Source organism: Balaenoptera borealis (genome assembly GCF_965194805.1).
Source record: "Balaenoptera borealis genome assembly, contig: HAP1_SCAFFOLD_947, whole genome shotgun sequence".
In the NCBI taxonomy this organism is placed as follows: Eukaryota; Metazoa; Chordata; class Mammalia; order Artiodactyla; family Balaenopteridae; genus Balaenoptera; species Balaenoptera borealis.
Window position 1 is genome coordinate 95602 of NW_028123259.1, and position 72089 is coordinate 167690.

General features: G+C 44.7%; 1 long non-coding RNA gene and 1 pseudogene across 2 annotated transcripts; one reads left to right on the forward strand and one right to left on the reverse strand.

Moving 5' to 3' along the window:
* Window positions 1-18730: 18730 nt before the first annotated feature.
* Window positions 18731-55427, reverse strand: LOC309621752 (annotated as a pseudogene). Its single transcript has 3 exons — window positions 54298-55427; window positions 18769-19864; window positions 18731-18737 (listed from the first exon to the last, which is right to left on the reverse strand). The product of its transcript is annotated as an uncharacterized misc_RNA (transcript).
* A 4228-nt stretch (window positions 55428-59655) lies between these two features.
* LOC309621754 lies at window positions 59656-67250 on the forward strand. The gene is made up of 2 exons (XR_014240251.1): window positions 59656-59784; window positions 65574-67250. It is a non-coding gene; the product is annotated as an uncharacterized lncRNA (long non-coding RNA).
* Window positions 67251-72089: the final 4839 nt, after the last annotated feature.

Consider the following 72089-nt stretch of genomic DNA (forward strand, 5'->3'; position numbering starts at 1 on the left):
CACAGCAATGAGAGACCCAGTGCAGCCAAAAACATAAATACGTAGAATAAATAAGTTCAAACAGTAAATAAATACATAAACATAAATTACAAAAAAAAAGAACACCTAATGCAGGTGGGAAGGTGGGAGGGCCACCGTAGAGGTCATCTATGCTACATGTACAAGAACCCCGAGAGCACACCAATCGGTACCACACTTTTCACTGCTGTAGCCGATCGTTCCCCCTGTACTGCCACACTGTAGCACTCCCTTCCCTCATCTACTGCTATAGTCTCTTCGGAAGGTGTTTCCGAACTCTTGTTATCAGAGTGCCAGTTGAACTGTCCTCACTTCCTTCATTTATACCAGGATTGAAGACCTTGTGGTCCGAGATCCTGTCCAGAGAGCAAGCAGGCTAAGGCTCTGTCTTTGTTGATGTATTTCATCAGAAAGGGCTCTACCCCCTCTCCTAGTTCATGGTGTGAAGTGTTCTTGGCCTCTCGGGAAAGTGGGGAGAATGGAAAGGACCCTATATGAGAATGCTAGGCTCTGTAAAACATTTCAGATTTTTAAAAATAAGACTCATTTTGTATTGGACTGACAACAGTCCTATGAAATACAAAGAAAGCCGAGAATCAGTGACAGGAAAGGATCACCAGTAAGAACTACAGCAGTCACCGCTTACCTCGTAGCATAGGGCACTGTCCGTGATCCTTAAGAAGAGTTAGTAGAAATGCCTTGCCCATCTTGCCCCTGAACCCCTTGAAAGGTACACGACTGCTGTGTTGGTGTTTAGGGGGAGCATCTCACTTACCAGGGACTGACTTCTCCCTTGATTCCTCTGTAGTGATGGAGACTTCCCCGCTGATGAAAAATTCCCTGGGATTGCAACCTCCAAGCCAGACAGCTTTCCTATGGAATGACAGAGAACTTGTCAAGGTGAAACACCAGTCTGCGGGAGAAAGGGAGGAAGAGAATGATGGAAATCGTTTCTGGGAAACTATTTTTACATTATGTGTTGTTTGTTCCCGGTAAATAAACTGAAATCTTCTTAACAGTACAACAAAATCTAAACCACTAAAGCCAACAATACAGGAGTATAACGTTCGACAAAAATTTCTTTGGCTGCGCAGCATGTGGGATCTTAGCTCCCCAACCAGGGATTGAACCCACGCCTGCTGCATTGGAAGCGCAGAGTCTTCACCACGGGACCACCGGGGAAGTCCCAGGACTATCACTTTTAAAGGAGAAGGTACAAACCCCTCGGTTCTATGAACTGGAGATTTTTAGTAAGAAGTCAATATATTTGTTGTTAGGCACATTTTATGTTAGGCTGTCTCCCTGCACAGGATGCAGGCGCCTTGAGAATGGAAGTCATATCCCTCTATAGTACGTCCCTCTTCTTTCTGCTTTGCAGTTTGCTGCTCCACTTGTTCAACCCCACCTAGTAATAACCTATACTTCCCTTGTTCCTGTTTTCCCATCTGGAAAACAGACAAAAGGCAACCAAACAACGCAAAGGTCTCAACAAATAAGGGATATCCAAAACCAGAGATGGCCAGAACTTCTGTACCCCTGATGAAATAGTCCTCATACAAAACCTGATAATCAAATTCCTTAATGCTAGGAATCACAGTGAAAAATAGTATCTGAACTGACTTCTGTCAGATGAGTGAGAACTAAGGTTAATTCAGTGTATCTGAAGCATAGAAAGTGAGGGCAAAAGTGGCACAAGATGGGGCTAGAGAAGCAGAGAGGATTCTAGACCACGCAGAGTCTTAAAGGCCAACAGTGTGTTTTCTATTCTCAAAACAATGCTTGTGAGCGATGTTTATGAGCAACGTTCCAACTTGCTTTGAAGGTTTCTTGTGTGAAGAGTGGATTGGAAGGAAACAAGATATATGGACACCAGTTAGGACCTAATCGCAACAGACAGGCAAGTTCAGTATTAGGAAGTTGAGGAAGAGCTGGCTGACAGATTCCAAAGAAATTCAGGAGATGAACTGAAGCGGGCTTAATGGGGTAGGAGATGGAGGAAAGGAAGGTCTTAGGGAATTCAAGGGTTTACTGCACACATGAGCAAAGTCTCAAAATTAATCATTTGAACGTACAGAGGCGGATCTCCCAAATGACACCGGTTAGGAAGCAACGGTACGCCCTTTAGAATTCCTAGAGACAACACAAATCAACTGTTTCGATGGAAAATTCGGCGGGACTCTTGATTTCCATGGGAATACAGAGAAAAGAGACACTGATCTGGCTTGCAGGTATATTTAGGAAGTTGTTAGCCGGACATCACCTACTAGTATCATGTAAGTAGGCCGTCCGAAGTAGGAAGCTTAGGGGAAAAACCTGGAGGAAAACTTAAAAGCTTAAGCCACACCTCTACACTACACCACCTTTCACAATTTCTTCTCAGATAAGCATCATCCCCATCAGTGAAGAAACTCGTTCGTACCTCATAATAGGAAAAACAGGCCTAAAGATTCAATGTGTGTCTTGGGAGGTCCCATCTATGCGATATCTTCCTGGGACCAGAAAAGGCCCCAGGAAGATCCATCTCTGCACCCCTGAAAGCTTACCACCAAGGAAAATGACTAGGTCCATAGATTTCCTCCCTCAAACCAGCTTACCTCACACATAGATCATTAGCAACTCCGCCCTTACTCACATTATCACAGTCACAAGAGTGGTTAGGGAGAAAAGCACTAACCAGGGGAACTAAAACAGAGGCAATCCAGGCCAAGCTGGGCTGGTGGCAGATATCTTGCTCCTTACGCTCGGGTGCATAATGCGACTCACCACAGTGCCTTTTTCACAGACCCTTTTGAACGTTTCTCCACAGAATCCAACAGCTCAAGTTAGTTCATGACGCTTCAAGGTCAACAATCGTCAAGAGAAAAACATGCAATATGTCTTACAATGTTGGATTCCTTACAAACAGGACAAGGAGATAACCATGTAGACAAAACCAGAGCATTTGAAAACATCTGTATTCTACAAACACACCAGTGAATGCTATAAATAAGGTACTATGACATAAAACAAAATGAAAACTAGATGTGAGACTGTTCTCTTCAGTGTACAGACTTCATGGCAGTTGCTGCACACTATCTAGCTACTTAGATCTTTAACTCTCTGTTCTGTTAATACCAAATGAGGCCCAAGTGTGTCAACCTGTTTCCCACAGAAACCAAAAAGTCTACATGCATCTCTTTTCTCCTGTGCCCTTTCACCTTACCTGCTCCCAATTCTCCACCAACGTCCTCCTCTTTCTCTAATTATTCTCCTCTTCATTTTGCTTGGCCTTGCCCCCAAGCATGCAAGACAGAGAGTCCTAGAGGTCCAAGATTCTAGAGTGGCTGTTTGCAAGGCGGAGGAGATTACAGTAACTGCCACACTGTATATACTTCTGTGCAAAGAAAAAGGGACAGTGTTCAGAATGTCTCTCACATATAACAAGAGCTGGAGATGGCAGGATACCTGTGTGGCCCAAGGAACTAGAGCTAGCAAATTATGGGCCAAACAATTGCAACCAAAGGCTGGAAGAGGAAAGGTCTGCAACCAGCTCTGTCTCCTAGCTCTCTGGTATTTGCTGCCAACGGGCAGAGTCTATTTCGTGAAGCATCAAGCACTGAAAAGAAGACTCCTGCTGCTGGAAGTTGACAGGAAGTAACGTCCAATGCAAGATCAAGGCTTGTCCTCGAAGCAATGCCCATAATGGAAGAAAAAAAAAAAAGAGAAAGCGGAAGAGAAATGTTAAGTCGCAAGTCCAACCTGGCCCCCAGCCTAGCCCAGCCCAAGGAAGGTAGGAGTCAAGGAGAAGAAACTAAAAGAGAAGAGCCTTGGACCACAACATTCTCCACAAGGTACACTCAACAAACTTCACCCTACTCTTGAACCAAGTTACAAAGAGAGCTTCTTAATCCCTACTTTGGCTCCTTAAAAGCTGCTATCAGTTCACTCATTAGACACATATGATTTCAGAACAACTGTAATAGTTCAAACTAGATGGCTCTTTCCTTCCTAAGGATTATTAATTAAAGAAGATCTATATAGCTCTAAGTATATGATACATAAAATAGAATACTCTGTAGAATATAAGTAACTCTTAGTTCAGTGTATTAATGAACGTCTGTAAGAAATGTGGCAATGATTTCCCTAATGGAAGAGCCTGGGGGAGGTAAATCTGTCTTCTAGGATTTCCTCCCCAGAGCTCAGAAACTCAGGTGTTGTTTTAGCTCTCCTACACTCTCTTCACCCAAGCCCGCCTTCCTGTTGGGGATCGGACCTCCCTATTGGCTCTCTCATACCTTTCAACTGCCTGCTTTGTGACATCACTCTCCTACCAAACCTACTACCACTTGGTAGAGCCTTGGGGTTTCCGTGGAGCTGTTTGGACCAGTAACCAGTGACCTCTGTACTGGACACGTGCGCCGTTCAGCTGCAGCCACTCAGACATCCTCTAGTGTTGTCTCCTCATCCCTTGTACCTGCAGTGGATGCTTCCTCTTCTCTGACCATGTCAGGTAAGAAAAGAAACGTTGGAAAGTTTTGCGTTCGATTTCTTTTGCCCCTAAATTGAGTAGGAGATTCAAAATAGCATGGAATAATGAGGGAAAGTATTGAACTACACGTCTGGAGACCTAATTTCACTTTTGACTTTGACGTTTACTATCTGTGTGACTTTGGACAAATCACTGGCTGTCTCACAAAGCCTGTTGCTTTCCTTAACTGTTACGTTAGGATACCACGTTGGGTTGATCACTCTGATCCCCTTCTTTTCCAGTATTGAGCCTTAAAGGGTACCCATGTAGAAAACGAAATCAGACACTTCTCAAGAGTGTTTCAACAGAAACACAGAAAAGCCAGGGGACATAGAAAACTAGCAATATATACCAAGATGTTTCATCTCTAATGGTCTCCCTCCACTAGGATTTCGACTAGTTGAAAAGAGAGAATAGGGAGAGAGGATGGAGAGTACTGGGCTCTACAGGGAGGCACAGAGTCGAGCGTAAGGAAGTTTAGGATGGTTTTCATTAGCACAGGCCAACAGGCACCAAGAGATGGGAGAAAATGTAAGAATGAAGAGGGAAAGCATAGAGGAGCTCTCAAGAAAAACGGAGTTTGCAATGGAATGCTGATGGGAACCAAAGATTTTCAATTAAAGCAGAAACAGCACAGAGGGAAACCTGCTCAGAGCAGGGCAAAACCAAGTTGATGGTAGCAAACCCTTACATTAATAGACTAAGAAGGAAAGTAAGGCCAGAACAGGGGATCACCAGGAAAGGCAGCTTATCAGAAAAGTCATACTCCGTTTTCTTTCTTTTATTGCTTCTCTGAATACAGTTGGCCACTTGACAGTTTTGAATATAAACATTTTAGAAATACGTTTTAGAAATGATGCCTCCTATAAACAAGCAACCACAGTGGTTATCTAGGGGGCTGCTTTTCAGTGTTTTATTCTTTCTAATTTTTAAACTAGGTAGACATTTCACCAATTCAACATTTTAAGTGATATCTTCTAAATTGAATCAGAAGGACTATTTTCCTTGGTGTGATATGTAGGTTCTAAGGCAAGGCTGCTTTTCATTTTTACAGTTATTTCCTTCCTAACACAGAGAGCACATTGATCAACAGCCATCGTTCGCTTGTAGAGCTTAGCTACCGAAGAAGAAGAAGAAGAAGAAAAAGTCAAGCCCCACATCTCTAATTCCCCCCACTTAGGGAATTCCCTGGCGGTCCAGTGCTTAGGACTCGGTGCTTTCACGGCCAGGGCCACGCGGCGCGGCCAAAGAAACAAAACAAACAAACATCCACGTTTATCGAAAACCATATTGTGGAGTCCTGTGGATTTTCTTACATTTGAAAATCTTTTTTAATTGGATTCTAGGCATGATGGTTTTTTGAGGTTTTGGGATGCCATCTTCTTGGATGCTGAAGATGATTCTAATCTAAGTTCTAGGATAAATCCAAAAACCTTCCTGATACATTTTAAGCTTCCTTTCTGCTTATTATATAAGCTATATTCATTGAAATATATATTTCTCCTAGGCTTAATACCTCTTACTTGCTGGGTAAAAATATGAAGGAGCACAATAATGAAACTCTTTTACACTTATTATTTTGCTGTCTGCTTCGTACCGGTTTTCATTGAAATACTTGTCTATATGTGTTGTGGCTACCTATACATGCACATTTATTGCATTCTGTTGCTTGTTATGCATTTTTTACTGACATACCTTCTCTGTCTGTATGCATTGGCTAGGAATTCATTCACCTCTATCACCTCCATCGTGTCTTCTGGTTAATAGTATTCACTAAACTAGAGTGGGCAAAATTCACTTTCATAATATTGCATGGATGGTACAGAATGCCATTTGTTAGTAAATTCATTAGGCTTCGATACTTGCCACATACCCCAGTTTTCATTAATATCTATGGATTTCTTTTTCGTTAACGTAATATGCTTGTCATGATTTTTCTTTGTCTTTCTAGAACTTATTGTATCTTCCTCCATATAAATCATACGCAACAGATCAGCTTATTCATCTATTAATTATTACTGCTATTATTATTGGTGGTGGTGTTATAACCACTTTACAGGTGAGGAATCTGAAGTAATCAGATAACTCTTCCCTTTCCAAAAGCACTTAAGAAATCCACTTTCGGGTAATCATTTTGAGGTAGGATGAGAAACCGGGCTTGAAGAGGGCAAAAATGACTCTTTCAATTCACCAGTTGGACTGAGCTGTACGTCACCTCTAGGTAATAGCGTGGGAACTGCACAAGCAAAGGGAGACACTGAAGACGACCATGGTAATAGCCGTACTGTTTTCTAATGGACAAAAAAAATGCCTATATTATAAGTTCTATTTCTCCTGCTTTCTGGCAGTATCATGCTCAGAGTGGAGTCCTGGCAAGGAAGTCAGGATACTTAGGTTCTGAAACCTGGTAATGATACTAACATAATGAGAGAACTTGAACAAGTCAACCCGACCTCTCTGAGCCTCAGTTTCCTTACTCACGAAATGAGACTGAGAACATCGAAGTTCTCTAAGGGCCTCCTAGTTCTAAAATGCTTCCAGTCTAGGAAATAGCATAGAAGTCAATACGAGTGCAGGCTGAAGGGAAAGACAGGGCAGGGAGAAGGTTGCTTCCAGCCTAGAGAACAATCTCTGAACCATACCACTTGGCTCTTCTGCCCGTCTGTGCCCAAGATGGGAGCACAGGCAGTTAATAGAGAAGAGTGGAAAACTGCTCAGTCCTTACAGCCATCATTAACTGTCTGATTTTGGGTTTCTCAGGAAGTAGTGATAGTAGAGGTGTCCTGATAGCAAGAACCTTCAGATGATGCCGTTCCTCAAACGTAGTGAGAATTTCTCAACCTCCCTGAGTTTTTCATGACCCTCTTGTTCTTACAGAAAATTTCCAACATCCATCTCTACTTGGAACTCTAGATTCTCTGCAGCATTCTCCTCCTGTGGTGAGCAATGCAACTTCCCTAACACGAAGTGTCTGCAACTTCTCCAGAGTCTCTGCCCCTGCCGTCAGTTCGGCATCGGCTACTGGTACCCCTTTCCAGACACTCATGGGTAGTGCCTACCTTTACCAACATTCTAGCACGACTATGTTATCTGGAGTTACTGACCACAGCCAGATCTCCACTTCAGCTGCTTCCTATCCAGGTGTTCTTGAGTGGGACATCACAGCAAGCACTGAAAAGAATTCTTCTTCACTCGGAGACTTTACTCTGGCACTCACTGACCGCCACACAGCTGCCTCCTCCATGTCTCTGGCAGCCCAGTATGATAAAACTTCAGACGCCAAGAACATGGTCCCTCTACATCCATCGCTTTCTGCCAGCCTTGCTCAGGGAACACCATCTCAGATTCCAAATCAGGGGCAGAGCCGCCTGCCACTTCCCTGCCAGGAAGGGAGCCAGGTATATTACTATAACCAAGGCACACTGGGGTCTTTACTGTATGGAGAACTTGGCTCCTGCCCGCAATCCTACGGCTCGGCGTCATACACAGGAAGTCGGGCCTCTGGACAACCAGAAATGGGAATGGGACTGAAGGAGATTCAGCCCACAAATATCCGACCACCAGCTTCCACCTCTGCAGTCTGCCACCCTGTGTCTGCTCAACGCATCACAGAAACAAGTTTTCAAGGTGAGTATAACAAACGCCAGAGAAAGTTGAAGAATGAGGTCGGCATTCAAAAATGGGGTCAAATCGACAGCTGGGAAGGGGTGTAGAGGCCGGTAGAATTTAGATCCTGAGCCTTTAATAACCACTACCTTCTCTCAGTGCTCTCTGTTTTTAGACTCTATATGAGAACACCTAGGGCTTCCCTGGTGGCGCCTGCCAATGCAGGGGACACGGGTTCGAGCCCTGGTCTGCGAAGATCCCACATGCCGTGCAGCAACTAAGCGCATGTGCCACAACGACGGAGCCTGCATTCTAGAGCCCGTGAGCCTCAACTACCGAAGCCCACGTGCCTACAGCCCATGCTCCGCAACAAGAGAAGCCACCGCGATGAGATGCCCGCACACCGCAACCGAGAGTAGCCCCCGCTAGCCGCCAACTAGAGAAAGCCCGTGCACAGCAATGAGAGACCCAGTGCAGCCAAAAACATAAATACGTAGAATAAATAAGTTCAAACAGTAAATAAATACATAAACATAAATTACAAAAAAAAAGAACACCTAATGCAGGTGGGAAGGTGGGAGGGCCACTGCAGAGGTCATCTATGCTACATGTACAAGAACCCCGAGAGCACACCAATCGGTACCACACTTTTCACTGCTGTAGCCGATCATTCCCCCTGTACTGCCACACTGTAGCACTCCCTTCCCTCATCTACTGCTATAGTCTCTTTGGAAGGTGTTTCAGAACTCTTGTTATCAGAGTGCCAGTTGAACTGTCCTCACTTCCTTCATTTATACCAGGATTGAAGACCTTGTGGTCCGAGATCCTGTCCAGAGAGCAAGCAGGCTAAGACTCTGTCTTTGTTGATGTATTTCATCAGAAAGGGCTCTACCCCCTCTCCTAGTTCATGGTGTGAAGTGTTCTTGGCCTCTCGGGAAAGTGGGGAGAATGGAAAGGACCCTATATGAGAATGCTAGGCTCTGTAAAACATTTCAGGTTTTTAAAAATAAGACTCATTTTGTATTGGACTGACAACAGTCCTATGAAATACAAAGAAAGCCGAGAATCAGTGACAGGAAAGGATCACCAGTAAGAACTACAGCAGTCACCGCTTACCTCGTAGCATAGGGCACTGTCCGTGATCCTTAAGAAGAGTTAGTAGAAATGCCTTGCCCATCTTGCCCCTGAACCCCTTGAAAGGTACACGACTGCTGTGTTGGTGTTTAGGGGGAGCATCTCACTTACCAGGGACTGACTTCTCCCTTGATTCCTCTGTAGTGATGGAGACTTCCCCGCTGATGAAAAATTCCCTGGGATTGCAACCTCCAAGCCAGACAGCTTTCCTATGGAATGACAGAGAACTTGTCAAGGTGAAACACCAGTCTGCGGGAGAAAGGGAGGAAGAGAATGATGGAAATCGTTTCTGGGAAACTATTTTTACATTATGTGTTGTTTGTTCCCGGTAAATAAACTGAAATCTTCTTAACAGTACAACAAAATCTAAACCACTAAAGCCAATAATACAGGAGTATAACGTTTGAAAAAAATTTCTTTGGCTGCGCAGCATGTGGGATCTTAGCTCCCCAACCAGGGATTGAACCCACGCCTGCTGCATTGGAAGCGCAGAGTCTTCACCACGGGACCACCGGGGAAGTCCCAGGACTATCACTTTTAAAGGAGAAGGTACAAACCCCTCGGTTCTATGAACTGGAGATTTTTAGTAAGAAGTCAATATATTTGTTGTTAGGCACATTTTATGTTAGGCTGTCGCCCTGCACAGGATGCAGGCGCCTTGAAAATGGAAGTCATATCCCTCTATAGTACGTCCCTCTTCTTTCTGCTTTGCAGTTTGCTGCTCCACTTGTTCAACCCCACCTAGTAATAACCTATACTTCCCTTGTTCCTGTTTTCCCATCTGGAAAACAGACAAAAGGCAACCAAACAACGCAAAGGTCTCAACAAATAAGGGATATCCAAAACCAGAGATGGCCAGAACTTCTGTACCCCTGATGAAATAGTCCTCATACAAAACCTGATAATCAAATTCCTTAATGCTAGGAATCACAGTGAAAAATAGTATCTGAACTGACTTCTGTCAGATGAGTGAGAACTAAGGTTAATTCAGTGTATCTGAAGCATAGAAAGTGAGGGCAAAAGTGGCACAAGATGGGGCTAAAGCAGAGAGGATTCTAGACCACGCAGAGTCTTAAAGGCCAACACTGTGTTTTCTATTCTCAAAACAATGCTTGTGAGCGATGTTTATGAGCAATGTTCCAACTTGCTTTGAAGGTTTTTTGTGTGAAGAATGGATTGGAAGGAAACAAGATATATGGACACCAGTTAGGACCTAATCACAACACACAGGCAAGTTCAGTATTAGGGTGTTGAGGGAGAGCTGACAGATTCCAAAGAAATTCAGGAGATGAACTGAAGCGGGCTTAATGGGGTAGGAGATGGAGGAAAGGAAGGTCTTAGGGAATTAAAGGGTTTACTGCACACATGAGCAAAGTCTCAAAATTAATCATTTGAACGTACAGAGGTAGATCTCTCAAATGACTCCGGTTAGGAAGCAACGGTACGCCCTTTAGAATTCCTAGAGACAACACAAATCAACTGTTTCGATGGAAAATTCGGCGGGACCGGTGCGTTTTTTCACTCCAACTTAGCTCCAGTTCCTATTACTCACATCTTCTGTGCCAAAACAACACAGCTGGAGGAACTGAAGGGGATTCCGTTTTGGTAATTAAGGAGTGTCCCCAACACTGACAGTCCCATCTTAAAAAGCACTCCCTCTGCATTTTACCCGAGGAGCAATGGCCAGAGCCTCCCTTTGAAAACGATGGGCAGAAATGAGAACATCACACACTGTCCCTTTCAGCTACTGTGAACTGAGCCGCGAGACGACCAATACCCCCTGGCACAGCGCGGACGGGCCAGCGCGCGGGGGCAACAGGGACAGGAGACAGCACAAGAGACGAAGCCCAGGCCCAGGGGCCAAGGCCTATTACCTTTCCGGCATGTGCAAAACATAAAACAGAAGCAATATTGTAACAAATTCATTAAAGACTTAAGAAAAAAACAAAAATCAGATGCTAAAGTGCCTACTCTAACCACTATACTATATTGCTTCTATAAAACAAGCACTAAACCTCAGATACAGAAAAAAACCCTTTTCGTGTCCTCACACCTAGGTCAAAATTACAAAGCGTTAATTCAGGAGACAGAAAGGGAAGGAATAAATCTGAATGAATCTGAGTCAGAACACAGTGCTATATAACCTTAGGCAAATTCCACAATACCCATGCCTCAACATGGCAAATTCCACAATACCCATGCCTCAACCTCCCTATCTATAAAGGAGTTAACCACACCAGCGCTAACCATTACTTGCCTCCTGGTAGCTTGTGAGTGTTAATTAATATTTGTAATAAATACACAGATCATCAGTTGAAAGAAACAAGGAAAACTACAGCGTTATTATTATTGCCTTGTTGCTAGAGCTAAACACCACAAATCAACATAAATAACTTATGTACACCAAGAATGTAGGGTTTGAATATGTACTTTGAAAGGCCATCATATAATTAGTTGTTTCACCTCTAATTGCTTTTCCTTTTTTTTTTTTTTAATTTAAAAAAGCAATACAGGGACTTCCCTGGTGGTTCAGTGGTAAAGAATCCGTCCTGCAATGCAGGGGACGCGGGTTCGATTCCCGGTCGGGGAACTAAGATCCCACATGCCGCGGGGCAACTAAGCCCTCGCACCAAACTACTGAGCTCGCACACCTCAATGAGGTAGCCCACGTGCAGCAAACTACAGAGCCCACGCGCTCTGGAGCCTGCACGCCACAACTACAGAGCCCACGTGCCACAACTAGAGAGAGAAAACCCGCACGCCACAACTAGAGAGAAGCTCTCATGCTGCAACGAAGAGCCCGTGCGCCGCAACGACAATAAAGATCCCACATGCCTTAACGAAGGTCCCGCGTGCCGCAACTAAGACCCAATACAGCCAATCAACCAATCAATCAATCAAGTGGGGCGGGGGGAGCAATACAGGAATTTCCCTGGCAGTCCAGTGGTTAAGACTCCAAGCTCCCAATGCAGGGGGCACGGGCTCGATCCCTGATTGGGGAACCAAGATCCCACATGTGGCACAGCGTAGCCGAAAAAAAAACAAAAAAAGCAACACATACCCTACGGCATTTATCCCAGAGAACGCATGTTCGCACAAAAAAAGGTACACAAATGTCCACAGCATCTCTATCAGTAATAGTCAGGAAATGGGAAAAAAAACTCAGATGTTCTTCAATGGGCAAGTGATTAAACAAACTGAAGTACAGCCAAACCATGGAATACTACTCAGCAATTAAAAAGAAAGCGGCACTGGGACCTCTCTGGTGTTCCAGCGGTTAAGACTCTGCACTCTCAATGCAGGGGGCCCAGGTTCCATCCCTGGTCAGGGAACTAGATCCCGCATGCTGCAACTAAAGACCCGCACAGCCAAATAAATAAATAAATAAATATTTTTTTTAAAAAAGAGGAGCACTGTTGATTCATGCAATTTGGATGACTCTCCAGGGAATTACACTGATTGAAAAAGGCCAATCCAAAAGGTTGCATACTGGGAATTCCCTGGCGGTCCAGTGTTTAGCACTCAGCACTTTCACTACCTGGGCTGGGTTCAATCCTTGGTCGGGGAACTAAGATCGCACAACCGGCAGCGCAGCCAAAAAAAAATTTTTTTTACTTAAAAAAAAAAAAAGGTTACACACTATATGATTTTATTCACATAACATTCTTTTTTTTTAATTAATTAGTTAATTTATTTTATTTTTGGCTGCGTTGGGTCTTCGTTGCTGCGTGTGGGCTTTCTCTAGTTGCGGCGAGCGGGGGCTACTCTTTGTTGCAGTGTGCGGGCTTCTCGCTGCGGTGGCTTCTCTTGTTGCAGAGCACGGGCTCTAGGCACGCGGGCTTCAGTAGTTGTGGCACGTGGGCTCAGTAGTTGTGGCTCCCGGGCTCTAAAGCGCAGGCTCAGTCGTTGTGGCGCATGGGCTTAGCTGCTCCGCGGCATGTGGGATCTTCCCGGACAAGGGATCAAACCCATGTCCCCTGCAATGGCAGGCAGATTCTTAACCGCTGCGCCACCAGGGAAGTCCCACATAACATTCTTGAAATGACAGGTTGCCAGGGACAGATAGGGCCGGGGGAGTGGGAGACGGGCCATCTTCCCCAGGGGGTATTTTCCCTTGATCATCTGCACAAAAACTTTATTGCAACTTTATCCACTGCACTATCAGATCACTATGATTTGGTGGGGAGTGGGGGAGCAGCAGTGGCTATAAAATGGCATCAGGAGAGATCCTGTGGGATGGAAATGTTCTCTATCTTGACTGTGTCAATGGCAATACCCAGGTTGTGACAGTATACTATGATTCTGTAAGATGTTACCATTGGGGAAAACTGGGTAAAGGACACACAGGAGCTATCGCACTATTATTTCTTACAACTGCATGTAAACCTACAATAATCTGGACACAAAAAGTTTAATCAGAAATGAAGGCAACACATGCCTCTTGTAACAAGTAAAACAATAGTCTGTGGTCAGTCTCTTTCTCTACCCGTCCCATTCCCTCCCTCTTGAGATAACCATGCAAACTCACTGCTCATACAAACAGGCATGCATTTAATACTTTCTGTTTACTGTATCAAAATGGGATCATACATACTACATATTACCCTGCAGCCTACCTTCTTCACCCATCATCCCTATATCATAGAGAGCTTAAAAAAAAAAAATTTTTTTTTAAGTGCCAAGCAGGATGGCAGGTATAGAAAATTTTCTGACTAGGGCAAATCTGACAAATGTTTACCGTGCTAATGTGCCATAGCTCAGCCAGGTGCATTCAGTGAGAGCACAATATGCAAGTAGCATTCTAAAGAGATCTGCAAAAAATGCAAGGTCTTCAGCAGCTCTTCGAGGATCCCATCCCCCTCTCTGCCTCCTCCATGGAACCATCCCATGGAGGTTGAACAGTTTAACTCCATTTGCCCCTCCTGCTGTTTGTGCTTTCGTTGTATACTTCTGTTCTACATCTCCACAAGACATTATTATTGTCACTTATTTACAAAATAACATATAAATATAAAGGTGTATGTACCTGGGTATATGTACATGTATATATTAGACACACACACACTTTAAGTGCTCTTTGTTCTTTCCTGCAGTTGTGTTCTTTTTTTTGGGGGGGGGGGGGCAAGTTTTTATATTGGTAAAGTTCTGTACTACTAGAAATATAAGATTTGAAAAGAAAAGTGAGACTTGAGGATCATCTGTGGAGCTTATCCTCATTCTCCTGCTGACGCATTATATGTTTATAATTTGAGAACTGCAGATAAATACAAACTGGTCTTCTCCATACTTGCTCACTAAGGAATTCCTCATTTCTAGGAAACGTCTATTTCAAGGAAAGGAAACAAACAAAAACACCTAGTGCACTAGATGATTAAAAGGTACACATTTTATAGCCTGAGTTCGAGAAAAAAATTACCCAAGAAACGGCCTTTTTCCCTAGGAGCCAGCTTCTACTAGGGGAGTCTAGGGTTCTCTAGGCAAAGAAAAAAAACTTGCCAGTTTAAACAGAATAACAGAAACGTTCAGCCAATCAAATATACAGAACTCATCACTTGCAGTGAGGAATGAAAGGCCTGTATCAACAGAAAAAATAAATGGCACCGGCAACGTCTGCAACAGAAAACAAACAGGAAATCCTTTAAAAAGCCAAAATTGCAAAGACAGATGAACAGGGTATGAAATTACACGCCGGGCAATGCACCTGTTAAAGGAAAAGAGGCGCACACCAAGTCTGAAGTCTTAAGAATTCGGTGTTTAACACTACTTCTGCATGCTGCCCAGCAGAAAACTCGGGTCCTGGCTTAATCCACAACGCACACTTCATTTAAGGAGGTGAACTGCTTGGTCTGACTCAGTTTCTTATTCTGTAAAATGAATGCAACACAGCTGTCGTGAGTCCCCAAAGAATTCTGCACAAACGCTTTGTAACTCCAAAGTGCTGTGCAAATCAGAGCAGCCCTTCTCTCCTTCACATTCGTTGGACTTAGAATTTCAGAAGTTTAGCTGAAAATACAGACGACTCGGAAGCAAGGGACTAAGAGTGGCCCACACAGGTGGAAAGAAATGCAGAAACTGGAGCACCTCATACAAACCGCAAGAGACCACGTTCACGTGCACACGTTATCAGTGACAGAAAACGCCACCGGTAGCAACTGTAAACCACTGAGAGGACCAGCAACGACATGTGTCCAAATCCAGCCGGCAGCACAGCCTCGTCGGCGGCAATGCCTTAAACACAGCTCCCCGCACTCCGCGGCCTAACAAGATCCACTTTTTCCAAAAAGTTTAGCAACTTGCCAAGTACACTGGCGTAGTTCACCTTTTTTAATTGCTAAGCAAACATGCAGGGGAGTTGAGACAATCAAGGGAATGTTCAGCCTTCCTCAAAAATAAGATCCAGGAAATTCACGTTTTGCTTGAACAGTTTCATGTCTAAAACTGATCACAAACCTCTGTTTGATGTTGTTTTCTCGCTGCTGGCCAATGAGCCCGGGAAAGAGAACCAATTCTTTCAAACAGGGAGGGCTCTCTGCACTCTTCAGCTAAACCAGCGAGGCTTTACCACCGTCACGTTTAAAATAATGAGGAGGATGCCTCCATAGAGTTTACCGGGCTGCGCTAATCACGAGGGGCCTCGGGCGCCCAGGGCGGATCCCAGCGCCGGTGGCCGCGGGACCGGACCCCCTCCCCGGGACGCGGCCGCGGGACAGGACGCCCCCCAGAACCCCTGCCCGGGACGCAGCTGCGGGACAGGACGCCCCCCAGACCCCTGCCCGGGACGCAGCTGCGGGACAGGACGCCCCCCAGAACCCCTGCCCGGGACGCGGCCGCGGGACACGAAGCTCCCCCCTCCCCAGGAACCCCTCCCCAGAGCGCGGGCCTCGCCGCCGTCTCGCAGCACCCGCCGCGCTCACCGCGGGCCGGGAGCCCCCTCAGGCCGACTGGCCCCCGCCCGCCGCCCGGCCTCCCTCCGGCCCGCGCCGCCCGCCGCGCTCACCGCGTTTTTCTTCTGCACCATCTTGTCCATCTTCTTGGCAATGCGGACCACCTCGTCCTCCATGGCCCTGGCAGGCCTGCCCCGCGCCGGGCCGCGGGGGACGGGAAACGAGCGGAGCTGGCCGGGCGGCAGGTAAGCCCAGGCGTCGGCGAGGGCCCTCACCAGGCGTCACCGAGGCGCTTCTTCACTCACGACGACTGCGACGGCGGGGGCGGCGGCGGCGGCGGCGCTCCTCCCACGCAGGCAGCGCCAATCGAGCTCCCAGCTCGCGGCGGCGACGGCGGCGGCGCTCCTCCCACGCAGGCAGCGCCAATCGAGCTCCCAGCTCGCGGCGGCGACGGCGGCGGCGCTCCTCCCACGCAGGCAGCGCCAATCGAGCTCCCAGCTCGCGGCGGCGACGGCGGCGGCGCTCCTCCCCCGCAGGCAGCGCCAATCGAGCTCCCAGCTCGCGGCCGCGGCGGCGGCGGCGCTCCTCCCCCGCAAGCAGCGCCAATCCAGCTCGCGGCGGCGGCGGCGGCGGCGGCGCTCCTCCCCCGCAGGCAGTGCCAAGCGAGCTCCCAGCTCGCGGCGGCGGCGCTCCTCCCCCGCAGGCAGCGACAATCGAGCTCCCGGCTCGCGGCGGCGACGGCGGCGCTCCTCCCCCGCAGGGAGCGCCAGTCGAGCTCCCAGCTCGCGGCGGCGGCGGCGGCGCTCCTCCCCCGCAGGCAGCGCCAACCGAGCTCCCAGCTCGCGGCGGCGACGGCGGCGGCGCTCCTCCCACGCAGGCAGCGCCAATCGAGCTCCCAGCTCGCGGCGGCGGCGCTCCTCCCCCGCAGGCAGCGCCAATCGAGCTCCCAGCTCGTGGCGGCGGCGGCGGCGGCGGCGGCGGCGGCGGCGGCGGCGGCGCTCCTCCCCCGCAGGGCAGCGCCAATCGAGCTCCCAGTTCGCGGCGGCGGCGGCGGCGCTCCTCCCCCGCAGGCAGCGCCAAACGAGCTCCCAGCTCGCGGCGGCGGCGGCGGCGGCGCTCCTCCCCCGCAGGCAGCGCCAATCCAGCTCGCGGCGGCGGCGGCGGCGGCGGCGCTCCTCCCCCGCAGGCAGTGCCAAGCGAGCTCCCAGCTCGCGGCGGCGGCGCTCCTCCCCCGCAGGCAGCGCCAAGCGAGCTCCCAGCTCGCGGCGGCGACGGCGGCGGCGCTCCTCCCCCACAGGCAGCGCCAATCGAGCTCCCAGCTCGCGGCGGCGGCGGCGGCGGCGCTCCTCCCCCGCAGGGAGCGCCAGTCGAGCTCGCGGCGGCGGCGGCGGCGGCGGCGGCGGCGGCGGCGGCGGCGGCGGCGCTCCTCCTCCCCCGCAGGCAGCGCCAATGGAGCTCCCAGCTCGCGGCGGCGGCGGCGGCGGCGCTCCTCCCCCGCAGGCAGCGCCAAACGAGCTCCCAGCTCGCGGCGGCGGCCGCGGCGGCGCTCCTCCCCCGCAGGCAGCGCCAATCCAGCTCGCGGCGGCGGCGGCGGCGGCGGCGCTCCTCCCCCGCAGGCAGTGCCAAGCGAGCTCCCAGCTCGCGGCGGCGGCGCTCCTCCCCCGCAGGCAGCGACAATCGAGCTCCCGGCTCGCGGCGGCGACGGCGGCGCTCCTCCCCCGCAGGGAGCGCCAGTCGAGCTCCCAGCTCGCGGCGGCGGCGGCGGCGGCGCTCCTCCCCCGCAGGGAGCGCCAATCGAGCTCCCAGCTCGCGGCGGCGGCGGCGCTCCTCCCCCGCAGGCAGCGCCAATCGCGCTCCCAGCTCTGTTCTTTTTTTTTTTTTTGAATTCTGAGATTTTTCATTTGAAGTAAATCTTAAAGCTATTAAATTCACAAATATGCTAATTTAAATACCCAATTCTATTATCTAAAACACACATTGCAAACATACAAATATCTATTCTCTCCACATGTCAGAGCCCATTCATTTCATGGTTTGGAAATGGGGAGAATAGATCCCCTTAAACTGCAAGTCAGCAGGTGTTTCTTTACAGTTAACTTTAGCAAAATTCATACAAAATATTAATGAACAATGATCTTCTTTACTTGTTAACTCACAAGGAAACACCTTCAAAACTGCATTTTGTTAAAGTTTCTGTACTAAAATGTAGAAAAACTGAACTACACAAATATTGAAAAGTTTAAAATTCCTTAATTTTTTATTCCTGGTACCACTACCACAATTTACAGGGCAATATACCTGATGTAATGAAAAGAAAAAGACAAAGCTACAACAGATAAAAGACCTCAGGAATGTACATCTAATTGACCCTCCGTTGCATGAATCAATAGCTGCACTTTTTGCAAACTGTGGCTAGGACAGTCCTGAACAAGAAGGGTTTCCTGTTTAAGCTGCAGTAACTTTTCTGACTATGGATCATCGTTCCTTCTGCGGCAGGTTTTTACAGTTCCTCTAATGCATTTGGGACGACTGTCTCAAAGTAACCTGCAGCTTTCCTGACAACTCCTCGCTCTCTCTCCTGCTAAGAACTGTAGCCCTTTTCTTCTGAGTTTTGAGAACCTTCTGCTACCATATCCACCACTTCCACCACCAGATCCATAACCACCACCATAGGGACTTCCCGAGCTTCTTCCACCAAAACTGCCCCCCTTCATGGGTCCATAATTTGATTGCTGTTGTCCACTATAATTTCCAAAATCATTATAGCTCCCACCACCACCACCATAGTTACCTCCAAAATTTCCTCCTTCATTGTAAGCATCATATCCTCCACCACCGCCACCATATCCACCATCTTGGTTTCCATATCCTGGTCCACCACCACCATAGCCTCCTCTACTACTGTAACCAGGACCACCACCATCGTTACCACCGTCGCCTCCAAATCCGTTTTATCCACCATCACCTCCTCCATAACTACCTCTGCTGCCACCACCTCCACCACCATAGCCTCCTCTTCCACCAAAGTTTCCACCACGGCCAAAGTTACCTCCACCACCTCCAAAGTTTCCTCCACGACCCATAAAGTTGCCAGATCCACCTCCACGACCTCTCTGTGATCCAGCAGATTGCATTTCTTGTTTAGAAAGGGCCTTTTTCACTTACAATTATGCCCATTAATAGTGTGGTATTTCTGAACAACAATTTTATCAACTGTATCATGATCATCAAAAGTTACAAAAGCAAATCCTCTCTTTTTTCCACTCTGCCTGTCTTCCATAACTCCTATGGTTTCAATCTTGCCATACTTTTCAAAGTAGTCTCTCGAATTACATTCTTCTGTATCTTCTTTAATACCACCAACAAAAATTTTCTTCACTGTTAGACGGGCACCAGGCTTTACAGAATCCTCTCTAGAAACAGCTCTCTTTGGTTCCACTACACGCCCATCAACCTTGTGTGGTCGAGCACACATTGCTGCATCCACCTCTTCAACCCAAGAGTAAGTCACAAAACCAAAGCCCCTGGAACGGTTTGTCTGGGGGTCTCTCATCACCACACAATCTGTAAGTGTGCCCCATTTCTCAAAATGTTCTCTTAAGCTATCGTCTGTAGTTTCAAAGCTCAGACCACCAATAAACAGTTTTCTCAACTGTTCTGGTTCCTTTGGATCATGGCCCTCCTCCCCCCGGCGGCGGCGGCGGCCGGAGTCGGGCTGGGGGCGACCGGGCGGCGGTTTTACCTCCGTTTTGAGACCGGACTCGCCTCTTCCAACTCGAGTTCAATATGGGACCGAGAGCCCAGCTCTGTTCTATGTTGGGCCATTTTACTTCAGCCCAAAAAAATTTCTTCTAGTATTCCCTAAGGTCTGCTGGGGATCAGTTTTCTTATTTTTCATTTATCTGTATTTGATTTTTTAAAATTGATTCCAATTTTCTGTTGAGATTCTCCATATTTTAATCTATTAATCCCCATCTTTTACTCTCAATATAGTCATTTTAAAGTTCTGTGCTAACTCCAGAATCTGAATTCCCTCTAAATCAATTTTTCTTGGTTTTTTTTTTTTTTGTTGTTTTTTTGTCTTAAGTTTTAGTCACTTTTTCCTGCTTCAGGAATTTCATAATTTTTGATTGTGTGCTGGACGTGGTGAATAAAAAATTCATAGAGACTGAAGATGCTATTACTTTGCACCAGAGAAGATTTACCCTTTTCTCTGTTAATCAGAGTGGCTGATCATTTCAGTCATTTCAGGAATTTTACTAGGTCAGAACTGGGTTGGAGCTTTAGTTGTCTCATCCTACCTATGATTTTTCCTAATTTGTGGCCTCCCTGGATTTTTGCTGTGAGCCTGACAGGTCTTTGATTCTTCAATAAATACAGTCAGTTATTGACTTCAGTCTTTCAGATGTTTGAATTCAGCTCTTTAGGCTCTCAGTTCTCACAGCTTCAGAGTATGGCAAATGTAAGGAGAGACCAGCTATGTATTTGTTGCCGTTACACTTTCTCAGTGAAAATTTGTCTCATAAACACTGAAACATTGCAGATGACTTCACTTTTTCTGACTCAGCCCCCTTCTTGGGGATGGCACTTCTGGGTTTTTACTGTGAGTCTGGTAGGTCTCTAATTCCTCACTTTGGAAAGTTCTCTCCCTCAGGCATTAGGTATTTAGCTTCCTGCTTTATATAGGTTCAAAAACTGGCAAATGTCTTGAAGAGGAGACCTAATGATTGTCACAGGCCCCTTTATCTAGCGGGATTTGGTTTGTTAGTGCCATGACTGTGCAGGAAATTTCACTCTGCTTTCTTGGCTCAGTCCCCCATCATCCTATACCACCCTGACACTAAGGAAATGTCCTGTGGGGGAAATCGGCTTGACATTCTGCTAGATTTCACTCCATCATGCCAGCAAATGAGTTCATCAAAAGATATGGTGATTTCTCTTTTCCAGTGGAGTATGTCTCCCTACACCAAACCCCTGCTCCAAATCTCTAAATGTCCCTCTCTAGCATATTAGTTGATATTGTTTCTTGATTGCTTCCTTAGCTCGATGATCTTTTATTCAAGTTTGTTTGCTCGTTGCAGCAGGAGTGATGGCCTGTGCCTACCTAGTGCAGGCATATTATTATGGAGATATGGCTTTGGTCCCAGACACCACAATAAGGAGAATATCATAAGAAAGCAAGTCACACGAGTTGTTTGGTTTCCCAGTGCATGTACAAGTTATGTTTATGCTATACTGTAGTCTATTAAGTGTGCAATAGCATTATGTCTAAAAAAAGTACATATCTTAATTTGAAAGTAGACTTTAAGAATGCTACCCATCATCTGAGCCTTCAGCAAGCTGTAATCTTTTTGCAATAGTAACATCAAAGATCACTGATCACAGATCATGTAACAAGTATAATAGTGAAAAAGTTTGAAATATTGTGAGACTTACCAAAACATGACATAGAGACACGAAGTGAGCAAATGCTGTTGGAAAAATGGCACCACCAGTAGAGCTGCTTGACACAGGGTTGCCACAAACCTTCAATTTGTAAAAAAAAAAAAAAAAAAAAAAAAAAAAAAAAAAAGCATTATCTGCAAGGTACAATAAAGTGAAGTGCAATAAAGTGAGGTATGCCTATACATCCTGCCTCAAAGCAGAAATCCTATTTAGATCACCTTTAATTTCTCTCTATGATATATCAATAGTTTTCTATTCTAATAGGGTTCTTACATTTTTTATTACACTTATTATTAGGTATATGATGTTTTGATGATAATGTAGATGGCATATTTTTTAGTTTTTAATTTTATAACTTTTCAGACACAGAAAAATGTTAGTGGAATTTTTTAATGTTTGGTCTCTTATCTGGCAACTCTTCTAAAAACTAACTGATATTCTAATAAGTTATCTGTAGATGGTTTTGGATTTTCTGTATCCTTAATTATATCAACTATGGAAAGTGACAGTATGATTTCTTCCTTTCTTAGCCTTATATTTCTGATTTCTTTTTCCTGCCTTACTGCTAATGCCATTTAATACTTTTACTAATAGGTTGAATAGAAAAGGTAAGAGTTGGCATTCTTATTTTGTTCCTAATCTTACAGTGGACGTTCTCCACATTTCACTATAAATAGGATGGTGGCTCTAAAGTTTTTTGTAGTTTCCCTTTGCTATGAGTTTTTAATCATACATAATTATTGAATTTTATCAAATGCTTTATCTGACTATACTGATATGATCATATACATTTTCTCCTTTATTTTATGGATGTGGTGCATGACATTTATTGATATTTGAATGTTAACTCACCTTGCATTTCTGGAGTAAAACAACTTGGTAGGAATTCACACACACACACACACACACACACACACACACACACACACATTCACTCACTCACACACTCTACATTTGATTGTCTAACATTTTGTGTATGATTTTTGCTTCTGTATACATAAGGGAGATGGGCCTATTTTCTTTTCTCATAATTGTCCTTTTAATTAGTGAATAGTATATAGAGGGTAGAGATTTAAAAGACCTTTTAAAAGGTCTTCTTCTTCTGTGATATAATACAATACAGTATTACTCCATTTTTTAAAAATGACCTTTTTCATTTTCAAATAATTTCAAATCTGCAGAAAAGATACAAACAGAGTTCCCTTTACCTCTCTCCCAGTTTTTCCTATTGCTAACATCTTATACTACCATAGTATATTTTTCAAAATTAAAAAGCCAACATTTATACATTACTATTAACTAAACTTAAGACTTTTTTTGGATTTCACCAGTTTTCCTGTTAATGACCTTTTTCTGTTCTAGGACCCAATCCAGTATATCACATTCCACTTAGTTAGTTGTCATGTCTCCTTAGTCTTCTCTGGTCTATGACAGTTCCTCATTCCTTCCTTGTTTTTCATGATTTTGACAGTCTTGAGGAATATTTGTCTGATATTTTGTAGAATTGTTCTCAGTCTGGGTTTGGCTGATGTTTTTCTCATGATTCGACTGGAGTTATAGGTTTTGACAAAGAATACCGCAGAAGCGAAGTAACCGTCTCATCACATCATAACAGAGAGTATGTAGTGTCTCCGTGACATCACTGGTGATGTGAAACATCATCACTTGCATAACATGGTGTTTGCTTGGTTTCTCCACTGTAAAGTTACTTTTTCTCCCATTTTATACTGTCTCTGGAATTCAATCATTAAGGCCAGCCCAGGACTGGACTTAAGGGGAAGATTAAGCTTCACCTCCACCTCCTTGGGGAGGAGATGGATGCCGGGGGGGGGCGGGGGGGAGGTTACCTACATATGGAATTCTTCTGTTGGCAAGATTTGTCTTCTCCCTCCCTCCTATTATTTATTTATTTATACACTCATTTATTTACTCCATTATGTTTTAATATGGATTCTTTATAATCTATATACATAATTACAACCTTAAAAACCTCTGGTTCCCCCACTGACATATAAACTTTTTGAGGAAAGGCTCTGTTTCTTTTTTATTTTTGTACACTCTATGCGTTTAGCATAGTCCCCTAATTTATAGTGGACTTCCAGTAATTATTTTTTAATGGATATCTTTCCACTTCAACTGAAAAGTACCCTTTCCTTATATAATAGCATTCTAAATCCAAAATAAAAGTAGATTTTAAAATAAGTAAAAGTAAACTCATGCATGATCACCCTGTAATAAGTATGTAAAAAAGCACAGGGTACTGCAGAAATAACTTAACCATTTGAGTTGGATGTGTCTCCAAAAAATATTGAAGCCACATTTGGAAAGAAATTACAGTATTTGATAAGCCAAGGATATGACCTGCTGTGTGCTTTCTCTTTTTTGTTCAGATCACCAAAGGAGATTAAGACCCCGTTTTCTCCCTTCTCTGGAAAATTATCATCTGATGCAGTCACTCAGATAACAACAGAGAGTCCAGGAAAAACCATGTTTTCATCTGAGATTTTTGTTAATGCTGAAGATCGTGGACATGATATTCCAGACCTCAGTACACAGAAGTTGGGCAAAGTTCCTGTCAAGTTTGCTTCATCATCTTCAGTCCAACAGATTACTGTTCTTCATGGCACAGATGGTAAGAGAATTTTAGGTCACATTACCAACTTTTGTGTGTCATTAACTAAGAAATTTCTTGATTGGGTCTTTCTAGTTAGAAAACCTAATTTTAATTTTAAGCATTAGGTTGTACATGATTAAAACATCTTTTATTTACATAGCTATGAAGAGAATATAATTTATTATGTTTTTACTTCAATTTCTAGTGAAGTTAACAACCTATGTGAAACTCATGCTACTTGTGGCTGACGTATTTTCAACTCATAATACTTGTCATAAGAATGCAAGTAGTTCATGAAAACATAAAAACTATAGAGGTTCAATTTTAGGGAGGTAGATAACTATTTGGCATTGTTTCTTTTACTATTGTTTTGCATGATACAGTGAACAGATAGCAAACACAATACCAGTCTATTTCTTGCTCAAGAAACGTTGAGCAGGGACCCAGGTTGACTGTGACTCTGCTTTCTTTAAAACATGGAACCTTGGATTCATCATCATAGTCAACTGGAAGGGACGAAAAGCATGGAGGAGCACATGTTGGGAGGCTTTTATGGGCTAGGCCTAGGTGTGGCCCACATCACTTTCCACTGACTAGGAATAGTTTAGCTGTGCTTTCCAGGATGAAGAAGAAATGAGTTTTGGTGAACAGCTAGCAATTTCTACCATAAGGTCTACATTTAGAGTGTTCCTATGCTATCATGACAGTGATATTTTTATAGTGCTTATACTATATAACATTCAAAATTATAGCAAGTTATTTTCTTTTTCAGACCAGTAACTGGAAAGTTAAGTTCCCATTCTACCTCCAAATGAGGGTGGGAACTTTCAATTACTAATTTTAAAGTATTCAACAGTTTGTACAAATCTATTCAAAATATATTTTAAGTTTTCCTACTTGTGCAAAAAGTTTATCTGTCTGTAGGTATAAATGGAATATGCCTAAATGTATAAAGAAAATTGCTTAGTTCCACATGTAAATTGCACTGAATTTAATTTGAATAAATACATTTATATGTTGAAATGGTTATATTTCTTTTCTTTTTTTTTTTTTTACTTTTATTTATTTTATTTTTGGCTGTGTTGGGTCTTCATCGCTGCGTGCAGCCTTTCTCTAGTTGCGGCGAGCGGGGGCTACTCTTCGTTGCGGTGCACGGGCTTCTCATTGCGGTGGCTTCTCTTGTGGTGGAGCACGGGCTCTAGGCGCGTGGGCTTCGGTGCATGGGCTCAGTAGTTGTGGCTCGCGGGCTCTAGAGCGCAGGCTCAGTAGTTGTGGCACATGGGCTTAGTTGCTCCGCGGCATGGGGGATCTTCCCGGACCAGGGCTGGCACCCGTGTCCCCTGCATTGGCAGGCGGATTCTTAACCACTGCGCTATCAGGGAAACCCGAGATGGTTATATATCTTATACATTTTTATTGTGATATAAAATTATGCCCCCCAAATGTATAGTCTAATCAATATCACACAGAACACCTTTAATGTGTCAGTTACCTATTGCCACCGTGATACTGTATAAGAACCTCGAAAATCTCAGTGCTTCGTAACAACAGACATTTGCTTTCCTCACTCATGGGCTTATGAGTCAGTTGGAGTTTGGCATCAGGATGCAAAAACGGTTTGGGTCTGTTCCACATGCCTTGTACTGAAACCCAGGCTACTCTGGGTATGCTGTTTTCATGTTGGTGGCAGAGCACAGGAGAGGAAATCCAACTGTGAAAGTGTATTTTATACCTCTTCTGACATCAAATGGATCGGTCTACATAGAGCCCACAGTTCACGGTCTTACCTTTACATACAGGTACTTGGTAGAAAGGACTCCTTTAAAAGAGAAATATTATTTGGTTTAATAATAAAAGATTTTTAACTCTGTGGATTCAGAAGTAAAATTTTAAAAAATATTTTAAAAGTATACAGAATAGGGCTTCCCTGGTGGCGCAGTGGTTAAGAATCCACCTGCCAATGCAATGCGGGGGACACGGGTTCGAGCCCTGGTCTGCGAAGATCCCACATGCCGTGGAGCAACTAAGCCCATGTGCCACAACTACTGAGCCTGCATTCTAGAGCCCGTGAGCCGCAACTACCGAAGCCCACGCGCCTAGAGCGCATGCTCCGCAACAATAGACGCCACCGCGATGAGACGCCCGCACACCGCAACCAAGAGTAGCCCCCGCTAGCCGCCAACTAGAGAAAGCCCGTGCACAGCAATGAAGACCCAGTGCAGCCAAAAAAATAAACACATAGAATAAATAAGTTCAAACAATAAATAAATAAATAAACATAAATTTAAAAAAAAAAGAACACCTAATGCAGGTGGGAAGGTGAGAGGGCCACTGTAAAGGTCATCTATGCTACATGTACAAGAACCCCGAGAGCACACCAATAGGTACCACATTTTTCACTGCTGTAGCCGATCATTCCCCCTGTACTACCACACTGTAGCACTCCCTTCCCTCATCTACTGCTATAGTCTCTTTGGAAGGTGTTTCACAACTCTTGTTATGAGAGTGCCAGTTGAACTGTCCTCACTTCCTTCATTTATACCAGGATTGAAGACCTTGTAGTCCGAGATCCTGTCCAGAGAGCAAGCAGGCTAAGACTCTGTCTTTGTTGATGTATTTCATCAGAAAGGGCTCTACCCCCTCTCCTAGTTCATGGTGTGAAGCGTTCATAGCCTCTTGGGAAAGTGGGGAGAATGGAAAGGACTCTATATGAGAATGCTAGGCTTTGTAAAACATTTCAGTTTTTTAAAAATAAGACTCATTTTCTATTGGACTGACAACAGTCCTATGAAATACAAAGAAAGCCGAGAATCAGTGACAGGAAATGATCACCAGTAAGAATTACAACAGTCACCGCTTACCTCGTAGCTTACGGCACTGTCCATGGTCCTTAAGAAGAGTTAGTAGAAATGCCTAGCCCATCTTGCCCTTGAACCCCTTAAAAGGTACACGACTGCTGTGTTGGTGTTTAGGGGGAGCATCTCACTTACCAGGGACTGACTTCTCCCTTGATCCCTCTGTAGTGATGGAGACTTCCCCGCTGATGAAAAATTCCCTGGGATTGCAACCTCCAAGCCAGACAGCTTTCCTATGGAAAGACAGAGAGCTTGTAAAGATGAAACACCAGTCTGCGGGAGAAAGGGAAGAAGAGAATGATGGAAATCGTTTCTGGGAAACTATTTTTACATTATGTTTTGTTTGTTCCTGGTAAATAAACTGAAATCTTCTTAACATTAAAACAAAATCTAAACCACTAAATTCAATAATACAGGAGTATAACTTTTGAAAAAAATTTCTTTGGCTGCGCAGCATGTGGGATCTTAGCTCCCCAACCAGGAATTGAACCCACGCCTGCTGCATTGGAAGCGCAGAGTCTTCACCACTGGACCACCAGGGAAGTCCCAGGAATATCACTTTTAAAGGAGAAGTTATAAACCCCTTGGTTATATGAACTGCAGATTTTTAGTAAGAAGTCAATATATTTTTTGTTAGGCACATTTTATGTTAGGCTGTCTCCCTGCACAGGATGCAGGCGCCTTGAGAATGGAAATCATATCCCTCTATAGTACGTCCCTCTTCTTTCTGCCTTGCAGTTTGCTGCTCCACTTGTTCAACCCCACCTAGTAATAACCTATACTTCCCTCGTTCCTGTTTTCCCATCTTGAAAACAGACAAAAGGCAACCAAACAACGCAAAGGTCTCAACAAATAAGGGATATCCAAAACCAGAGATGGCCAGAACTTCTGTATCCCTCATGAAACCTAGCCCGGTGTTCAATATGTAGGTATCATTAATACATGCGTGTTGACTGAAACAGTTTAAACTCAATTCTTCCACTTCCCAGTTTAGTTTTAGTCCTCATACAAAACGTGATAATCAACTTGCTTAATGCTAGGGATCACAGTGAAAAATAATATCTGAACTGACTTCTGTCAGATGAGTGAGAACTAAGGTTAATTCAGTGTATCTGAAGCATAGAAAGTGAGGGCACAAGTGGCACAAGATGGGGCTAGAGAAGCAGAGAGGATTCTAGACCACGCAGAGTCTTAAAGGCCAACAAACACTGTGTTTTCTATTCTCAAAACAATGTTTGTGAGCGATGTTTATGAGCAATGTTCCAACTTGCCTTGAAGGTTTTTTGTGTGAAGAATGGATTGGAAGGAAACAAGATATATGGACACTAGTTAGGACCTAATCGCAACACACAGGCAAGTTCAGTATTAGGGTGTTGAGGGAGAGCTGACAGATTCCAAAGAAATTCAGGAGATGAACTGAAGCGGGCTTAATGGGGTAGGAGATGGAGGAAAGGAAGGTCTTAGGGAATTAAAGGGTTTACTGCACACATGAGCAAAGTCTCAAAATTAATCATTTGAACGTACAGAGGTAGATCTCTCAAATGACTCCGGTTAGGAAGCAACGGTACGCCCTTTAGAATTCCTACAGACAACACAAATCAACTGTTTCGATGGAAAATTCGGCGGGACCGGTGCGTTTTTTCACTCCAACTTAGCTCCAGTTCCTATTACTCACATCTTCTGTGCCAAAACAACACAGCTGGAGGAACTGAAGGGGATTCCGTTTTGGTAATTAAGGAGTGTCCCCAACACTGACAGTCCCATCTTAAAAAGCACTCCCTCTGCATTTTACCCGAGGAGCAATGGCCAGAGCCTCCCTTTGAAAACGATGGGCAGAAATGAGAACATCACACACTGTCCCTTTCAGCTACTGTGAACTGAGCCGCGAGACGACCAATACCCCCTGGCACAGCGCGGACGGGCCAGCGCGCGGGGGCAACAGGGACAGGAGACAGCACAAGAGACGAAGCCCAGGCCCAGGGGCCAAGGCCTATTACCTTTCCGGCATGTGCAAAACATAAAACAGAAGCAATATTGTAACAAATTCATTAAAGACTTAAGAAAAAAACAAAAATCAGATGCTAAAGTGCCTACTCTAACCACTATACTATATTGCTTCTATAAAACAAGCACTAAACCTCAGATACAGAAAAAAACCCTTTTCGTGTCCTCACACCTAGGTCAAAATTACAAAGCGTTAATTCAGGAGACAGAAAGGGAAGGAATAAATCTGAATGAATCTGAGTCAGAACACAGTGCTATATAACCTTAGGCAAATTCCACAATACCCATGCCTCAACATGGCAAATTCCACAATACCCATGCCTCAACCTCCCTATCTATAAAGGAGTTAACCACACCAGCGCTAACCATTACTTGCCTCCTGGTAGCTTGTGAGTGTTAATTAATATTTGTAATAAATACACAGATCATCAGTTGAAAGAAACAAGGAAAACTACAGCGTTATTATTATTGCCTTGTTGCTAGAGCTAAACACCACAAATCAACATAAATAACTTATGTACACCAAGAATGTAGGGTTTGAATATGTACTTTGAAAGGCCATCATATAATTAGTTGTTTCACCTCTAATTGCTTTTCCTTTTTTTTTTTTTTTAATTTAAAAAAGCAATACAGGGACTTCCCTGGTGGTTCAGTGGTAAAGAATCCGTCCTGCAATGCAGGGGACGCGGGTTCGATTCCCGGTCGGGGAACTAAGATCCCACATGCCGCGGGGCAACTAAGCCCTCGCACCAAACTACTGAGCTCGCACACCTCAATGAGGTAGCCCACGTGCAGCAAACTACAGAGCCCACGCGCTCTGGAGCCTGCACGCCACAACTACAGAGCCCACGTGCCACAACTAGAGAGAGAAAACCCGCACGCCACAACTAGAGAGAAGCTCTCATGCTGCAACGAAGAGCCCGTGCGCCGCAACGACAATAAAGATCCCACATGCCTTAACGAAGGTCCCGCGTGCCGCAACTAAGACCCAATACAGCCAATCAACCAATCAATCAATCAAGTGGGGCGGGGGGAGCAATACAGGAATTTCCCTGGCAGTCCAGTGGTTAAGACTCCAAGCTCCCAATGCAGGGGGCACGGGCTCGATCCCTGATTGGGGAACCAAGATCCCACATGTGGCACAGCGTAGCCGGAAAAAAAACAAAAAAAGCAACACATACCCTACGGCATTTATCCCAGAGAACGCATGTTCGCACAAAAAAAGGTACACAAATGTCCACAGCATCTCTATCAGTAATAGTCAGGAAATGGGAAAAAAAACTCAGATGTTCTTCAATGGGCAAGTGATTAAACAAACTGAAGTACAGCCAAACCATGGAATACTACTCAGCAATTAAAAAGAAAGCGGCACTGGGACCTCTCTGGTGTTCCAGCGGTTAAGACTCTGCACTCTCAATGCAGGGGGCCCAGGTTCCATCCCTGGTCAGGGAACTAGATCCCGCATGCTGCAACTAAAGACCCGCACAGCCAAATAAATAAATAAATAAATATTTTTTTTTAAAAAGAGGAGCACTGTTGATTCATGCAATTTGGATGACTCTCCAGGGAATTACACTGATTGAAAAAGGCCAATCCAAAAGGTTGCATACTGGGAATTCCCTGGCGGTCCAGTGTTTAGCACTCAGCACTTTCACTACCTGGGCTGGGTTCAATCCTTGGTCGGGGAACTAAGATCGCACAACCGGCAGCGCAGCCAAAAAAAAATTTTTTTTACTTAAAAAAAAAAAAAGGTTACACACTATATGATTTTATTCACATAACATTCTTTTTTTTTAATTAATTAGTTAATTTATTTTATTTTTGGCTGCGTTGGGTCTTCGTTGCTGCGTGTGGGCTTTCTCTAGTTGCGGCGAGCGGGGGCTACTCTTTGTTGCAGTGTGCGGGCTTCTCGCTGCGGTGGCTTCTCTTGTTGCAGAGCACGGGCTCTAGGCACGCGGGCTTCAGTAGTTGTGGCACGTGGGCTCAGTAGTTGTGGCTCCCGGGCTCTAAAGCGCAGGCTCAGTCGTTGTGGCGCATGGGCTTAGCTGCTCCGCGGCATGTGGGATCTTCCCGGACAAGGGATCAAACCCATGTCCCCTGCAATGGCAGGCAGATTCTTAACCGCTGCGCCACCAGGGAAGTCCCACATAACATTCTTGAAATGACAGGTTGCCAGGGACAGATAGGGCCGGGGGAGTGGGAGACGGGCCATCTTCCCCAGGGGGTATTTTCCCTTGATCATCTGCACAAAAACTTTATTGCAACTTTATCCACTGCACTATCAGATCACTATGATTTGGTGGGGAGTGGGGGAGCAGCAGTGGCTATAAAATGGCATCAGGAGAGATCCTGTGGGATGGAAATGTTCTCTATCTTGACTGTGTCAATGGCAATACCCAGGTTGTGACAGTATACTATGATTCTGTAAGATGTTACCATTGGGGAAAACTGGGTAAAGGACACACAGGAGCTATCGCACTATTATTTCTTACAACTGCATGTAAACCTACAATAATCTGGACACAAAAAGTTTAATCAGAAATGAAGGCAACACATGCCTCTTGTAACAAGTAAAACAATAGTCTGTGGTCAGTCTCTTTCTCTACCCGTCCCATTCCCTCCCTCTTGAGATAACCATGCAAACTCACTGCTCATACAAACAGGCATGCATTTAATACTTTCTGTTTACTGTATCAAAATGGGATCATACATACTACATATTACCCTGCAGCCTACCTTCTTCACCCATCATCCCTATATCATAGAGAGCTTAAAAAAAAAAAATTTTTTTTTAAGTGCCAAGCAGGATGGCAGGTATAGAAAATTTTCTGACTAGGGCAAATCTGACAAATGTTTACCGTGCTAATGTGCCATAGCTCAGCCAGGTGCATTCAGTGAGAGCACAATATGCAAGTAGCATTCTAAAGAGATCTGCAAAAAATGCAAGGTCTTCAGCAGCTCTTCGAGGATCCCATCCCCCTCTCTGCCTCCTCCATGGAACCATCCCATGGAGGTTGAACAGTTTAACTCCATTTGCCCCTCCTGCTGTTTGTGCTTTCGTTGTATACTTCTGTTCTACATCTCCACAAGACATTATTATTGTCACTTATTTACAAAATAACATATAAATATAAAGGTGTATGTACCTGGGTATATGTACATGTATATATTAGACACACACACACTTTAAGTGCTCTTTGTTCTTTCCTGCAGTTGTGTTCTTTTTTTTGGGGGGGGGGGGGGCAAGTTTTTATATTGGTAAAGTTCTGTACTACTAGAAATATAAGATTTGAAAAGAAAAGTGAGACTTGAGGATCATCTGTGGAGCTTATCCTCATTCTCCTGCTGACGCATTATATGTTTATAATTTGAGAACTGCAGATAAATACAAACTGGTCTTCTCCATACTTGCTCACTAAGGAATTCCTCATTTCTAGGAAACGTCTATTTCAAGGAAAGGAAACAAACAAAAACACCTAGTGCACTAGATGATTAAAAGGTACACATTTTATAGCCTGAGTTCGAGAAAAAAATTACCCAAGAAACGGCCTTTTTCCCTAGGAGCCAGCTTCTACTAGGGGAGTCTAGGGTTCTCTAGGCAAAGAAAAAAAACTTGCCAGTTTAAACAGAATAACAGAAACGTTCAGCCAATCAAATATACAGAACTCATCACTTGCAGTGAGGAATGAAAGGCCTGTATCAACAGAAACAATAAATGGCACCGGCAACGTCTGCAACAGAAAACAAACAGGAAATCCTTTAAAAAGCCAAAATTGCAAAGACAGATGAACAGGGTATGAAATTACACGCCGGGCAATGCACCTGTTAAAGGAAAAGAGGCGCACACCAAGTCTGAAGTCTTAAGAATTCGGTGTTTAACACTACTTCTGCATGCTGCCCAGCAGAAAACTCGGGTCCTGGCTTAATCCACAACGCACACTTCATTTAAGGAGGTGAACTGCTTGGTCTGACTCAGTTTCTTATTCTGTAAAATGAATGCAACACAGCTGTCGTGAGTCCCCAAAGAATTCTGCACAAACGCTTTGTAACTCCAAAGTGCTGTGCAAATCAGAGCAGCCCTTCTCTCCTTCACATTCGTTGGACTTAGAATTTCAGAAGTTTAGCTGAAAATACAGACGACTCGGAAGCAAGGGACTGAGAGTGGCCCACACAGGTGGAAAGAAATGCAGAAACTGGAGCACCTCATACAAACCGCAAGAGACCACGTTCACGTGCACACGTTATCAGTGACAGAAAACGCCACCGGTAGCAACTGTAAACCACTGAGAGGACCAGCAACGACATGTGTCCAAATCCAGCCGGCAGCACAGCCTCGTCGGCGGCAATGCCTTAAACACAGCTCCCCGCACTCCGCGGCCTAACAAGATCCACTTTTTCCAAAAAGTTTAGCAACTTGCCAAGTACACTGGCGTAGTTCACCTTTTTTAATTGCTAAGCAAACATGCAGGGGAGTTGAGACAATCAAGGGAATGTTCAGCCTTCCTCAAAAATAAGATCCAGGAAATTCACGTTTTGCTTGAACAGTTTCATGTCTAAAACTGATCACAAACCTCTGTTTGATGTTGTTTTCTCGCTGCTGGCCAATGAGCCCGGGAAAGAGAACCAATTCTTTCAAACAGGGAGGGCTCTCTGCACTCTTCAGCTAAACCAGCGAGGCTTTACCACCGTCACGTTTAAAATAATGAGGAGGATGCCTCCATAGAGTTTACCGGGCTGCGCTAATCACGAGGGGCCTCGGGCGCCCAGGGCGGATCCCAGCGCCGGTGGCCGCGGGACCGGACGCCCTCCCCGGGACCCCCCCAGGACCCCCTCCCCGGGACGCGGCCGCGGGACAGGACGCCCCCCAGAACCCCTGCCCGGGACGCAGCTGCGGGACAGGACGCCCCCCAGACCCCTGCCCGGGACGCAGCTGCGGGACAGGACGCCCCCCAGAACCCCTGCCCGGGACGCGGCCGCGGGACACGAAGCTCCCCCCTCCCCAGGAACCCCTCCCCAGAGCGCGGGCCTCGCCGCCGTCTCGCAGCACCCGCCGCGCTCACCGCGGGCCGGGAGCCCCCTCAGGCCGACTGGCCCCCGCCCGCCGCCCGGCCTCCCTCCGGCCCGCGCCGCCCGCCGCGCTCACCGCGTTTTTCTTCTGCACCATCTTGTCCATCTTCTTGGCAATGCGGACCACCTCGTCCTCCATGGCCCTGGCAGGCCTGCCCCGCGCCGGGCCGCGGGGGACGGGAAACGAGCGGAGCTGGCCGGGCGGCAGGTAAGCCCAGGCGTCGGCGAGGGCCCTCACCAGGCGTCACCGAGGCGCTTCTTCACTCACGACGACTGCGACGGCGGGGGCGGCGGCGGCGGCGGCGCTCCTCCCACGCAGGCAGCGCCAATCGAGCTCCCAGCTCGCGGCGGCGACGGCGGCGGCGCTCCTCCCACGCAGGCAGCGCCAATCGAGCTCCCAGCTCGCGGCGGCGACGGCGGCGGCGCTCCTCCCCCGCAGGCAGCGCCAATCGAGCTCCCAGCTCGCGGCCGCGGCGGCGCTCCTCCCCCGCAGGCAGCGCCAATCGAGCTCCCAGCTCGCGGCGGCGACGGCGGCGGCGCTCCTCCCACGCAGGCAGCGCCAATCGAGCTCCCAGCTCGCGGCGGCGACGGCGGCGGCGCTCCTCCCACGCAGGCAGCGCCAATCGAGCTCCCAGCTCGCGGCGGCGACGGCGGCGGCGCTCCTCCCCCGCAGGCAGCGCCAATCGAGCTCCCAGCTCGCGGCGGCGGCGGCGGCGCTCCTCCCCCGCAGGCAGCGCCAAACGAGCTCCCAGCTCGCGGCGGCGACGGCGGCGGCGCTCCTCCCCCGCAGGCAGCGCCAATCCAGCTCGCGGCGGCGGCGGCGGCGGCGGCGCTCCTCCCCCGCAGGCAGTGCCAAGCGAGCTCCCAGCTCGCGGCGGCGGCGCTCCTCCCCCGCAGGCAGCGCCAAGCGAGCTCCCAGCTCGCGGCGGCGACGGCGGCGGCGCTCCTCCCCCACAGGCAGCGCCAATCGAGCTCCCAGCTCGCGGCGGCGGCGGCGGCGGCGCTCCTCCCCCGCAGGGAGCGCCAGTCGAGCTCGCGGCGGCGGCGGCGGCGGCGGCGGCGGCGGCGGCGGCGCTCCTCCCCCGCAGGCAGCGCCAATGGAGCTCCCAGCTCGCGGCGGCGGCGGCGGCGGCGGCGCTCCTCCCCCGCAGGCAGCGCCAAACGAGCTCCCAGCTCGCGGCGGCGGCCGCGGCGGCGCTCCTCCCCCGCAGGCAGCGCCAATCCAGCTCGCGGCGGCGGCGGCGGCGGCGGCGCTCCTCCCCCGCAGGCAGTGCCAAGCGAGCTCCCAGCTCGCGGCGGCGGCGCTCCTCCCCCGCAGGCAGCGACAATCGAGCTCCCGGCTCGCGGCGGCGACGGCGGCGCTCCTCCCCCGCAGGGAGCGCCAGTCGAGCTCCCAGCTCGCGGCGGCGGCGGCGGCGGCGCTCCTCCCCCGCAGGGAGCGCCAATCGAGCTCCCAGCTCGCGGCGGCGGCGGCGCTCCTCCCCCGCAGGCAGCGCCAATCGCGCTCCCAGCTCTGTTCTTTTGTTTTTTTTTTTTTGAATTCTGAGATTTTTCATTTGAAGTAAATCTTAAAGCTATTAAATTCACAAATATGCTAATTTAAATACCCAATTCTATTATCTAAAACACACATTGCAAACATACAAATATCTATTCTCTCCACATGTCAGAGCCCATTCATTTCATGGTTTGGAAATGGGGAGAATAGATCCCCTTAAACTGCAAGTCAGCAGGTGTTTCTTTACAGTTAACTTTAGCAAAATTCATACAAAATATTAATGAACAATGATCTTCTTTACTTGTTAACTCACAAGGAAACACCTTCAAAACTGCATTTTGTTAAAGTTTCTGTACTAAAATGTAGAAAAACTGAACTACACAAATATTGAAAAGTTTAAAATTCCTTAATTTTTTATTCCTGGTACCACTACCACAATTTACAGGGCAATATACCTGATGTAATGAAAAGAAAAAGACAAAGCTACAACAGATAAAAGACCTCAGGAATGTACATCTAATTGACCCTCCGTTGCATGAATCAATAGCTGCACTTTTTGCAAACTGTGGCTAGGACAGTCCTGAACAAGAAGGGTTTCCTGTTTAAGCTGCAGTAACTTTTCTGACTATGGATCATCGTTCCTTCTGCGGCAGGTTTTTACAGTTCCTCTAATGCATTTGGGACGACTGTCTCAAAGTAACCTGCAGCTTTCCTGACAACTCCTCGCTCTCTCTCCTGCTAAGAACTGTAGCCCTTTTCTTCTGAGTTTTGAGAACCTTCTGCTACCATATCCACCACTTCCACCACCAGATCCATAACCACCACCATAGGGACTTCCCGAGCTTCTTCCACCAAAACTGCCCCCCTTCATGGGTCCATAATTTGATTGCTGTTGTCCACTATAATTTCCAAAATCATTATAGCTCCCACCACCACCACCATAGTTACCTCCAAAATTTCCTCCTTCATTGTAAGCATCATATCCTCCACCACCGCCACCATATCCACCATCTTGGTTTCCATATCCTGGTCCACCACCACCATAGCCTCCTCTACTACTGTAACCAGGACCACCACCATCGTTACCACCGTCGCCTCCAAATCCGTTTTATCCACCATCACCTCCTCCATAACTACCTCTGCTGCCACCACCTCCACCACCATAGCCTCCTCTTCCACCAAAGTTTCCACCACGGCCAAAGTTACCTCCACCACCTCCAAAGTTTCCTCCACGACCCATAAAGTTGCCAGATCCACCTCCACGACCTCTCTGTGATCCAGCAGATTGCATTTCTTGTTTAGAAAGGGCCTTTTTCACTTACAATTATGCCCATTAATAGTGTGGTATTTCTGAACAACAATTTTATCAACTGTATCATGATCATCAAAAGTTACAAAAGCAAATCCTCTCTTTTTTCCACTCTGCCTGTCTTCCATAACTCCTATGGTTTCAATCTTGCCATACTTTTCAAAGTAGTCTCTCGAATTACATTCTTCTGTATCTTCTTTAATACCACCAACAAAAATTTTCTTCACTGTTAGACGGGCACCAGGCTTTACAGAATCCTCTCTAGAAACAGCTCTCTTTGGTTCCACTACACGCCCATCAACCTTGTGTGGTCGAGCACACATTGCTGCATCCACCTCTTCAACCCAAGAGTAAGTCACAAAACCAAAGCCCCTGGAACGGTTTGTCTGGGGGTCTCTCATCACCACACAATCTGTAAGTGTGCCCCATTTCTCAAAATGTTCTCTTAAGCTATCGTCTGTAGTTTCAAAGCTCAGACCACCAATAAACAGTTTTCTCAACTGTTCTGGTTCCTTTGGATCATGGCCCTCCTCCCCCCGGCGGCGGCGGCGGCCGGAGTCGGGCTGGGGGCGACCGGGCGGCGGTTTTACCTCCGTTTTGAGACCGGACTCGCCTCTTCCAACTCGAGTTCAATATGGGACCGAGAGCCCAGCTCTGTTCTATGTTGGGCCATTTTACTTCAGCCCAAAAAAATTTCTTCTAGTATTCCCTAAGGTCTGCTGGGGATCAGTTTTCTTATTTTTCATTTATCTGTATTTGATTTTTTAAAATTGATTCCAATTTTCTGTTGAGATTCTCCATATTTTAATCTATTAATCCCCATCTTTTACTCTCAATATAGTCATTTTAAAGTTCTGTGCTAACTCCAGAATCTGAATTCCCTCTAAATCAATTTTTCTTGGTTTTTTTTTTTTTTTTTTTTTTTTGTCTTAAGTTTTAGTCACTTTTTCCTGCTTCAGGAATTTCATAATTTTTGATTGTGTGCTGGACGTGGTGAATAAAAAATTCATAGAGACTGAAGATGCTATTACTTTGCACCAGAGAAGATTTACCCTTTTCTCTGTTAATCAGAGTGGCTGATCATTTCAGTCATTTCAGGAATTTTACTAGGTCAGAACTGGGTTGGAGCTTTAGTTGTCTCATCCTACCTATGATTTTTCCTAATTTGTGGCCTCCCTGGATTTTTGCTGTGAGCCTGACAGGTCTTTGATTCTTCAATAAATACAGTCAGTTATTGACTTCAGTCTTTCAGATGTTTGAATTCAGCTCTTTAGGCTCTCAGTTCTCACAGCTTCAGAGTATGGCAAATGTAAGGAGAGACCAGCTATGTATTTGTTGCCGTTACACTTTCTCAGTGAAAATTTGTCTCATAAACACTGAAACATTGCAGATGACTTCACTTTTTCTGACTCAGCCCCCTTCTTGGGGATGGCACTTCTGGGTTTTTACTGTGAGTCTGGTAGGTCTCTAATTCCTCACTTTGGAAAGTTCTCTCCCTCAGGCATTAGGTATTTAGCTTCCTGCTTTATATAGGTTCAAAAACTGGCAAATGTCTTGAAGAGGAGACCTAATGATTGTCACAGGCCCCTTTATCTAGCGGGATTTGGTTTGTTAGTGCCATGACTGTGCAGGAAATTTCACTCTGCTTTCTTGGCTCAGTCCCCCATCATCCTATACCACCCTGACACTAAGGAAATGTCCTGTGGGGGAAATCGGCTTGACATTCTGCTAGATTTCACTCCATCATGCCAGCAAATGAGTTCATCAAAAGATATGGTGATTTCTCTTTTCCAGTGGAGTATGTCTCCCTACACCAAACCCCTGCTCCAAATCTCTAAATGTCCCTCTCTAGCATATTAGTTGATATTGTTTCTTGATTGCTTCCTTAGCTCGATGATCTTTTATTCAAGTTTGTTTGCTCGTTGCAGCAGGAGTGATGGCCTGTGCCTACCTAGTGCAGGCATATTATTATGGAGATATGGCTTTGGTCCCAGACACCACAATAAGGAGAATATCATAAGAAAGCAAGTCACACGAGTTGTTTGGTTTCCCAGTGCATGTAAAAGTTATGTTTATGCTATACTGTAGTCTATTAAGTGTGCAATAGCATTATGTCTAAAAAAAGTACATATCTTAATTTGAAAGTAGACTTTAAGAATGCTACCCATCATCTGAGCCTTCAGCAAGCTGTAATCTTTTTGCAATAGTAACATCAAAGATCACTGATCACAGATCATGTAACAAGTATAATAGTGAAAAAGTTTGAAATATTGTGAGACTTACCAAAACATGACATAGAGACACGAAGTGAGCAAATGCTGTTGGAAAAATGGCACCACCAGTAGAGCTGCTTGACACAGGGTTGCCACAAACCTTCAATTTGTAAAAAAAAAAAAAAAAAAAAGCATTATCTGCAAGGTACAATAAAGTGAAGTGCAATAAAGTGAGGTATGCCTATACATCCTGCCTCAAAGCAGAAATCCTATTTAGATCACCTTTAATTTCTCTCTATGATATATCAATAGTTTTCTATTCTAATAGGGTTCTTACATTTTTTATTACACTTATTATTAGGTATATGATGTTTTGATGATAATGTAGATGGCATATTTTTTAGTTTTTAATTTTATAACTTTTCAGACACAGAAAAATGTTAGTGGAATTTTTTAATGTTTGGTCTCTTATCTGGCAACTCTTCTAAAAACTAACTGATATTCTAATAAGTTATCTGTAGATGGTTTTGGATTTTCTGTATCCTTAATTATATCAACTATGGAAAGTGACAGTATGATTTCTTCCTTTCTTAGCCTTATATTTCTGATTTCTTTTTCCTGCCTTACTGCTAATGCCATTTAATACTTTTACTAATAGGTTGAATAGAAAAGGTAAGAGTTGGCATTCTTATTTTGTTCCTAATCTTACAGTGGACGTTCTCCACATTTCACTATAAATAGGATGGTGGCTCTAAAGTTTTTTGTAGTTTCCCTTTGCTATGAGTTTTTAATCATACATAATTATTGAATTTTATCAAATGCTTTATCTGACTATACTGATATGATCATATACATTTTCTCCTTTATTTTATGGATGTGGTGCATGACATTTATTGATATTTGAATGTTAACTCACCTTGCATTTCTGGAGTAAAACAACTTGGTAGGAATTCACACACACACACACACACACACACACACACACACACACATTCACTCACTCACACACTCTACATTTGATTGTCTAACATTTTGTGTATGATTTTTGCTTCTGTATACATAAGGGAGATGGGCCTATTTTCTTTTCTCATAATTGTCCTTTTAATTAGTGAATAGTATATAGAGGGTAGAGATTTAAAAGACCTTTTAAAAGGTCTTCTTCTTCTGTGATATAATACAATACAGTATTACTCCATTTTTTAAAAATGACCTTTTTCATTTTCAAATAATTTCAAATCTGCAGAAAAGATACAAACAGAGTTCCCTTTACCTCTCTCCCAGTTTTTCCTATTGCTAACATCTTATACTACCATAGTATATTTTTCAAAATTAAAAAGCCAACATTTATACATTACTATTAACTAAACTTAAGACTTTTTTTGGATTTCACCAGTTTTCCTGTTAATGACCTTTTTCTGTTCTAGGACCCAATCCAGTATATCACATTCCACTTAGTTAGTTGTCATGTCTCCTTAGTCTTCTCTGGTCTATGACAGTTCCTCATTCCTTCCTTGTTTTTCATGATTTTGACAGTCTTGAGGAATATTTGTCTGATATTTTGTAGAATTGTTCTCAGTCTGGGTTTGGCTGATGTTTTTCTCATGATTCGACTGGAGTTATAGGTTTTGACAAAGAATACCGCAGAAGCGAAGTAACCGTCTCATCACATCATAACAGAGAGTATGTAGTGTCTCCGTGACATCACTGGTGATGTGAAACATCATCACTTGCATAACATGGTGTTTGCTTGGTTTCTCCACTGTAAAGTTACTTTTTCTCCCATTTTATACTGTCTCTGGAATTCAATCATTAAGGCCAGCCCAGGACTGGACTTAAGGGGAAGATTAAGCTTCACCTCCACCTCCTTGGGGAGGAGATGGATGCCGGGGGGGGGCGGGGGGGAGGTTACCTACATATGGAATTCTTCTGTTGGCAAGATTTGTCTTCTCCCTCCCTCCTATTATTTATTTATTTATACACTCATTTATTTACTCCATTATGTTTTAATATGGATTCTTTATAATCTATATACATAATTACAACCTTAAAAACCTCTGGTTCCCCCACTGACATATAAACTTTTTGAGGAAAGGCTCTGTTTCTTTTTTATTTTTGTACACTCTATGCGTTTAGCATAGTCCCCTAATTTATAGTGGACTTCCAGTAATTATTTTTTAATGGATATCTTTCCACTTCAACTGAAAAGTACCCTTTCCTTATATAATAGCATTCTAAATCCAAAATAAAAGTAGATTTTAAAATAAGTAAAAGTAAACTCATGCATGATCACCCTGTAATAAGTATGTAAAAAAGCACAGGGTACTGCAGAAATAACTTAACCATTTGAGTTGGATGTGTCTCCAAAAAATATTGAAGCCACATTTGGAAAGAAATTACAGTATTTGATAAGCCAAGGATATGACCTGCTGTGTGCTTTCTCTTTTTTGTTCAGATCACCAAAGGAGATTAAGACCCCGTTTTCTCCCTTCTCTGGAAAATTATCATCTGATGCAGTCACTCAGATAACAACAGAGAGTCCAGGAAAAACCATGTTTTCATCTGAGATTTTTGTTAATGCTGAAGATCGTGGACATGATATTCCAGACCTCAGTACACAGAAGTTGGGCAAAGTTCCTGTCAAGTTTGCTTCATCATCTTCAGTCCAACAGATTACTGTTCTTCATGGCACAGATGGTAAGAGAATTTTAGGTCACATTACCAACTTTTGTGTGTCATTAACTAAGAAATTTCTTGATTGGGTCTTTCTAGTTAGAAAACCTAATTTTAATTTTAAGCATTAGGTTGTACATGATTAAAACATCTTTTATTTACATAGCTATGAAGAGAATATAATTTATTATGTTTTTACTTCAATTTCTAGTGAAGTTAACAACCTATGTGAAACTCATGCTACTTGTGGCTGACGTATTTTCAACTCATAATACTTGTCATAAGAATGCAAGTAGTTCATGAAAACATAAAAACTATAGAGGTTCAATTTTAGGGAGGTAGATAACTATTTGGCATTGTTTCTTTTACTATTGTTTTGCATGATACAGTGAACAGATAGCAAACACAATACCAGTCTATTTCTTGCTCAAGAAACGTTGAGCAGGGACCCAGGTTGACTGTGACTCTGCTTTCTTTAAAACATGGAACCTTGGATTCATCATCATAGTCAACTGGAAGGGACGAAAAGCATGGAGGAGCACATGTTGGGAGGCTTTTATGGGCTAGGCCTAGGTGTGGCCCACATCACTTTCCACTGACTAGGAATAGTTTAGCTGTGCTTTCCAGGATGAAGAAGAAATGAGTTTTGGTGAACAGCTAGCAATTTCTACCATAAGGTCTACATTTAGAGTGTTCCTATGCTATCATGACAGTGATATTTTTATAGTGCTTATACTATATAACATTCAAAATTATAGCAAGTTATTTTCTTTTTCAGACCAGTAACTGGAAAGTTAAGTTCCCATTCTACCTCCAAATGAGGGTGGGAACTTTCAATTACTAATTTTAAAGTATTCAACAGTTTGTACAAATCTATTCAAAATATATTTTAAGTTTTCCTACTTGTGCAAAAAGTTTATCTGTCTGTAGGTATAAATGGAATATGCCTAAATGTATAAAGAAAATTGCTTAGTTCCACATGTAAATTGCACTGAATTTAATTTGAATAAATACATTTATATGTTGAAATGGTTATATTTCTTTTCTTTTTTTTTTTTTTACTTTTATTTATTTTATTTTTGGCTGTGTTGGGTCTTCATCGCTGCGTGCAGCCTTTCTCTAGTTGCGGCGAGCGGGGGCTACTCTTCGTTGCGGTGCACGGGCTTCTCATTGCGGTGGCTTCTCTTGTGGTGGAGCACGGGCTCTAGGCGCGTGGGCTTCGGTGCATGGGCTCAGTAGTTGTGGCTCGCGGGCTCTAGAGCGCAGGCTCAGTAGTTGTGGCACATGGGCTTAGTTGCTCCGCGGCATGGGGGATCTTCCCGGACCAGGGCTGGCACCCGTGTCCCCTGCATTGGCAGGCGGATTCTTAACCACTGCGCTATCAGGGAAACCCGAGATGGTTATATATCTTATACATTTTTATTGTGATATAAAATTATGCCCCCCAAATGTATAGTCTAATCAATATCACACAGAACACCTTTAATGTGTCAGTTACCTATTGCCACCGTGATACTGTATAAGAACCTCGAAAATCTCAGTGCTTCGTAACAACAGACATTTGCTTTCCTCACTCATGGGCTTATGAGTCAGTTGGAGTTTGGCATCAGGATGCAAAAACGGTTTGGGTCTGTTCCACATGCCTTGTACTGAAACCCAGGCTACTCTGGGTATGCTGTTTTCATGTTGGTGGCAGAGCACAGGAGAGGAAATCCAACTGTGAAAGTGTATTTTATACCTCTTCTGACATCAAATGGATCGGTCTACATAGAGCCCACAGTTCACGGTCTTACCTTTACATACAGGTACTTGGTAGAAAGGACTCCTTTAAAAGAGAAATATTATTTGGTTTAATAATAAAAGATTTTTAACTCTGTGGATTCAGAAGTAAAATTTTAAAAAATATTTTAAAAGTATACAGAATAGGGCTTCCCTGGTGGCGCAGTGGTTAAGAATCCACCTGCCAATGCAATGCGGGGGACACGGGTTCGAGCCCTGGTCTGCGAAGATCCCACATGCCGTGGAGCAACTAAGCCCATGTGCCACAACTACTGAGCCTGCATTCTAGAGCCCGTGAGCCGCAACTACCGAAGCCCACGCGCCTAGAGCGCATGCTCCGCAACAATAGACGCCACCGCGATGAGACGCCCGCACACCGCAACCAAGAGTAGCCCCCGCTAGCCGCCAACTAGAGAAAGCCCGTGCACAGCAATGAAGACCCAGTGCAGCCAAAAAAATAAACACATAGAATAAATAAGTTCAAACAATAAATAAATAAATAAACATAAATTTAAAAAAAAAAGAACACCTAATGCAGGTGGGAAGGTGAGAGGGCCACTGTAAAGGTCATCTATGCTACATGTACAAGAACCCCGAGAGCACACCAATAGGTACCACATTTTTCACTGCTGTAGCCGATCATTCCCCCTGTACTACCACACTGTAGCACTCCCTTCCCTCATCTACTGCTATAGTCTCTTTGGAAGGTGTTTCACAACTCTTGTTATGAGAGTGCCAGTTGAACTGTCCTCACTTCCTTCATTTATACCAGGATTGAAGACCTTGTAGTCCGAGATCCTGTCCAGAGAGCAAGCAGGCTAAGACTCTGTCTTTGTTGATGTATTTCATCAGAAAGGGCTCTACCCCCTCTCCTAGTTCATGGTGTGAAGCGTTCATAGCCTCTTGGGAAAGTGGGGAGAATGGAAAGGACTCTATATGAGAATGCTAGGCTTTGTAAAACATTTCAGTTTTTTAAAAATAAGACTCATTTTCTATTGGACTGACAACAGTCCTATGAAATACAAAGAAAGCCGAGAATCAGTGACAGGAAATGATCACCAGTAAGAATTACAACAGTCACCGCTTACCTCGTAGCTTACGGCACTGTCCATGGTCCTTAAGAAGAGTTAGTAGAAATGCCTAGCCCATCTTGCCCTTGAACCCCTTAAAAGGTACACGACTGCTGTGTTGGTGTTTAGGGGGAGCATCTCACTTACCAGGGACTGACTTCTCCCTTGATCCCTCTGTAGTGATGGAGACTTCCCCGCTGATGAAAAATTCCCTGGGATTGCAACCTCCAAGCCAGACAGCTTTCCTATGGAAAGACAGAGAGCTTGTAAAGATGAAACACCAGTCTGCGGGAGAAAGGGAAGAAGAGAATGATGGAAATCGTTTCTGGGAAACTATTTTTACATTATGTTTTGTTTGTTCCTGGTAAATAAACTGAAATCTTCTTAACATTAAAACAAAATCTAAACCACTAAATTCAATAATACAGGAGTATAACTTTTGAAAAAAATTTCTTTGGCTGCGCAGCATGTGGGATCTTAGCTCCCCAACCAGGAATTGAACCCACGCCTGCTGCATTGGAAGCGCAGAGTCTTCACCACTGGACCACCAGGGAAGTCCCAGGAATATCACTTTTAAAGGAGAAGTTATAAACCCCTTGGTTATATGAACTGCAGATTTTTAGTAAGAAGTCAATATATTTTTTGTTAGGCACATTTTATGTTAGGCTGTCTCCCTGCACAGGATGCAGGCGCCTTGAGAATGGAAATCATATCCCTCTATAGTACGTCCCTCTTCTTTCTGCCTTGCAGTTTGCTGCTCCACTTGTTCAACCCCACCTAGTAATAACCTATACTTCCCTCGTTCCTGTTTTCCCATCTTGAAAACAGACAAAAGGCAACCAAACAACGCAAAGGTCTCAACAAATAAGGGATATCCAAAACCAGAGATGGCCAGAACTTCTGTATCCCTCATGAAACCTAGCCCGGTGTTCAATATGTAGGTATCATTAATACATGCGTGTTGACTGAAACAGTTTAAACTCAATTCTTCCACTTCCCAGTTTAGTTTTAGTCCTCATACAAAACGTGATAATCAACTTGCTTAATGCTAGGGATCACAGTGAAAAATAATATCTGAACTGACTTCTGTCAGATGAGTGAGAACTAAGGTTAATTCAGTGTATCTGAAGCATAGAAAGTGAGGGCACAAGTGGCACAAGATGGGGCTAGAGAAGCAGAGAGGATTCTAGACCACGCAGAGTCTTAAAGGCCAACAAACACTGTGTTTTCTATTCTCAAAACAATGTTTGTGAGCGATGTTTATGAGCAATGTTCCAACTTGCCTTGAAGGTTTTTTGTGTGAAGAATGGATTGGAAGGAAACAAGATATATGGACACTAGTTAGGACCTAATCGCAACACACAGGCAAGTTCAGTATTAGGGTGTTGAGGGAGAGCTGACAGATTCCAAAGAAATTCAGGAGATGAACTGAAGCGGGCTTAATGGGGTAGGAGATGGAGGAAAGGAAGGTCTTAGGGAATTAAAGGGTTTACTGCACACATGAGCAAAGTCTCAAAATTAATCATTTGAACGTACAGAGGTAGATCTCTCAAATGACTCCGGTTAGGAAGCAACGGTACGCCCTTTAGAATTCCTACAGACAACACAAATCAACTGTTTCGATGGAAAATTCGGCGGGACCGGTGCGTTTTTTCACTCCAACTTAGCTCCAGTTCCTATTACTCACATCTTCTGTGCCAAAACAACACAGCTGGAGGAACTGAAGGGGATTCCGTTTTGGTAATTAAGGAGTGTCCCCAACACTGACAGTCCCATCTTAAAAAGCACTCCCTCTGCATTTTACCCGAGGAGCAATGGCCAGAGCCTCCCTTTGAAAACGATGGGCAGAAATGAGAACATCACACACTGTCCCTTTCAGCTACTGTGAACTGAGCCGCGAGACGACCAATACCCCCTGGCACAGCGCGGACGGGCCAGCGCGCGGGGGCAACAGGGACAGGAGACAGCACAAGAGACGAAGCCCAGGCCCAGGGGCCAAGGCCTATTACCTTTCCGGCATGTGCAAAACATAAAACAGAAGCAATATTGTAACAAATTCATTAAAGACTTAAGAAAAAAACAAAAATCAGATGCTAAAGTGCCTACTCTAACCACTATACTATATTGCTTCTATAAAACAAGCACTAAACCTCAGATACAGAAAAAAACCCTTTTCGTGTCCTCACACCTAGGTCAAAATTACAAAGCGTTAATTCAGGAGACAGAAAGGGAAGGAATAAATCTGAATGAATCTGAGTCAGAACACAGTGCTATATAACCTTAGGCAAATTCCACAATACCCATGCCTCAACATGGCAAATTCCACAATACCCATGCCTCAACCTCCCTATCTATAAAGGAGTTAACCACACCAGCGCTAACCATTACTTGCCTCCTGGTAGCTTGTGAGTGTTAATTAATATTTGTAATAAATACACAGATCATCAGTTGAAAGAAACAAGGAAAACTACAGCGTTATTATTATTGCCTTGTTGCTAGAGCTAAACACCACAAATCAACATAAATAACTTATGTACACCAAGAATGTAGGGTTTGAATATGTACTTTGAAAGGCCATCATATAATTAGTTGTTTCACCTCTAATTGCTTTTCCTTTTTTTTTTTTTTTAATTTAAAAAAGCAATACAGGGACTTCCCTGGTGGTTCAGTGGTAAAGAATCCGTCCTGCAATGCAGGGGACGCGGGTTCGATTCCCGGTCGGGGAACTAAGATCCCACATGCCGCGGGGCAACTAAGCCCTCGCACCAAACTACTGAGCTCGCACACCTCAATGAGGTAGCCCACGTGCAGCAAACTACAGAGCCCACGCGCTCTGGAGCCTGCACGCCACAACTACAGAGCCCACGTGCCACAACTAGAGAGAGAAAACCCGCACGCCACAACTAGAGAGAAGCTCTCATGCTGCAACGAAGAGCCCGTGCGCCGCAACGACAATAAAGATCCCACATGCCTTAACGAAGGTCCCGCGTGCCGCAACTAAGACCCAATACAGCCAATCAACCAATCAATCAATCAAGTGGGGCGGGGGGAGCAATACAGGAATTTCCCTGGCAGTCCAGTGGTTAAGACTCCAAGCTCCCAATGCAGGGGGCACGGGCTCGATCCCTGATTGGGGAACCAAGATCCCACATGTGGCACAGCGTAGCCGGAAAAAAAACAAAAAAAGCAACACATACCCTACGGCATTTATCCCAGAGAACGCATGTTCGCACAAAAAAAGGTACACAAATGTCCACAGCATCTCTATCAGTAATAGTCAGGAAATGGGAAAAAAACTCAGATGTTCTTCAATGGGCAAGTGATTAAACAAACTGAAGTACAGCCAAACCATGGAATACTACTCAGCAATTAAAAAGAAAGCGGCACTGGGACCTCTCTGGTGTTCCAGCGGTTAAGACTCTGCACTCTCAATGCAGGGGGCCCAGGTTCCATCCCTGGTCAGGGAACTAGATCCCGCATGCTGCAACTAAAGACCCGCACAGCCAAATAAATAAATAAATAAATTTTTTTTTAAAAAAGAGGAGCACTGTTGATTCATGCAATTTGGATGACTCTCCAGGGAATTACACTGATTGAAAAAGGCCAATCCAAAAGGTTGCATACTGGGAATTCCCTGGCGGTCCAGTGTTTAGCACTCAGCACTTTCACTACCTGGGCTGGGTTCAATCCTTGGTCGGGGAACTAAGATCGCACAACCGGCAGCGCAGCCAAAAAAAAATTTTTTTTACTTAAAAAAAAAAAAAGGTTACACACTATATGATTTTATTCACATAACATTCTTTTTTTTTAATTAATTAGTTAATTTATTTTATTTTTGGCTGCGTTGGGTCTTCGTTGCTGCGTGTGGGCTTTCTCTAGTTGCGGCGAGCGGGGGCTACTCTTTGTTGCAGTGTGCGGGCTTCTCGCTGCGGTGGCTTCTCTTGTTGCAGAGCACGGGCTCTAGGCACGCGGGCTTCAGTAGTTGTGGCACGTGGGCTCAGTAGTTGTGGCTCCCGGGCTCTAAAGCGCAGGCTCAGTCGTTGTGGCGCATGGGCTTAGCTGCTCCGCGGCATGTGGGATCTTCCCGGACAAGGGATCAAACCCATGTCCCCTGCAATGGCAGGCAGATTCTTAACCGCTGCGCCACCAGGGAAGTCCCACATAACATTCTTGAAATGACAGGTTGCCAGGGACAGATAGGGCCGGGGGAGTGGGAGATGGGCCATCTTCCCCAGGGGGTATTTTCCCTTGATCATCTGCACAAAAACTTTATTGCAACTTTATCCACTGCACTATCAGATCACTATGATTTGGTGGGGAGTGGGGGAGCAGCAGTGGCTATAAAATGGCATCAGGAGAGATCCTGTGGGATGGAAATGTTCTCTATCTTGACTGTGTCAATGGCAATACCCAGGTTGTGACAGTATACTATGATTCTGTAAGATGTTACCATTGGGGAAAACTGGGTAAAGGACACACAGGAGCTATCGCACTATTATTTCTTACAACTGCATGTAAACCTACAATAATCTGGACACAAAAAGTTTAATCAGAAATGAAGGCAACACATGCCTCTTGTAACAAGTAAAACAATAGTCTGTGGTCAGTCTCTTTCTCTACCCGTCCCATTCCCTCCCTCTTGAGATAACCATGCAAACTCACTGCTCATACAAACAGGCATGCATTTAATACTTTCTGTTTACTGTATCAAAATGGGATCATACATACTACATATTACCCTGCAGCCTACCTTCTTCACCCATCATCCCTATATCATAGAGAGCTTAAAAAAAGAAAATTTTTTTTTAAGTGCCAAGCAGGATGGCAGGTATAGAAAATTTTCTGACTAGGGCAAATCTGACAAATGTTTACCGTGCTAATGTGCCATAGCTCAGCCAGGTGCATTCAGTGAGAGCACAATATGCAAGTAGCATTCTAAAGAGATCTGCAAAAAATGCAAGGTCTTCAGCAGCTCTTCGAGGATCCCATCCCCCTCTCTGCCTCCTCCATGGAACCATCCCATGGAGGTTGAACAGTTTAACTCCATTTGCCCCTCCTGCTGTTTGTGCTTTCGTTGTATACTTCTGTTCTACATCTCCACAAGACATTATTATTGTCACTTATTTACAAAATAACATATAAATATAAAGGTGTATGTACCTGGGTATATGTACATGTATATATTAGACACACACACACTTTAAGTGCTCTTTGTTCTTTCCTGCAGTTGTGTTCTTTTTTTTGGGGGGGGGGGGGGCAAGTTTTTATATTGGTAAAGTTCTGTACTACTAGAAATATAAGATTTGAAAAGAAAAGTGAGACTTGAGGATCATCTGTGGAGCTTATCCTCATTCTCCTGCTGACGCATTATATGTTTATAATTTGAGAACTGCAGATAAATACAAACTGGTCTTCTCCATACTTGCTCACTAAGGAATTCCTCATTTCTAGGAAACGTCTATTTCAAGGAAAGGAAACAAACAAAAACACCTAGTGCACTAGATGATTAAAAGGTACACATTTTATAGCCTGAGTTCGAGAAAAAAATTACCCAAGAAACGGCCTTTTTCCCTAGGAGCCAGCTTCTACTAGGGGAGTCTAGGGTTCTCTAGGCAAAGAAAAAAAACTTGCCAGTTTAAACAGAATAACAGAAACGTTCAGCCAATCAAATATACAGAACTCATCACTTGCAGTGAGGAATGAAAGGCCTGTATCAACAGAAACAATAAATGGCACCGGCAACGTCTGCAACAGAAAACAAACAGGAAATCCTTTAAAAAGCCAAAATTGCAAAGACAGATGAACAGGGTATGAAATTACACGCCGGGCAATGCACCTGTTAAAGGAAAAGAGGCGCACACCAAGTCTGAAGTCTTAAGAATTCGGTGTTTAACACTACTTCTGCATGCTGCCCAGCAGAAAACTCGGGTCCTGGCTTAATCCACAACGCACACTTCATTTAAGGAGGTGAACTGCTTGGTCTGACTCAGTTTCTTATTCTGTAAAATGAATGCAACACAGCTGTCGTGAGTCCCCAAAGAATTCTGCACAAACGCTTTGTAACTCCAAAGTGCTGTGCAAATCAGAGCAGCCCTTCTCTCCTTCACATTCGTTGGACTTAGAATTTCAGAAGTTTAGCTGAAAATACAGACGACTCGGAAGCAAGGGACTGAGAGTGGCCCACACAGGTGGAAAGAAATGCAGAAACTGGAGCACCTCATACAAACCGCAAGAGACCACGTTCACGTGCACACGTTATCAGTGACAGAAAACGCCACCGGTAGCAACTGTAAACCACTGAGAGGACCAGCAACGACATGTGTCCAAATCCAGCCGGCAGCACAGCCTCGTCGGCGGCAATGCCTTAAACACAGCTCCCCGCACTCCGCGGCCTAACAAGATCCACTTTTTCCAAAAAGTTTAGCAACTTGCCAAGTACACTGGCGTAGTTCACCTTTTTTAATTGCTAAGCAAACATGCAGGGGAGTTGAGACAATCAAGGGAATGTTCAGCCTTCCTCAAAAATAAGATCCAGGAAATTCACGTTTTGCTTGAACAGTTTCATGTCTAAAACTGATCACAAACCTCTGTTTGATGTTGTTTTCTCGCTGCTGGCCAATGAGCCCGGGAAAGAGAACCAATTCTTTCAAACAGGGAGGGCTCTCTGCACTCTTCAGCTAAACCAGCGAGGCTTTACCACCGTCACGTTTAAAATAATGAGGAGGATGCCTCCATAGAGTTTACCGGGCTGCGCTAATCACGAGGGGCCTCGGGCGCCCAGGGCGGATCCCAGCGCCGGTGGCCGCGGGACCGGACCCCCTCCCCGGGACGCGGCCGCGGGACAGGACGCCCCCCAGAACCCCTGCCCGGGACGCAGCTGCGGGACAGGACGCCCCCCAGACCCCTGCCCGGGACGCAGCTGCGGGACAGGACGCCCCCCAGAACCCCTGCCCGGGACGCGGCCGCGGGACACGAAGCTCCCCCCTCCCCAGGAACCCCTCCCCAGAGCGCGGGCCTCGCCGCCGTCTCGCAGCACCCGCCGCGCTCACCGCGGGCCGGGAGCCCCCTCAGGCCGACTGGCCCCCGCCCGCCGCCCGGCCTCCCTCCGGCCCGCGCCGCCCGCCGCGCTCACCGCGTTTTTCTTCTGCACCATCTTGTCCATCTTCTTGGCAATGCGGACCACCTCGTCCTCCATGGCCCTGGCAGGCCTGCCCCGCGCCGGGCCGCGGGGGACGGGAAACGAGCGGAGCTGGCCGGGCGGCAGGTAAGCCCAGGCGTCGGCGAGGGCCCTCACCAGGCGTCACCGAGGCGCTTCTTCACTCACGACGACTGCGACGGCGGGGGCGGCGGCGGCGGCGGCGCTCCTCCCACGCAGGCAGCGCCAATCGAGCTCCCAGCTCGCGGCGGCGACGGCGGCGGCGCTCCTCCCACGCAGGCAGCGCCAATCGAGCTCCCAGCTCGCGGCGGCGACGGCGGCGGCGCTCCTCCCACGCAGGCAGCGCCAATCGAGCTCCCAGCTCGCGGCGGCGACGGCGGCGGCGCTCCTCCCCCGCAGGCAGCGCCAATCGAGCTCCCAGCTCGCGGCCGCGGCGGCGCTCCTCCCCCGCAGGCAGCGCCAATCGAGCTCCCAGCTCGCGGCGGCGGCGGCGGCGGCGCTCCTCCCCCGCAAGCAGCGCCAATCCAGCTCGCGGCGGCGGCGGCGGCGGCGGCGCTCCTCCCCCGCAGGCAGTGCCAAGCGAGCTCCCAGCTCGCGGCGGCGGCGCTCCTCCCCCGCAGGCAGCGACAATCGAGCTCCCGGCTCGCGGCGGCGACGGCGGCGCTCCTCCCCCGCAGGGAGCGCCAGTCGAGCTCCCAGCTCGCGGCGGCGGCGGCGGCGCTCCTCCCCCGCAGGCAGCGCCAACCGAGCTCCCAGCTCGCGGCGGCGACGGCGGCGGCGCTCCTCCCACGCAGGCAGCGCCAATCGAGCTCCCAGCTCGCGGCGGCGGCGCTCCTCCCCCGCAGGCAGCGCCAATCGAGCTCCCAGCTCGTGGCGGCGGCGGCGGCGGCGGCGGCGGCGCTCCTCCCCCGCAGGGCAGCGCCAATCGAGCTCCCAGTTCGCGGCGGCGGCGGCGGCGCTCCTCCCCCGCAGGCAGCGCCAAACGAGCTCCCAGCTCGCGGCGGCGGCGGCGGCGGCGCTCCTCCCCCGCAGGCAGCGCCAATCCAGCTCGCGGCGGCGGCGGCGGCGGCGGCGCTCCTCCCCCGCAGGCAGTGCCAAGCGAGCTCCCAGCTCGCGGCGGCGGCGCTCCTCCCCCGCAGGCAGCGCCAAGCGAGCTCCCAGCTCGCGGCGGCGACGGCGGCGGCGCTCCTCCCCCACAGGCAGCGCCAATCGAGCTCCCAGCTCGCGGCGGCGGCGGCGGCGGCGCTCCTCCCCCGCAGGGAGCGCCAGTCGAGCTCCCAGCTCGCGGCGGCGGCGGCGGCGGCGGCGGCGGCGGCGGCGCTCCTCCCCCGCAGGCAGCGCCAATGGAGCTCCCAGCTCGCGGCGGCGGCGGCGGCGGCGCTCCTCCCCCGCAGGCAGCGCCAAACGAGCTCCCAGCTCGCGGCGGCGGCCGCGGCGGCGCTCCTCCCCCGCAGGCAGCGCCAATCCAGCTCGCGGCGGCGGCGGCGGCGGCGGCGCTCCTCCCCCGCAGGCAGTGCCAAGCGAGCTCCCAGCTCGCGGCGGCGGCGCTCCTCCCCCGCAGGCAGCGACAATCGAGCTCCCGGCTCGCGGCGGCGACGGCGGCGCTCCTCCCCCGCAGGGAGCGCCAGTCGAGCTCCCAGCTCGCGGCGGCGGCGGCGGCGGCGCTCCTCCCCCGCAGGGAGCGCCAATCGAGCTCCCAGCTCGCGGCGGCGGCGGCGCTCCTCCCCCGCAGGCAGCGCCAATCGCGCTCCCAGCTCTGTTCTTTTGTTTTTTTTTTTTTGAATTCTGAGATTTTTCATTTGAAGTAAATCTTAAAGCTATTAAATTCACAAATATGCTAATTTAAATACCCAATTCTATTATCTAAAACACACATTGCAAACATACAAATATCTATTCTCTCCACATGTCAGAGCCCATTCATTTCATGGTTTGGAAATGGGGAGAATAGATCCCCTTAAACTGCAAGTCAGCAGGTGTTTCTTTACAGTTAACTTTAGCAAAATTCATACAAAATATTAATGAACAATGATCTTCTTTACTTGTTAACTCACAAGGAAACACCTTCAAAACTGCATTTTGTTAAAGTTTCTGTACTAAAATGTAGAAAAACTGAACTACACAAATATTGAAAAGTTTAAAATTCCTTAATTTTTTATTCCTGGTACCACTACCACAATTTACAGGGCAATATACCTGATGTAATGAAAAGAAAAAGACAAAGCTACAACAGATAAAAGACCTCAGGAATGTACATCTAATTGACCCTCCGTTGCATGAATCAATAGCTGCACTTTTTGCAAACTGTGGCTAGGACAGTCCTGAACAAGAAGGGTTTCCTGTTTAAGCTGCAGTAACTTTTCTGACTATGGATCATCGTTCCTTCTGCGGCAGGTTTTTACAGTTCCTCTAATGCATTTGGGACGACTGTCTCAAAGTAACCTGCAGCTTTCCTGACAACTCCTCGCTCTCTCTCCTGCTAAGAACTGTAGCCCTTTTCTTCTGAGTTTTGAGAACCTTCTGCTACCATATCCACCACTTCCACCACCAGATCCATAACCACCACCATAGGGACTTCCCGAGCTTCTTCCACCAAAACTGCCCCCCTTCATGGGTCCATAATTTGATTGCTGTTGTCCACTATAATTTCCAAAATCATTATAGCTCCCACCACCACCACCATAGTTACCTCCAAAATTTCCTCCTTCATTGTAAGCATCATATCCTCCACCACCGCCACCATATCCACCATCTTGGTTTCCATATCCTGGTCCACCACCACCATAGCCTCCTCTACTACTGTAACCAGGACCACCACCATCGTTACCACCGTCGCCTCCAAATCCGTTTTATCCACCATCACCTCCTCCATAACTACCTCTGCTGCCACCACCTCCACCACCATAGCCTCCTCTTCCACCAAAGTTTCCACCACGGCCAAAGTTACCTCCACCACCTCCAAAGTTTCCTCCACGACCCATAAAGTTGCCAGATCCACCTCCACGACCTCTCTGTGATCCAGCAGATTGCATTTCTTGTTTAGAAAGGGCCTTTTTCACTTACAATTATGCCCATTAATAGTGTGGTATTTCTGAACAACAATTTTATCAACTGTATCATGATCATCAAAAGTTACAAAAGCAAATCCTCTCTTTTTTCCACTCTGCCTGTCTTCCATAACTCCTATGGTTTCAATCTTGCCATACTTTTCAAAGTAGTCTCTCGAATTACATTCTTCTGTATCTTCTTTAATACCACCAACAAAAATTTTCTTCACTGTTAGACGGGCACCAGGCTTTACAGAATCCTCTCTAGAAACAGCTCTCTTTGGTTCCACTACACGCCCATCAACCTTGTGTGGTCGAGCACACATTGCTGCATCCACCTCTTCAACCCAAGAGTAAGTCACAAAACCAAAGCCCCTGGAACGGTTTGTCTGGGGGTCTCTCATCACCACACAATCTGTAAGTGTGCCCCATTTCTCAAAATGTTCTCTTAAGCTATCGTCTGTAGTTTCAAAGCTCAGACCACCAATAAACAGTTTTCTCAACTGTTCTGGTTCCTTTGGATCATGGCCCTCCTCCCCCCGGCGGCGGCGGCGGCCGGAGTCGGGCTGGGGGCGACCGGGCGGCGGTTTTACCTCCGTTTTGAGACCGGACTCGCCTCTTCCAACTCGAGTTCAATATGGGACCGAGAGCCCAGCTCTGTTCTATGTTGGGCCATTTTACTTCAGCCCAAAAAAATTTCTTCTAGTATTCCCTAAGGTCTGCTGGGGATCAGTTTTCTTATTTTTCATTTATCTGTATTTGATTTTTTAAAATTGATTCCAATTTTCTGTTGAGATTCTCCATATTTTAATCTATTAATCCCCATCTTTTACTCTCAATATAGTCATTTTAAAGTTCTGTGCTAACTCCAGAATCTGAATTCCCTCTAAATCAATTTTTCTTGGTTTTTTTTTTTTTTTTTTTTTTTTGTCTTAAGTTTTAGTCACTTTTTCCTGCTTCAGGAATTTCATAATTTTTGATTGTGTGCTGGACGTGGTGAATAAAAAATTCATAGAGACTGAAGATGCTATTACTTTGCACCAGAGAAGATTTACCCTTTTCTCTGTTAATCAGAGTGGCTGATCATTTCAGTCATTTCAGGAATTTTACTAGGTCAGAACTGGGTTGGAGCTTTAGTTGTCTCATCCTACCTATGATTTTTCCTAATTTGTGGCCTCCCTGGATTTTTGCTGTGAGCCTGACAGGTCTTTGATTCTTCAATAAATACAGTCAGTTATTGACTTCAGTCTTTCAGATGTTTGAATTCAGCTCTTTAGGCTCTCAGTTCTCACAGCTTCAGAGTATGGCAAATGTAAGGAGAGACCAGCTATGTATTTGTTGCCGTTACACTTTCTCAGTGAAAATTTGTCTCATAAACACTGAAACATTGCAGATGACTTCACTTTTTCTGACTCAGCCCCCTTCTTGGGGATGGCACTTCTGGGTTTTTACTGTGAGTCTGGTAGGTCTCTAATTCCTCACTTTGGAAAGTTCTCTCCCTCAGGCATTAGGTATTTAGCTTCCTGCTTTATATAGGTTCAAAAACTGGCAAATGTCTTGAAGAGGAGACCTAATGATTGTCACAGGCCCCTTTATCTAGCGGGATTTGGTTTGTTAGTGCCATGACTGTGCAGGAAATTTCACTCTGCTTTCTTGGCTCAGTCCCCCATCATCCTATACCACCCTGACACTAAGGAAATGTCCTGTGGGGGAAATCGGCTTGACATTCTGCTAGATTTCACTCCATCATGCCAGCAAATGAGTTCATCAAAAGATATGGTGATTTCTCTTTTCCAGTGGAGTATGTCTCCCTACACCAAACCCCTGCTCCAAATCTCTAAATGTCCCTCTCTAGCATATTAGTTGATATTGTTTCTTGATTGCTTCCTTAGCTCGATGATCTTTTATTCAAGTTTGTTTGCTCGTTGCAGCAGGAGTGATGGCCTGTGCCTACCTAGTGCAGGCATATTATTATGGAGATATGGCTTTGGTCCCAGACACCACAATAAGGAGAATATCATAAGAAAGCAAGTCACACGAGTTGTTTGGTTTCCCAGTGCATGTAAAAGTTATGTTTATGCTATACTGTAGTCTATTAAGTGTGCAATAGCATTATGTCTAAAAAAAGTACATATCTTAATTTGAAAGTAGACTTTAAGAATGCTACCCATCATCTGAGCCTTCAGCAAGCTGTAATCTTTTTGCAATAGTAACATCAAAGATCACTGATCACAGATCATGTAACAAGTATAATAGTGAAAAAGTTTGAAATATTGTGAGACTTACCAAAACATGACATAGAGACACGAAGTGAGCAAATGCTGTTGGAAAAATGGCACCACCAGTAGAGCTGCTTGACACAGGGTTGCCACAAACCTTCAATTTGTAAAAAAAAAAAAAAAAGCATTATCTGCAAGGTACAATAAAGTGAAGTGCAATAAAGTGAGGTATGCCTATACATCCTGCCTCAAAGCAGAAATCCTATTTAGATCACCTTTAATTTCTCTCTATGATATATCAATAGTTTTCTATTCTAATAGGGTTCTTACATTTTTTATTACACTTATTATTAGGTATATGATGTTTTGATGATAATGTAGATGGCATATTTTTTAGTTTTTAATTTTATAACTTTTCAGACACAGAAAAATGTTAGTGGAATTTTTTAATGTTTGGTCTCTTATCTGGCAACTCTTCTAAAAACTAACTGATATTCTAATAAGTTATCTGTAGATGGTTTTGGATTTTCTGTATCCTTAATTATATCAACTATGGAAAGTGACAGTATGATTTCTTCCTTTCTTAGCCTTATATTTCTGATTTCTTTTTCCTGCCTTACTGCTAATGCCATTTAATACTTTTACTAATAGGTTGAATAGAAAAGGTAAGAGTTGGCATTCTTATTTTGTTCCTAATCTTACAGTGGACGTTCTCCACATTTCACTATAAATAGGATGGTGGCTCTAAAGTTTTTTGTAGTTTCCCTTTGCTATGAGTTTTTAATCATACATAATTATTGAATTTTATCAAATGCTTTATCTGACTATACTGATATGATCATATACATTTTCTCCTTTATTTTATGGATGTGGTGCATGACATTTATTGATATTTGAATGTTAACTCACCTTGCATTTCTGGAGTAAAACAACTTGGTAGGAATTCACACACACACACACACACACACACACACACACACACACACATTCACTCACTCACACACTCTACATTTGATTGTCTAACATTTTGTGTATGATTTTTGCTTCTGTATACATAAGGGAGATGGGCCTATTTTCTTTTCTCATAATTGTCCTTTTAATTAGTGAATAGTATATAGAGGGTAGAGATTTAAAAGACCTTTTAAAAGGTCTTCTTCTTCTGTGATATAATACAATACAGTATTACTCCATTTTTTAAAAATGACCTTTTTCATTTTCAAATAATTTCAAATCTGCAGAAAAGATACAAACAGAGTTCCCTTTACCTCTCTCCCAGTTTTTCCTATTGCTAACATCTTATACTACCATAGTATATTTTTCAAAATTAAAAAGCCAACATTTATACATTACTATTAACTAAACTTAAGACTTTTTTTGGATTTCACCAGTTTTCCTGTTAATGACCTTTTTCTGTTCTAGGACCCAATCCAGTATATCACATTCCACTTAGTTAGTTGTCATGTCTCCTTAGTCTTCTCTGGTCTATGACAGTTCCTCATTCCTTCCTTGTTTTTCATGATTTTGACAGTCTTGAGGAATATTTGTCTGATATTTTGTAGAATTGTTCTCAGTCTGGGTTTGGCTGATGTTTTTCTCATGATTCGACTGGAGTTATAGGTTTTGACAAAGAATACCGCAGAAGCGAAGTAACCGTCTCATCACATCATAACAGAGAGTATGTAGTGTCTCCGTGACATCACTGGTGATGTGAAACATCATCACTTGCATAACATGGTGTTTGCTTGGTTTCTCCACTGTAAAGTTACTTTTTCTCCCATTTTATACTGTCTCTGGAATTCAATCATTAAGGCCAGCCCAGGACTGGACTTAAGGGGAAGATTAAGCTTCACCTCCACCTCCTTGGGGAGGAGATGGATGCCGGGGGGGGGCGGGGGGGAGGTTACCTACATATGGAATTCTTCTGTTGGCAAGATTTGTCTTCTCCCTCCCTCCTATTATTTATTTATTTATACACTCATTTATTTACTCCATTATGTTTTAATATGGATTCTTTATAATCTATATACATAATTACAACCTTAAAAACCTCTGGTTCCCCCACTGACATATAAACTTTTTGAGGAAAGGCTCTGTTTCTTTTTTATTTTTGTACACTCTATGCGTTTAGCATAGTCCCCTAATTTATAGTGGACTTCCAGTAATTATTTTTTAATGGATATCTTTCCACTTCAACTGAAAAGTACCCTTTCCTTATATAATAGCATTCTAAATCCAAAATAAAAGTAGATTTTAAAATAAGTAAAAGTAAACTCATGCATGATCACCCTGTAATAAGTATGTAAAAAAGCACAGGGTACTGCAGAAATAACTTAACCATTTGAGTTGGATGTGTCTCCAAAAAATATTGAAGCCACATTTGGAAAGAAATTACAGTATTTGATAAGCCAAGGATATGACCTGCTGTGTGCTTTCTCTTTTTTGTTCAGATCACCAAAGGAGATTAAGACCCCGTTTTCTCCCTTCTCTGGAAAATTATCATCTGATGCAGTCACTCAGATAACAACAGAGAGTCCAGGAAAAACCATGTTTTCATCTGAGATTTTTGTTAATGCTGAAGATCGTGGACATGATATTCCAGACCTCAGTACACAGAAGTTGGGCAAAGTTCCTGTCAAGTTTGCTTCATCATCTTCAGTCCAACAGATTACTGTTCTTCATGGCACAGATGGTAAGAGAATTTTAGGTCACATTACCAACTTTTGTGTGTCATTAACTAAGAAATTTCTTGATTGGGTCTTTCTAGTTAGAAAACCTAATTTTAATTTTAAGCATTAGGTTGTACATGATTAAAACATCTTTTATTTACATAGCTATGAAGAGAATATAATTTATTATGTTTTTACTTCAATTTCTAGTGAAGTTAACAACCTATGTGAAACTCATGCTACTTGTGGCTGACGTATTTTCAACTCATAATACTTGTCATAAGAATGCAAGTAGTTCATGAAAACATAAAAACTATAGAGGTTCAATTTTAGGGAGGTAGATAACTATTTGGCATTGTTTCTTTTACTATTGTTTTGCATGATACAGTGAACAGATAGCAAACACAATACCAGTCTATTTCTTGCTCAAGAAACGTTGAGCAGGGACCCAGGTTGACTGTGACTCTGCTTTCTTTAAAACATGGAACCTTGGATTCATCATCATAGTCAACTGGAAGGGACGAAAAGCATGGAGGAGCACATGTTGGGAGGCTTTTATGGGCTAGGCCTAGGTGTGGCCCACATCACTTTCCACTGACTAGGAATAGTTTAGCTGTGCTTTCCAGGATGAAGAAGAAATGAGTTTTGGTGAACAGCTAGCAATTTCTACCATAAGGTCTACATTTAGAGTGTTCCTATGCTATCATGACAGTGATATTTTTATAGTGCTTATACTATATAACATTCAAAATTATAGCAAGTTATTTTCTTTTTCAGACCAGTAACTGGAAAGTTAAGTTCCCATTCTACCTCCAAATGAGGGTGGGAACTTTCAATTACTAATTTTAAAGTATTCAACAGTTTGTACAAATCTATTCAAAATATATTTTAAGTTTTCCTACTTGTGCAAAAAGTTTACCTGTCTGTAGGTATAAATGGAATATGCCTAAATGTATAAAGAAAATTGCTTAGTTCCACATGTAAATTGCACTGAATTTAATTTGAATAAATACATTTATATGTTGAAATGGTTATATTTCTTTTCTTTTTTTTTTTTTTACTTTTATTTATTTTATTTTTGGCTGTGTTGGGTCTTCATCGCTGCGTGCAGCCTTTCTCTAGTTGCGGCGAGCGGGGGCTACTCTTCGTTGCGGTGCACGGGCTTCTCATTGCGGTGGCTTCTCTTGTGGTGGAGCACGGGCTCTAGGCGCGTGGGCTTCGGTGCATGGGCTCAGTAGTTGTGGCTCGCGGGCTCTAGAGCGCAGGCTCAGTAGTTGTGGCACATGGGCTTAGTTGCTCCGCGGCATGGGGGATCTTCCCGGACCAGGGCTGGCACCCGTGTCCCCTGCATTGGCAGGCGGATTCTTAACCACTGCGCTATCAGGGAAACCCGAGATGGTTATATATCTTATACATTTTTATTGTGATATAAAATTATGCCCCCCAAATGTATAGTCTAATCAATATCACACAGAACACCTTTAATGTGTCAGTTACCTATTGCCACCGTGATACTGTATAAGAACCTCGAAAATCTCAGTGCTTCGTAACAACAGACATTTGCTTTCCTCACTCATGGGCTTATGAGTCAGTTGGAGTTTGGCATCAGGATGCAAAAACGGTTTGGGTCTGTTCCACATGCCTTGTACTGAAACCCAGGCTACTCTGGGTATGCTGTTTTCATGTTGGTGGCAGAGCACAGGAGAGGAAATCCAACTGTGAAAGTGTATTTTATACCTCTTCTGACATCAAATGGATCGGTCTACATAGAGCCCACAGTTCACGGTCTTACCTTTACATACAGGTACTTGGTAGAAAAGACTCCTTTAAAAGAGAAATATTATTTGGTTTAATAATAAAAGATTTTTAACTCTGTGGATTCAGAAGTAAAATTTTAAAAATATTTTAAAAGTATACAGAATAGCATGTTGAATTTATGACTATGTGTCCACTGCTCTGAATTAACAAATTAAGAGTAATATGCTATATGTTTATATTTAGTTCCATTTGCAAGTTTTTTGAAGGAATAAAGTTTATGGTTGGACTTTCTTCTTTACCCTTCTGCAGTCCTTTCTTTCTCTCCCAGGAACAACCATTATTTGCTGAATAGTCGCTTCTTCCCCCAGAGATAGGCAGTCCAAAGTAACTTTAAGACTTCTGCATCCAAACAGAAAGTTGTTGAGAATTTCAAAAAGCCACTTATCTTGCCTCTGAATTCTCCATCTCCACATGGTAGCCATTCTTGCCCTGGGTCCATTGTAATTCTGCCCAATTGTTGTTGTCCATTTTCTGCAAACTTTGAACTAAATGGTAAATTTAACCATCACCACCAAGCTTTATATACACTGGTGGAGGAAGAAAACTACTAAGTCAATATTCTAACAATAATGACTACAGCAACGTCCAAAGAGAAGTAGAGGCTACAGCCTATTTTTCCTGTTATTTAAATTCTTCCAGCCTCTATACATTTCTTCATTCTCCTTGAATTCAGCCAGGTTCTCATTGGCTGGGGCTTTGCCTGATAGGTTGGTACAAGTATTCCTAAGTAGTCTAAGGCTTTGCTAGCCCTGCATAGGTTTAAGGTCATTTTTTGTTAATTTCTATGACCAGGCTTGGTAAAGTGGTCCCCTAGGTGTAAGCCATACTCCTACTGACTTTCTTCTTTTAAGGTAACCTTATTTCTCCCTGATAGTTAAGGTCAATTGTAGTTTTAGTCAACACTATGGCATCCTATTCCCTGTATTGTTTCAGTGACATAAAGAATGTAAAATGACTAGATGGCTCCTGTCTCCCGGTAGAAGTGCCCCTCCCTTATTTCTAAGATCTTCCATCAAACAAAGCAGAGTCACAGAGATAGAAAGCAAAAGATTTTAAAGGCTTCTGCCTTTGTTCCTAAATATATGCATTCTGTCTGTAGGATAGGCAAGTGCCATATGTGGTTCTGAGCACATGCCGTATTTGGCAAGCTAGCATTCCAGCCTCAGAAAGTGATGCCTCCCAGCTTGTGCCATGACAGTTATCAGTAAATTGTTCACTCGCTTTTTTGTTTTTGAGTTTACCATAGCTGTGGGTGATCAGGCTTGTGAGGAGAACAGTGACTCCCTTTAGGCATCAGCCTGTTGTCTCATTTCCTTCACTATGAAGTCAGTTCCTTGGTTGGAAGCAGGGTACTAGTAATATGGATTCCATGTCAAATCATCAGAATGATGGAGTGGTCAAGGATGGTAACACAATTCTAAGTAATATAAAAGTTGTTATTGCGTCCAGAATGAAGGAGATCTCATTCTACTCTGGGACTATCAGACTCTGTCTAGAGTATTTTGATTTTTATAAACTAGACATGGGCAACTAGGAGTCCATCTAGAGGTGATTACAGGATGCAAGAGAAGACCATGGTCCATAAGGATAAACTGAAGAAGCTGTTGTGTTTAATCAGGAGAAGTGGTAGCTATCTACAAAATTCTATTTGAATGAGCAGTACAACCCCATGAATACTGAGGAGTAACCTAAACAAGAATTTTATAGGACTCATGTGATGGCAATACTAATCCTTTGTGTAGGCATAGAAAAGGAGAGTAGACTAAAAGGAGGGATGGGATATTTCTGAATGGGAAAATTGAATATTTAAAGATGTCATTTATTCCCAAATGAATTTAAACTCTAATGTAATTCTACTCAAAATTCTAATGGAATTGTTCTTTTGAACTTGTTTAATTGATCTTAAGTTTTTTCCGGAAGACTAATAAAGAAAATACTGGAAAAGAAGAGTAATGGGGAGGATAAATTTTAGCAGCAGCCGGTGGAGTGTTTTAATGGGATGCCTGGAAGTTGCAGACATTATTCTCACCCTTGACCTATGGGCCCAGACTTAGTCATATGTCCATACATGTCTGCAAGGGAGATTGGGAAATACAGTGTACAGATGAGCAGTATGTACCCAGCTAAATATCAAAATGCTGTTACAGAGAGAGAGAGAGTTTCTACCACATCATGAAAGAAAAACAAGTGTATAGAAAAAGATTTCAGGGACTTCCCTGGTGGCGCAGTGGTTAAGAATCCACCTGCCAGTGCAGGGGACACGGGTTCGAGCCCTGGTCCGGGAAGATCCCACATGCCGCAGAGCAACTAAGCCCGTGTGCCACAACTACTGAGCCTGTGCTCTAGAGCCTGCGAGCCACAACTACTGAGCCCATGCTCCACAACTACTGAAGCCTGCGTGCCTAGAGCCTGTGCTCCACAACAAGAGAAGCCACTGCAGTGAGAAGAGTGAGAAGCTCGCGCACCACAACGAACAGTAGCCCCCCCACACCGCAACTAGAGAAAGCCCGCGTGCAGCAATGAAGACCCAATGAAGCAAAAAAATAAGAAGAAGAAGAAAAAGATTTCATCTTCTATAATAATCAAATTACTACCATGTCACAGACATTTTAGAAAGAATTTTAGCAGTTAGTATTTAAAAAAAAGAAACTTTATAAATGACATAATTTTTCACTCTGAAATCAGAAAACTTATGTGAAATGGGGCAGCAGGGGAGAATGGGTATGCTATAAACAGGAAGTCTTTATTACAGAATTCTTTATTATTGAAAATTTAATCCAGCCTAAATTTTTAACATTATGAGAAGGGTTAAATACACTTAATGTGTAGTAGAATGATAAAAAATGTGACGATAGGAAATAAAATGAATATTTTATTATCAATGTAAAGTAGAAAAACTGAATTCCACATTATACATACTATACACAACTATGTAAACAAATAAGAAATACAGAGGAAAGACCTGTAGAAATACATTAAAATATTAATAATAGTTATCTTTGAGTGGTAAGACTTTGTCTTTTTTATTTCTGTGTATTTTTTTAATATTGAGAAGTTATACTTTTTTAATGGGAAACTTATTTTGAAAATCTGCCACATAGAAGAGAATTAGATTTACTTTCTATGACTCTGGAGGGAGAACCTTCAAAGATCAGTAGTAGGGGTTAACAACGACCAGGTTTGGGTTCAATATAAGATAAAGTGTTTCTTAGTTAGAGCCATCTAAATATGGAATAGATTGCTAGGAAGTCGTCTTCTCAATGAATCCTACCCTTACCACTCTATTTAAACTGCATCCTGCTGCAATTTCCCAAATACTTCTAATCTTCCTCAGCATTTTCTAATTTTTGGGGGGGGAGTGGCTGTTTTGGGTCTTTGTTGCTGCACACGGGCTTTCCCTAGCTGTGGTGAGTAGGGGCTACTCTTCGTTGTGGTGCATGGGTTTCTTATTGTGGTGGCTTCTCCTGTTGCAGAGCGTGGGCTCTAGGCGCACAGGCTTCAGTAGTTGCAGCACGAGGGCTCAGTACTCGCAGCACAAGGGCCCTAGAGCACGTGGGCTTCAGTAGTTGCGGCACATGGGCTCAGTAGTTGTGGCGCTCGGGCTCTAGGGCGGGCGGGCTTTGGTAGTTGTGGCACGCAGGCTCAGTAGTTGTGGTGCACAGGCTTAGTTGCTCCACAGCATGTGAGATCTTCCCAGACCAGGTATCGAACCCCTGTCCCCTGCATTGGCAGGCAGATTCTTAACCCACTGCACCACCAGGGAAGTCCCAGTATTTTCTAATTTTTTATGTCACTAATAATTTATAAAAATACTAGATGATTTACTTATTTAGTATGCTAATTGTTTACTGTCTATCTCCCTCTTCTAGAATGCTAGTTTACTGATACATTCCAAGAATCTTGACCACTGCTTGGCACATTAAAGGTGCTTAATATTTGTTCAGTTAATTAATAAATGTTTTCTTATTAATTATTCTGATCTTTATGTCCTTAGGCCAGCCTTTACTGTTGCCATATAAGCCTTCTGGTAGTACAAAGATGTACTATGTTCCCCAATTAAGACAAATTCCTTCATCTCTGGATTCCAAGTCAGACACCACCATTGAGAGCTCACACTCAGGTATTATGCAGAAATTATTCAAAATTTTATTTTTTGAAATTTTATTTGTGGATTGGCTGTTTAATTCTGGATGACATATGAAAGCTCAGTGCTCTTTAATCTTTAAGTGAAACATGGAGATTTTCATGACACAGGCTCTGGTTCAGATAGGTGAGTTATTTGGTCAGATGTATTGTGTACACTCAAACATTTGATAAATATTTGAAGAAAATTGTATGAACAGTTACTTGTTTGGGTTAGTGGACTCCATCTAGGACAAAGGTTTCCAAGTTTTCTCTGTTCACAGTCACCTTAGTGTTTGGGTGATTTCTTTTCTCATCATCGTGGGGATATAAATCATCAGCAGCATATAAATACATGAAGTATTTTTTCAGACACTAAGCTATTATGTTATTAGGGTATAAAAATACTTAGCGTTTTGATCTTACAGCTTAATAAGCAAAAATATTTTTCGTTTTGTGTTTGAAAGAAAACATTTTACTTTGTTCAGAAATATGCATAATTACTTGCTAACGAGATATGTGTGGCTATTAGGGCACAGTTTCTCAAACCTTGAGATGAGATTGGACACAACCACCCTCATTTATTGCTTTTGTTACAGAAACCGTCAAAAATCCAACTCTGCAGAGATACAGACAGCAGCATTGAAAGGAATGTAGCAGTATCTAATGTTGAAACTTTAAACTATCTTTAGCGATTAGTTTTTGTCCTGTACACCAGATATTACATATCACTCTTTCTCTAGAATTTTAAAATATCCCACAACATCCCTGTGAGATCACCACAATAGAACTGCAGATTTAGAAAATGAATAGCATCCTGTGGAGGAACTGAATAAATATTTTCTGTGGAAAATTATAAGGATACAGAGTTGGTATGGTGCGGGGTTTTGATTGTTGGGATAACATATTGATTGGTCCACAGGAGTTGACTTGGTTCAGTTTAGATATAAATTGTTCATGATTTGTCAATAGACATCTTTATAGGTGTAGAAATTAAAAAGAAAGTAGTTGTCCCTGGTCTTACGCAGATTTTCTGTTAATTTTAAGAGGACCCAACTAGTATCTAATGGTAACTGAGTTAAAGCCCCGATATAATTGCTCCTGATTTCCCACTGTGATGCCACTGAAAAAAAGAACCACAAAATGCTCATATGTTAGGATTGATTATGAAGCCTATAACCAGGAACTGGAAGAAATTTTCACTACCTGCATGGCTATGATTTTAAAAACTCACTTAGTGGCTACGAGACATAAAACAAGCTTACTTAATTGATTGTAGGTAGGAAAATCTTTTATCTCAGTCTCACTTTCAGCCCCCTAGTTCAGAAGACAGAATGTACCAATAGAAGTCTAATCAGGTGTTCCAGTATTTTTTGAGGCCTCCTGTGTACTTCTATTCATTTACATCCTAACTCTTCCCTTTGGAGACATTAACTTTGAGAAAAATTGGACAGTAGTGGGAAGAGGAAATGACTCAGGGATGGTACACTGTATCCTGAGAAATACTGTCCGTATAAATAAAGTACTGAATGCATCAGTTAGACAAGAAGAGATCTGTTGGCTATATATACTTGAGGTTGTCATTTATCATGTTCTGCATCTATTCTGAGAGTGAGGGAGTTGACAGTAGAAAATAATAGTTTCTTAGACCAGTAGAGCTGATCTAGATGAAAGCCTAGGAATTGTTCTGATAGATAGTGTCTATTAGTATGTTGTGATTCTATAGATACTAGAAAGATCCAACTAGAGTTTGGGGCCAAGGGCAAGTCATAAACCATTGCAGATATTTGGACCAAATAATTTCTCCTCAGTTGAGAATGAGTAAACAATTGAACTCATAAAATTCTTTTAGAGACAAAAACAAAGGGACTTCCCTGGTGGCGCAGTGGTTAAGAATCCGCCTGCCAATACAGAGGACACGGGTTCCAGCCCTGGTCCGGGAAGATCCCACATGCCACAGAGCAACTAAGCCTGTGCGCCACAACTACTGAGCCTGCGCTTTAGAGCCTGCGAGCCACGACTACTGAAGCCCGCATGCCTAGAGCCCGTGCTCCACAACAAGAGAAGCCACTGCAATGAGAAGCCCGCGCACTGCAACGAAATGTAGCCCCCGCTCGCCGCAACTAGAGGAAGCCCGTGCACAGCACCGAAGACCCTACACAGGCAAAAATAAAAATAAATAAATTAAAAACAAAACAAAAACAAAAAAACAAGGCAAAGGTAACCTCGCAAAGAAAGAGATAGATGTTAGAGATTTACTCATTAGGTCAAGTAACACTCTGAAGTAGTAACAGGATTTCATTTATATCTGACAGTAAGTTCTGTGAAGATAGGTACTATGTCTTTTTTTTTGTAAGCCATTTTATACCTCATACCAATATATAATATAGATGTTATTTTTATATTCATTTAAAGACATTTAAATATTTTGTGTACTAGTACTGTCAATAGGAGCAAAAAGCCATGGGGAGAGAACTGGTTGGGATTTTTAAAACAAAGTGAGGAGTTAATAGCAGAAAAAAATGGTGGAGTAAAGACCTCCAACATTTTGCCCTGTGATAAAAGCAACAGAATTTTGGCAAAACTTTATGGAAAACTTTTCCAAAACTCGAAATTAACCAAAGGCTTGTAGCTTTTGTAGTAAGCATTTATTCAAGAAAAATGGCTGAACCTTGATAAGAATAGTAAGCTTGTGGCATTTTACCTTGCCCTATTCTCATTGCCACACTCAGCTCAGTGATAACCTTGAAAAATATCAGCCTGCATTCCCAGGACTGGAGGGAGCAGAACAGAGCTGGACCTCTTTCACAATTTCATTCCCAAAGAATTGTCAGTATTTGATCTGTCTGATGGCTCTCTGGAAGACTCCACTCAAAAGGCTTATCTTTATTTGACCTTACCCAGAGCTATCCAGTGCGTATGAGCCTCTGTGTCTATGTGTGAGGTGTTTGTCAAAAAACACTTACAGGCAAGTGTTTTATTTTAGTTTCTTAAATATTTATTTATTTTATTTATTTATTTTGGCTGCGCCGGGTCTTAGTTGCACCACTCAGGATCTTCGTTGCGGCATGCGGACTCCTTAGTTGCAGGACCTAGTTCCCTGACCAGGGATCGATCCCGGGGCCCCTGCATTGGGAGCCCGGAGTCTTACCCCCTAGACCACCAGGGAAGTCCCCAGGCAACTGTTTTAATGTCACAATGCAGGAGGCAGTGGATAACACTTTAGACAAACAATAGACTAACCAAAAGCTTTAACGGAAAAACTGAGGATGAGATGTCCATAGATATTTTGAAAAGCATTGATATATTCCTAGGACTCTAGAAGACCACAAGTGTGCACAGGCCTGAGTGCATGCTCAGGAAAGATCTGAGAGGGGCCTACCCTTTACCTTTGGCTGCCCTTGAGGCTCTGGGCAAGAAGAAAGGGAAGGCTAAGGCAGAATTGATAACTCCCTGCCCTCAGCATTGATGGCTATGTGCACGTAGTCCCTCGGCAAAGACTGGGAGATTTATTGTTTCTAGATGTTTAAGGATACCTCCATCTAGGCATTAGCTGACCACTAAGCTAGTTGAGTGGCAGCTTCAGTAGACTTCATAGAATTTGTTCAGAAAAGTTACTTAAAAAAAAAACAGCGTAAAGCAACAGCAGGAAACTGTAGGGAGGTAGTAGACTCTGATTTCCAGGGTTGTCACATTATATTTTTTAAGATGTCGAGTTTTCAACAAAAAGTTACAAGATATGGAAATTCAAAGTAAAAACAAAATATATGGACCATACAAAAGTTTAGAAACTGTCTGTGAGGAACCTCAGACATTGGACTTACTAAATGAAGATGTTAAAATAGCTATTTAAAATATGTTCAAAGAACTAAATGAAACCATGTCTAAAGAAGTATAGGGAGAGGGGCAAGATGGCGGAAGAGTAAGACGAGGAGATCACCTTCCTTCCCACAGATACAGTAGAAATACATCTACACGTGGAACTGCTCCTACAGAACACCCACTGAACGCTGGCAGAAGACGTCAGAACTCCCAAAAGGCAAGAGACTCCCCACGTACTTGGGTAGGGCAAAAGAAAAAAGAAAAAACAGAGACAAAAGAATAGGGACAGGACCTGCACCAGTGGGAGGGAGCTGTGAAGGAGGAAAGGTTTCCACACACTAGGAAGCCCCTTCACGGGCAGAGACTGTGGGTGGCAGAGGGGGGAAGCTTCGGAGCCACGGAGGAGAGCGCAGCCACAGGGGTGCGGAGGGCAAAGCGGAGAGATTCCCGCACGGAGGAGCGGTGCTGAGTGGCACTCACCAGCCCGAGAGGCTTGTCTGCTCAGCCGCTGGGGCGGGTGGGGGCTGGGAGCTGAGGCTCGGGCTTCGGTGCTAGCCGAGAGGGAGTCCGGGAAAAAGTCTGCAGCTGCCAAAGAGGCAAGAGACTTTTTCTTGCCTCTTTGTTTCGTGGCGCGCAAGGAGAGGGGATTCAGAGCGCCGCCTAAACGAGCTCCAGAGACGGGCGCGAGCCGCGGCTATAAGCGCGGACCCCAGAGGCGGGCGCGAGCCGTGGCTAACAGCGCGGACCCCAGAGACGGGCGTGAGCCGCGGTTATCAGCGTGGACCCCAGAGACGGGCGGGAGACGCTAAGGCTGCTGCTGCCGCCACCAAGAAGCCTGTGTGCGAGCACAGGTCACTCTACACACCGCCCCTCCCGGGAGCCTGTGCAGCTCGCCACTGCCAGGGTCCCGTGATCCAGGGACAACTTCGCCGGGAGAACGCACGGCGCGCCTCAGGCTGCTGCAACGTCACGCCGGCCTCTGCTGCCGCAGGCTTGCCCCGCCTCCTCCATACCGCTCCCTCCCCCCGGCCTGAGTGAGCCAGAGCTCCCGAAGCAGCTGCTTCTTTAACCCCGTCCTGTCTGGGCGGGGAACAGACGCCCTCAGGCGACCTACACGCAGAGGCGGGTCCAAATCCAAAGCTGAACTCCGGGAGCTGTACGAACAAAGAAGAGAAAGGGAAGTCTCTCCCAGCAGCCTCAGAAGCAGTGGGTTAAAGCTCCACAAACAACTTGATGTGCCTGCATCTGTTGAATACCTGAATAGACAACGAATCATCCCAAATTCAAGAGGTGGACTTTGGGAGCAGAATATATTAATTTTTCCCCTTTTCCTTTTTTTGTGAGTGTATATGTGTATGCTTCTGGGTGAGATTTTGTCTGTATAGCTTTGCTTTCACCATTAGTCCTAGGGTTAGGTCCGTCCATGTTTTTTTTCTTTGTTTTTTTGTTCACTCAAAAAAATTTTTTTTCCTAATAAATGTTTTCTTAATATTTTTTCCCTTATTTTCTATTTTTAGAAATTAAAAAAAAATTTTAATAAGTTTTTTCATATTTTTTATTTTAAAAAATTAAACATTTTTTCTTAATAAATTTTTTTCTTAATAATTTTTTTCTTATTTTTTACTACAAAAAATTAATAAATCTATTTTTAAAAATTAAAAAAAATTTTTTTTCTGAATACATTTATTCTTAATTTTTTTTCTTATTTTTTATTATAATAGCTTTATTTTATTTTATTTTATCCTCTTTCTTTCTTTCTTTCTATTTTTTTCTCCTTTTTATTCTGAGCCATGTGGACGAAAGGCTCTTGGTGCTCCAGCCAGGCATCAGGGCTGTGCCTCTGAGGTGGGAGAGCCAACTTCAGGACACTGGTCCACAAGAGACCTCCCTTCTCCACGTAACATCAAACGGTGAAAATCTCTCAGAGACCTCCATCTCAACATCAAGACCCAGCTTAACTCAACGACCAGCAAGCTACAGTGCTGGACACCCTATGCCAAACAACTAGCAAGACAGGAATACAGCCCCATCCATTAGCAGAGAGGCTGCCTAAAATCATAATAAGGCCACAGACACCCCAAAACACACCACCAGACGTGGACGTGCCCACCAGAAAGACAAAATCCAACCTCATCCACCAGAACACAGGCACTAGTCCCCTCCACCAGGAAGCCTACACAACCCACTGAACCAACCTTAGCCACTGGGGACAGATACCAAAAGCAACGGGAACTACGAACCTGCAGCCTGTGAAAAGGAGACCCCAAACACAGTAAGATAAGCAAAATGAGAAGACAAAAAACCACACAGCAGGTGAAGGAGCAGGGTCAAAACACACCAGACCTAACAGATGAAGAGGAAATAGGCAGTCTACCTGAAAAAGAATTCAGAATAATGATAGTAAAGATGATCCAAAATCTTGGAAATAGAATAGACAAAATGCAAGAAACATTTAACAAGGACGTAGAAGAACTAGAGAGGAACCAAGCAACGATGAAAAACACAATAAATGAAATTAAAAATACTCTAGACGGGATCAATAGCAGAATAACTGAGGCAGAAGAAC